The 72089-nt window shown below is 35.4% G+C and overlaps 2 protein-coding genes and 1 long non-coding RNA gene across 11 annotated transcripts; all 3 read left to right on the top strand.

The window, feature by feature from the left end:
- On the top strand, nucleotides 13750-16650 carry LOC109946461. The gene is made up of 2 exons (XR_002269607.1): nucleotides 13750-14602; nucleotides 15084-16650. It is a non-coding gene; the product is annotated as an uncharacterized LOC109946461 (long non-coding RNA).
- Nucleotides 23641-41450, top strand: LOC18788768 (flowering time control protein FPA). 6 transcript variants are annotated; one of them, XR_002271877.1, is made up of 7 exons: nucleotides 23641-24100; nucleotides 28497-28742; nucleotides 29242-29319; nucleotides 29610-30598; nucleotides 31718-33117; nucleotides 36801-37007; nucleotides 37387-38627. XR_002271877.1 is itself a non-coding variant. In XM_020564696.1 (6 exons), the coding sequence occupies exons 1-5, from the start codon at nucleotides 23825-23827 to the stop codon at nucleotides 33096-33098; spliced, it is 2970 nt and encodes a 989-aa protein (XP_020420285.1). In that variant the 5' UTR covers nucleotides 23641-23824; the 3' UTR covers nucleotides 33099-33117; nucleotides 40962-41450. The 6 variants fall into 6 exon arrangements, 5 of the variants coding, with proteins under 5 accessions (XP_020420285.1, XP_020420298.1, XP_020420294.1 ...); XM_020564696.1 differs by lacking the exons at nucleotides 36801-37007; nucleotides 37387-38627 and adding an exon at nucleotides 40962-41450; XM_020564709.1 differs by lacking the exon at nucleotides 36801-37007.
- On the top strand, nucleotides 60602-68242 carry LOC18788285 (F-box protein SKIP16). Of its 4 annotated transcripts, none has more exons than XM_007222199.2 (5): nucleotides 60602-60948; nucleotides 62135-62857; nucleotides 63470-63676; nucleotides 66797-66903; nucleotides 67856-68242. In XM_007222199.2, the coding sequence occupies exons 1-5, from the start codon at nucleotides 60742-60744 to the stop codon at nucleotides 67932-67934; spliced, it is 1323 nt and encodes a 440-aa protein (XP_007222261.2). In that variant the 5' UTR covers nucleotides 60602-60741; the 3' UTR covers nucleotides 67935-68242. The 4 variants fall into 4 exon arrangements, with proteins under 4 accessions (XP_007222261.2, XP_020409588.1, XP_020409586.1 ...); XM_020553999.1 differs by lacking the exon at nucleotides 67856-68242 and adding an exon at nucleotides 66649-66716 and having other exon boundaries at nucleotides 60623-60948; nucleotides 66797-66885; XM_020553997.1 differs by lacking the exon at nucleotides 66797-66903 and having other exon boundaries at nucleotides 60623-60948; nucleotides 67856-68235.

The following is a 72089-nucleotide window of genomic DNA, read 5'->3' as shown; positions in this document are numbered from 1 at the left end:
ATCTAATTTGGATAAGGTCAACCACTATATATTACCCTTCAAAATTACACAATGCCATTGACCCCTTTTTACACAAATTCATTTAAAGTCGATCAATAATGGCAATTTTCTGCCGAGTGAGTCACCTTTTCGGCGGCCAACTCAGGTGGAGCTCCGATTAAAATCCAGCAGCCAGCCACAGCACCAAGGACCAACTATGGCGACGACCACCTCGTTTGCCCAACTCCATTGCCAATCTACCTCGTCGGCAACTGCCTCCTCTAAACTCAAAGGAGGAAACCTTGATCCCATACCACTACACCAACTTGTTTGTGTGATAGAGTTGCAAAATGTTAATATTACAAGTAAATTTTTTAAAGAAAATATTCATTTTAATACCAATTCAAGAACCATTTATACAAAAGCTCTCATGCTCTCTAATTCTACATAAATATATTAATTTAAATTTATAAAAATTTACAAGTTTTAATCCTTTTAAACAATATATATATACACACACAAAGCTAACCACGCGCAACAATTAGAATTTGTTCTTAAGTTTGTGACTTGATTGTAAACTTGATTGTGATTTTACTATTTGGCTTTAGAAACAAAAATCATCATTATTATCATTTGTTTAAGAGTCTCATCAATAATTTAAACCACAAAAAAAAAAATACAAATCAATAAAACACCATGTATAACAATCACAATTGGGTTAGGTTTATACAATAGAAACTCCAATGCAATGTACATTTTTATGTTACTCATATATTGGTAATTTTAGACTAATAAAATATAAATTGCAATGTAGTGTGTATTTTTACGTTACTCTTATATTGGTATTTTTAAAATTATACAATAAAAACTACAATGTATTGTGTATGTTACTCTTATATTGGTATTTTTAGGTTTATATAATAGAAAATGCAACACATTTTTTACTTTAATATAACTTTAGTATTTGTATTTTTTTAGGTTTATAAAATAGAAACTGCAACGCTTTGTGTTTTTCTTATTATGATACTCTTGTATTTGTATTTGAAGATTGGGTATTAGATATAACTATCGTTACAAATTATTATTTGAGACATAGAGTATTTTTGTTTGGGTTTTAATACCTAGGAATCAAATTTTATTTTGGATTAAGCCAAAGAGGAGGCCCAGATTTGTTGGCCCAACTTAAAATAATCATTGAAAGGACAATGGTACCCTTCTTCTTTAAAATGATTGGGCTTTGAAGAGGATTGGAAATTTGTTGGGTAAGTTGCTAAAGATTGACGCTCTGACTACTACTCAGAATAGGGGTAAATTTGCTCGACTATGTGTGAAATTGGGCCTCACGAAACCTCTTGAGGCTTTTATTCAAATTAACCAAGTGTGGTATAACATAGAGTATGAAGGTCTTCCTGATATCTGTTATTTGTGTTGTCATTATGGTCATAAAAGGGAGCATTGTACTTTGAAAGAGAAGTTTGCTTCAGACAACCTGGGGCAGACTCGTCTACAGTTTGTCTGGAGGTGGGTGCAGATATTGTTATGGGTCAGGAAGAGAATAGTAAGGAGCTAGAAAATCTTCGAGGTCCATGGATGAATGTCCTACCAAGGAGGCGACCAAAGAATATGTCTTAGGGGATGGGTAATCAAGGATCTGGCTCTAAGAACCAAGGCTCTTGATTTGATGCTTTGAGGAAGGTTAGTGAAGATTTTGGCTTTAATAATGTTGAGTCTGGTGTTATGGCAGTTCAAGGGACTACAGGGAAGTCTTATGCTTCTAAAAATGGTGCTGGTTTTGAAAAGAAAGTTTGGACTAAGGCTAGGCAAACTAATGTTGGAAACAGGGCTGTGCTTAGTGATATTTCTAATCAGCCTGGTAAGCCAAGGGCTTCAGGATTATTTGGTGGTAAAACAAATTTGGGTTTCTCTGGGTTTTCTAAAAGTAGTGTGAGCAATAAAGGCATGAAGGTTGTGGATGAGAGCAGAGCTTTTGTTTTCAACTCTGTGAATGCTTACATGCATTCTTGGGGGAAGGATCAGAGTTTGTACCAGGAGAAGGGTGTCTATATATTTGGACATCAACCTCTAAATATAGCTAATAATGATGATCATCATGGAAAGAATTATGATCATAAGGATGATGAGGATTCGGTTGCTTCTTCTCTTCATGATGGTTTGCTTTTTGATGAAGGGATGGATATCTCAACAGGTAAAGTGAATGATTCTAGTGGGAATATGGTAAGCAATGCCTTCAACGATGTTGAAAGTATGCCGTTTGGCTTTTGATTGTAGGGTTTAGCCCTTGAGGTTTCTTTTTCTGTTGTTTGTTTGTTGATGGATATTCTATATTGGAATGCTAGAGGTGCACCTTGCACTAAATTTAGATACACTATGATGGAATTGATTCATGTTCATCGTGTTCATATTTTGTTTGTTTGTGAGCTGAGAATTGTGGGGGCAAAAGCCCTTGATGTGGTGAAGTCGCTGGGGTTTTCGTGCTTTGAGGTGGTTGATCCCATTGATTTTTTTGGTGGTCTTTGGCTCTTGTGGAATGATAGTAAGGTCAAAGTTGAAGTAATTGGTACTATTAATCAAACTATTTTTGCTTCTATTGCTTGGCCTGGTCAAAACCCGTGGTTGTTTACTGCAATTTATGCCAAGCTTGTAGTTCTAAGAGAGAAAAGTTTGGGACTACCTGAATTTTGTTTCTGAATGTCACCAGTTGCCTTGGATTCTTGCTGGGGACTTTAATGACATGCTAAATTATAATGATGAATTAGGAGGAGCTCCTTTTTGTAGACTTAAAGGTTCAGAAAGTGGTTTGATGATAATGGTATGACTGATCTTGGGTACTCTGGTCTTAAATTTACTTGGAGTAATAAAAGAGTTTTTGAAAGAATTGATCGAGCCCTTTGTAATGTACAGTTGCAAAGGCTTTTTGTTGAAGCTTTTGTTAAGCATTTACTGAAAACCAAATATGAGTATTGTCCTATTAAGATAAACCTCAAGTCTAGTTTCTCTTCTTCTCATAATTTGCGACCTTTTTGGTTTGAGGCTATGTGGTTGAAACATGACCACTTTAAACATTTTCTTAATCAGCAATGAGCTCTTATTGATGGGTTTGTTTTGGATAAACTTGTGCTTTGGTGAAGCCTTTGTTGCTTTGGAACTCCACTGTTTTTGGGCACTTAAGGTAAAGGAAGGCTAGGCCTTTAGTTTGTTTGGCTGGTATCTAGAAAGCTATTTGTCAAGGCAGTAATTGTTTCCTTCATATTCTAGAAATCTTTCTTATTGATGAGTATAATGGTGTCCTTGACCAGGAGGCATTGTTTTGGCAACAAAAGTCCCATGTGAAGTGGCTGCAAGAAGGTGATTGGAATACTAAATTCTTTCACCTCTTCACCTTAATAAGAAGAAGAAGAAACAAGATTGAAAGATTGAAAGGTGATAATGGGGAGTGGATTGAAGGAGCTGTTGGTCTTAAGGAACTTGCTGTTAATTATTTTTTAGGGTTGTTTGTTCAGGCGCAACGTAACTGCATCAGTTAGGATCTTATCCTAATTTGTTTCCTATTATTGAGGCTGTTAATTTGGCCAATCTTGTAAGAAGTACTGATTTTCTTGAAGTCAAAGAGAATTTGTTTCATATTGGTGGTCTAAAAGCCCCTGAAGTTGATGGTTTTCCTGCTTGTTTCTTCCAAAATTAGTCAAGCTTTTGTTTCTTGCCAGATTCCAAAAGGTTTGAACTCTACCTTGATCACTTTAGTTCCTAAAGTTGATAATCCTTATTCCATGTTGCATTTTAGGCCCATTAGTTTGTGTTGTACCTTATATAAAGTCATTTCTAAGGTTTTGGTTGCTGGACTGAGGCCTATTATGCCTGTTTTGATCAACCCCAATCAGATCAGTTTTGTGCCTGGAAGGCATATTACTGACAATGACAGGACCCGTCCCAGATTTCCCCCTTGGAATCTGTGACAAACCCTATTTCTGTCAGGCATTTGCCCAATGCCAGGCTCACTTACTAACATAACCCTTTCACCCCTGATTTATACAAAAATTGGATCGAGATTTCAACCAAAATTTCAGCAAAATCTCCCCTGAAAAATGGATATTCCAAAATTATAAATACCTGAAAATAAGTGATAAATAATCCAAATAGCAGCACACACAATGCTAAAGCACACAATTTACAATATAGGCTTCCGGCCTCAAAATTGAACTCTACATGGGCAATATTAGAGCTTTCTACAAAACTTTAACTTAATTATAAAAGTATTAAGAGTTTAAAAATGAAATAAATGAATATCTTATAAGAAGTGGCGTGTGCTGTACAGAATACTCGACGTGGATCGGTGAATCTCGTCGAGCTATAGCCTGGGGGGCGTAAAACATGAAATTGTGAGTGGACAAAATATATATATATACACACACACACATACACACACATACACACATTAAGATATGTACTAGGGAAAACAATCCAACCCTGGGATCATTTATTCTCAACCACATGTCGGGATCCTGCATCTTACAAGTGGCTAGGGATGAGCAGTCCAACCGAGGGACTAGTGCTCCACAGCATGTACGCTGGGACCTTCATCGCATGTGCAGCTGATCCAGTCATACGCGTAGACTAACATACTAACACACCTCTCAAAAAGTATATGTGTGCCCTGATGGGTCCCAAAGATCAACAATAATTCTTTTCTATGATTCTATCATCCTTTTCATAACGAACCAGGGGAATGTACAATACATGGTGTGTAGTCACACAAATCCCATATCCCAAACCATATATTTATGCTTATAATAATAATACCCAATATCCTTCATGCGTCATGCGTAATCAAAGTACGACATAAAATAAATAAAACTTCACAACATCCCAATTTCAATAAAACACATTTCAACCCAACCAAAACATAGTTATGCATGCACTTGCCAATATGAAAATATTCATTTGAAAACAAAGACAACTCACAACTAGTCCAAAGCAAACTAACCCTTATAGGGTTCTTTCGACTGTCATACGATAACCAAATTCGAATCTGAGCATATCATCATGCTTAGGACGACATGAGGATCAATTCATAACACAATGGGCCACATACCATGGCCCACGCATCGGCACATGCGCTGGCAGCGAGTGGTTGGCTTGAGAAATTTTCGGTGACGTGATCAGGACAACTAGGGGAGCAACTTTTGGCCTTAGACTCACCCTCAATTTGGCTGAGAAGTGGCCGAAAAATGCATTCAAAAACTGGAATTTTCTAGGCTTTGGATTGAGTTTCAAAACTTCAAAATCGATCCTAACCAACCAAACCATCAGCTAGAGCACGTTGAGTAGGTGAAGAAGCATATATGGATCGACAAAAATGGTGGCTGGAATCAACAAAAACGACAACAAAATTTTTTAAAGGAATTGGAGCTTTCTCGAGCTCTCCCCGGCACTGGAGGTGCTGGGTTCGTCAGAGAAGGTGGGGGACGGGAAGAGAACGTCGGGCCGGTTCGAACGGTTGTGGTCTCGTGGCCTAGGGTAACCTAACGGCGGAGATATAGCCAACAAAAATTCTGACTGTACGCGATGGAGAAAGAGAAATGAGAGAAAAATGCATGAGAAGAGAGAGAACAGACCAGTTTTTTTTATAAAAATCCAACTTCAAAAAATTTACGATTGTGCCATTGCACTTCCATTGACCATAACTTCTTCGTTAAAACTCCGATTTAGGCCTACTACGTGTCTACGAACTCGTATCGATGAGCTCTATGCAAAGGTATCACTCAAATACCAAAAATCCTTATGAATCAAAAAGTGACTAAAGTACCCCCACTCCCAAAGGCAAAAACGTAATTTCATAATTAATTAAATCATTAACTAATTATTTGGAACAGGGTGCTACAGACAACATCCTTATAGCTCAAGAATTAATGCATAAGTTTAGGAGTGCGAAGGGGAAAAAATGTTTTATAGCATGGAAGATTGACTTATCTAAAGCCTATGACAGATTGAATTAGCAGTTTATTGAGTTTGTGCACAAAGAGGTTGGGTTGCCTCATTCGATTGTCCAATTAATTATGCATTGTGTTTCCTCTGTTAAGTATCGGGTTTGTGTGAATTGTGAGCTAACTGAGCCTTTTATTCCTCAAAGTGGCATTAGACAAGAAGATCCACTCTCTCCTTATCTTTTTGTTCTTTGCATTGAAAAGTTGTTCCACATTATTTTTGATGTTGTTAGAAGAAAGAAGTGGAAGCCAGTCAAATCGTGCTAGTCTGGTCTTATGGTCTCACACTTATTTTTTGCACATGACTTGGTTCTTTTTGCTAAGGCTACCTCCCAACAAGATAGGGTGATGAAGGGTTGCTTAGAGTTGTTTTGTATTGCCTCTGGTCAAACTGTAAACTTTGATAAATTTGTTGTTCTTTCCTCTCCTAATACTTGTATGGAGGTGGCTAAGGAAATCAGTTTCTTATGTAGTTCTCCTCTTACTGAGAACTTGGGGAAGTATTTGGGGATGCCTTTGCTTTATTCAAGGATCACTCAGGCTACCTATTTTGGGCTGGTGGATAAAGTTTATAGTAGGTTGGCTTCTTGGAAAAGCAAGGTGTTGTCCTTGGCAAGGAGATCTACTTTAATCCAAGTCGTGACCTCTGCTATTCCTATCTGCACTATGCAGACTGCTAAGCTTCCTATAAGTGTTTGGGAGGAGTTGGATCAGATTAATAGGATTTTTTTCTAGGGAGGCAGTGAGAAAAGGAATAAGGTTCACTTGTGTCAATGGGAATCAAGAAATCTCATAATATGAAACAAGCCCTTTTAGCTAAGGTGGGGGTGGAGATTGCTTTAAAAGGATGAAGGTTTGTGGGCCAAGATTTTTGAGGATAAGGATCTCAAAAGTCATTCCATTCTTGAAACAGAGTCACTCTCTAGGCAAGGTTGTTCTTCAACCTGGAAAGGTGTTCTTTTTGAGGTTGAGCTTTTGAATAAGGGTCTGACTTGAAGGCTTGGGAAGGGTGATAGGGTGAATTTTTGGAAGGATAAATGGGTTGGTAATATCCTCTGATGTTGATTGTCTTGTTTCTCATTTTTTTCAAACATGGTGGGGTGTGGATAAACTTCTCATTTTCTTTTTGAGGATACAGTTCAAAGAATTATTTCTTTGATTACTGACTTTGGTGGTTTTACTGTGAAATCTACTTATAATTTGCTGTTTAAAGTGCCTGACTGGTCTAACCCTCGGTGGAAAGTTCTATGGAAGATGCGGATTCCTCCTCAATTGAAAATTTTTTGTTGGTTAGTGTATCAGGGAAAAATCCTCTATAATGAACAACGTGCGAGAAGACATCTTACCTTTAATTCTACTTGTCAATGTTGTGGTTGGCCTATTCAATATGTGCTTCATATTTTGAGAGATTGTGTTAAGGCTAGGTATGGTATCTTCTCCTTAAGGGCAGTAAAGTTGCGAGGTTTTTTAAGGCTGATTTTAAAGCTTGGTTTTTAAGTAATTTGTGTTCTAAGTCTGTCTATGATCATCAACCATGGCTAGTGGTTTTTGTGTTTATCTGCGGGTATATTTGGAAATGGAGAAACAACAGAGTTTTTAATGCTGAAGCAGAGTTGCCTTTTCATCCTAAAAGGATTATTGGTTCTGCGATTTATGAGTGGCTCCAGGCTTGTCCTAATCATATCTCCAAAAATGTAGATTATGTTGGCTTGAGATCCCCCTGTGAATGGTGTGTTCAACTTAAATGTTGATGGCTCTCACAAGGGTGGTACTGGCTGAATTGGTGTTGGTGGCATCATCCAAAATTCCCTTGGGGACTGGATGGGAAGTTTTGTTGTCAATTTGGGAAATGGACAAACTCTGGATGCTGAACTCTGGGGGTTATTCTTTGGCTTGAAGCTTGCTGCTGCTAAAGGGGTGGCTGGGCTCTCTATTGAAATGGATTCTATGACTGATGTTTAGCTTATCAAGTAGCATGTTCCTAGTTGTCTTCATCCTTTTGCTGGGGTGATTGCAAGTTGTGTTGTTTTGATGAGTAAGTTTGAAACTGTTGAGCTTACTCATATTTACTTGCAAAAGAATGCTGCTGCATATTATTTTTCAAATTGGAGTCATAATATGGATTTGGGGGTCTGCTATTTTGATGAAGCTCTAGTTTAGATTAGTTATGTTCTTATTAATGATTTGTTGGGGGCTGTGAAGCCTCGGATGATTAGTGTTGGCTAGTTGTTTTTATTTCTGGGGTTATCCATTTTCTTCATAATTAAAATAAATAAATATAAGAATTTATAAAAGAAGGAAAAAAAGAAGAAGCTGAAAACACGTTCATAATTGGAAAAAACATAAATAAATAAAAAGAAATTGGAAAAACCGAATAGCGTAGCTATGACGCGGCAAAGTAATATAAAAGACCGACGACAATTGGCTCTCTCTCTCTCTCTCTCTCTCTCTCTCTCTCTCTCTCTCTCTCTCTCTCTCTCTCTCATTTTCAAATTTGAATTGTCTCTCTCTCTGACGCTCTCTATCAAATATCGTCGATCGACTGGTCGCCGGATCAAATGGCCAGACACCGACTAGCTTGACAAAATCGTCCACTGAAAGCTAGTGGCTTTAATCTCAAGAGTTACACAGGAAATTGAATTCCGTTGGGACGACGAGTGCCTTCCATTGTCGAGAATACTTCTTCATGTTCTGGATCCAGTGGAGGGCCTCATTTCTTTTGAATTGCAGAGAATAAAAAAATCTCCGACTTGGGAAGTCGCGGAAAGAAAGCCGAAAATCAGAAATTTGATGGGCATGCGTTGAATTTGTATTCTTTTCTTTCTGACATTTTTTTCTTAGTAAGGGGTTATTATTATTTTTTTTTTTGGGTGCAGGGCTCGATGGACTTGGTTTCGACTGCACTGCAGCTCAAAACGACATTGAATACTCACTAGAAGTAAGTTTTCCTATGCATCTATTCCTATCATGTTAGTTGGTTGTTTGTGATCTTTCTTTATTGGTTCACATGTTTTTTTTTCTTCTATCAACATAGAGATTTTCAAGTCATGATATTTAAAAAATTCATGTGTTCCTTAAAATTTGCAACTACATATTTATATTGTTAGTTAGCAAAGGACCTGCAAAAGCTTGAAATTGCTGTTATTATTCATTCAGTTGTTCCTTACAACAAAGCTAGGGGACCATAACCCTAACTGTCACTTCCTACAACTACTTGAATCGACGACGAAGGAAAGGAGAAGACCAGGACCCGATTGGAACCAAAAACCTACTGCACAGATTGACGCGTGCATAGGGCGACACCACCACACAGACTAGCAGTTAAATCAAAATCGAGAGCATCAACAGCCGAAGTCAAGAAGGGACCTGTCACGCCCCAACCCACAGATGTACGTAATCTTGGATTAAGACGTTATTCGCACCTTAATTATTGAATTTAATAAAAACTATAACTAAAATGTGAAGAATATTTAAATAAATAAATAAATTTTTCATATATAATTTTTCATCAGAAAGAACAACATTCAAAATCTTTCATCTTTACATTATTTTACAAGTTAGAACCACTCAAGAGTTCACTTAAAAAGTAGTTCATTATTCAACCACAAACTAAGTACATAACACACTCTATAGACATGTCAGGTTCATCTTAAATCCTAGATTTCATGTTCAGTACTTGCAAAATCTGTTAGGAGGTGAGCGAAACCACAACTTAGTAGAAACATAAACATTTTCATGATAAATTGATATAACTAAAAGTGACATGCAATAACTCAGTCAAATATCATATCAATTATAATAATGTATGAATTCTCTTCATCTACTCCCGTTAATTCATATAACTAGACAAGCAGACATGCACGTCCATATCATGCTTATACCACTTGGTTACCCAAACTTACTTGCTACTCACTCTTAATTCAAACACAGTCTTACCAACAATAACATGTAGACACCTCATACTTTGACATCAAAAGAAACATGTTAACTAGTGGAAAATCCCCACTCCCACACAACAAATTGGATGAAGATGAATATATCAAATGAATGCAACTCCTGCTTCTTCCAAGATGTACAGACACTCTTAATCTTTTATTTAATTACCCAATCAAAAATTTTCAATCCACTTGTAGGGGCCTTTTTCTTTTGGCAGCTACAAATGGGCTGGGTGCCGTAAAGAGAAAACCGAAGAAAATATCTCCTGTGTCTGAGTTCAAAGATCAGACCCCAAAATATTTCGAAAGGATAGTAAAGCTTTAGGAAACACCTTGGTTACCTTCACCAACAAAAAATAATGGCTGCGTACAGATAAATTCTTAGTGCTTACAGGTAGAATCTTATCTTGGCATGAGAAGCTTTTGGCATGGGAGCCAAGTTGCCATGAGTTTAGCACTAAAGAGAAAATTAAGTGTTCTTAGGGGAAAGATAGGGTATTAAGGTAGGAGAAAAAAGGTTCTGTAGAAAGGTTTGGTTGAGAATGAGAGAAAGATAGAAAAAAAGGGTGTCTTGAGTGTCTTTTCAGCAGCTTGACAGAAGCTCTGTCAGTTTGCTAGAAGAGGAAAAATGGGGAAAAGATGAACAGAGCACAAATTTGCTGGGTTTTACAGGTGAGAGAGGAAGGTTGCTCTCTGGATGTGGTTGATGCTTGTTGGGTAGAAGAGGCTTCTTTTATAGCCGCTAGAAGCTATCATTTTCCAAGAAACCCTAATGGTTTCTATCCAATTTGGCCAAATCTTTCCCTTCCTTTCTCCTCTCATTCCTTGACTTTTCCCATCTTGGTGAAATCTCCTCTGCCCATTTGTACAAAATCAGGAATTTTTGGTAGCTTAAGGCCCTTTCTCGCAGCTGCCTCTGTGGAGAAATGCTATTCCTAACCATTCCCTCCTTTTCTTTCTTTCCTTTTTCCATGGGGCAAGAAATGGGTATACCTGCTAGTTCGAAAGATGATTCCCACTTTGTGTGCCAACATCCCATGGTTCGTTGGGTGTTTCTTGCTTGAAACTTGTTCCTTCCCACGTGCTGGAGCCTCCTAACAGCTCTGCACACATGGTCTTTCAATCTTCACCCGTGGCTTTGTTTTCTATCCAGCGGTTGGGATTTTGCTGCCTCTTTGTCCTAATTGTATGGGCCTTCTAAGACAAAATGTTGATCTATCAAATAAATGGGCTAACTTTATCAAGTGTTGGGCTATTTTTGTTTGGAGTGATGAGCGATTCTTTTCTCTCTTGTGCTCACCCACATGTTTGGGCCTATGAAATGGGCTTGAGTCCTGAGGCTCCCAAGCAACCCGGGACTTCCCTTTCTCGGCCTATCAATGGGTCTCATGGCAATTTATTACCATCCATACAACAACTCACTCAAGCAAGCCCCGGGTATTTGAGTGGCTTGGGGCCCACTTAAGCTTGTGGCGCGATTGGGTGCGGAATAATAGTTCATTATTTGGCATGGCATGTTGCTTGGCGTGCTTCAATTTTATCGTCCTTGAAGAGGGACACGATACTTAGTTTAGCATGGGCTTGTATTTTATAATATTATTTCAGTCCTTGGCATCACAAATTATTTATTTGGCATGGCACACGGAGTGTGACTCGTGCATAGCGGCTCTTTGTGTTCTCCAAATTGGGTCATTTCTCAATAATATATCACTTCGGGCCGGAAATTTATTCGGACCCAACAGGAAATTTTTTTGGGCCTCAACGCCACCCATTAGAAAAATTAATTTAATGAATGAAATAATAAAGCATAGAACTTATATAATTATTATAAAAGCATAGAACTTATATACTTATTATAAAAATATAACAACTAATCCAATATAACTATATATATAATTAATTAAATATATGGATATATATAAGTTATAGAATATTTAATCTCCTATATGAATGTCAACTAGGTGAACTAAGAAAGCAGTTAAATCTATAATTACTATAATTTAATACTTACCAAAGTAATTATAAAAAAAAATGTTTAACCTTCTTAAATAATCTTTAAGAATACAGATTCTCACAAGACCAGACGCCAAAGACAAACGAAAGTAGAGGTGGAAGTGAAGATCGGAAGGAAGAGAAAGCTAGAGACCCTAGCGATTCAAAACCCTAGGATGGGGAGAAGGAAGCGCGATGACGGCATGGACTAAGAGGCAAAAGTTATACTCAAACCCTAACCCTAGTCTCTCCTTGCAAGCTAGAGAGAATCCAAAATTGACAATTCGACATACTTAAGGTTACAAGTTTCAATCCTTATAAACAAACTAGTTGGCTTTAGAAACAAAATCATCATTATTATCATTTGTTTAAGAGTCTCATTTATATTTTAAACCACAACAAAAATTAAATACAAACAAATAAAACACCATGTACAACAATCACGATTGGCTTAGGTTAATACAATAGAAACTCTAGTGTAATGTGTACTTTTATATTATTCATATATTGGTAATTTTACACTTATAAAATATAAATTGCAATGTAGTGTGTATTTTTACATTACTCTTATATCGATATTTTTAGACGTATACAATAGAAACTACAATGTAGTGTGTGTGTGTTACTCTTATAATGGTATTTTTTAGGCTTATAAAATAGAAAATGCAACACTATTTGTACTTTTATGTAATTCTATTATTGGTATTTTTTTTATGAAATAGAAAATGTAATGCATTTTGTTTTTGTTTTTGTTTTTTTTGTTACTCTTGTATTTGTATTTTAAGATTTTTATAATAAACGTTGCGTGATAGTCACTAATGTTGATTTAATTGGCGTTACAATTATATTGATTTACTTTACACTAGGTTTGGGCACGGATCGGTTCAGAACAGTAGAAGGCTCTTCCATTAACCAAATCAAAGACTTCGGTAAACCATTTTCTCTTCCGTTAACTAAACCAAAGACTTCAGTAGACTTCGAATCAGTTAACCTAATATTCGGTTTGGATTGGTTCAGTACGCCGATAGTACCAAATAAAAACATACTAATAAAAAATACAATTTATAATACTTTCACATAACATAAGTTCTTGAACAAATACACCAAATTATCCTTATGAAATCAAATAACTTAGTCACTATATCATTCAATATATACTCAAGATCTATTGGGAGCCACTAGTGTTTGTTGTTTGAACATTTGAGTGTTATTTTTACTGAATTCTCAACATTTATATAAATAATTTTGATATTTGTTCCTCATTGGGTTCTTTAGTTTTTCATGCTAAATCCAACCATATAAAGAACATAAAATTTGGATTAACAGTTGGAAAGTTACAGATAAAAAACGGGACAAAAGTTGAAACTGGAAAACATAGGAAATTCATAAATTCCTCTATGACAAAAAAGTGCTACAATACCCGGATGATAAAGAAGTGATAGAATGGTGATAAAGAAGTGATACAGCAGTGACAAGGGGGTGATACAAAATGTTGATTGTATTTATCTTTGGTTTCTTGTTTTGTATTTAAATAATAGAATAAATATAAATATCATATTGGTACGGGTTTTCATCGGTTAGGAATATTTTTTCCGTTGACCACACCAAAAATCTCGGTACAAATCGGATCGGAATAATTAAAGTTAAAACATAATTATTTAACCAAACCAAATCAAACCGTCGGTACGGTACATTCGATACGCGGATAATTCGGATGAAATACCCATCCTTACTTTACACTACTCTACTTGTAGTTTCTTTTTTTACAAGAAAATGACGAATTACATAATTTCATTATCACAGAAAATATAATTATTAACAAAACTAACATGAAAATATGATTTTTATTAGACTTCCTAATTTAGATTGGCAATCGTACATAAAAATTACACAATACAAAATAAACATTGCAACATGGTGTGTAAATATTGTACACAGTGCAAGGTAGTGTCTCTGAAATATGAAAATGAAATAGCAATACCAAAAAAAGATGAAAATTTTAAATGGGGCAAAATGGTCAAATGAAGCCATTAAAGAGAACAAAAAGAATTTATAAAAGAAGGAAAAAAAACTGAAAACACGTTCATAATTGGGAAAAACATTATTAAAAAAAAAAGAAATTGGAAAAACCGCGTAGCGTAGCTATGACGCGGCAAAGTACTATAAAAGACCGACGACCGACGACATTTGGCTCTCTCTCTCTTTCTCGCAATACCCACGACCATTGCTCTCTCTCTCTCTCTCTCTCTCTCTCCCCTTTTCAAATTTGAATCGTCTCTCTCTTTGACGCTCTACGTCAAATATCGTCGATCAACCGGTAGCCGGATCAAATGGCCGACGCCGACGAGCTTGACGAAATCGTCCGCCGAAAGCTGGGGGCTTTGATCTCAAGAGTTACCCAGGAAATCGAATTCCGTTGGGGCGACGAGTGCCTTCCACTGCCGAGAATACTTCTTCATGTTCTGGATCCAGTGGAGGCCCTCATTTCTTTTGAATTGCAGAGAATAAAAAACTCTCCGACTTGGGAAGCCGCGGAAAGAAAGCGGAAAATCAGAAATTTGATGGCCATGCGTTGAATTTTGTTTCTTTTGTTTCTGACATTTTTTCTTAATTAGGGTTTTTTTTTTGGCAGGGCCCGATGGACTTGGTTTCGACTGCTCTGCAGCTCAAAACGAGATTGGATACTCACTGGAAGTAAGTTTTGCTATGCATTTATTCCTATCATATCTGTTGGTTGTTTGTGATCTTTCTTTATTGGTTCACATGTTTTTTTTTTCTTCTATCAACATAGAGATTTTCAAGTCATGATATTTAAAAAATTCGTGTGTTCCTTAAAATTTGCAACTACATATTGAGATTGTTAGTTAGCAGAGGACCTGCAAAAGCTGGAAATTGCTGTTATTATTCATTCAGTTGCAACTTCTCTCGCTTGTGACTTGTCTGATATGTTTCTCTCCATGTTCAGTATACTTTTGAAAATTATTTCCCACCATTTCATTGTGCTTGGATTTAACAACCTTTTTGTTACATCTTACATGTCCATCTGACATTTAAAAGTATCATAAGACTTGATTGCAACCATCCTTTTTCCAAAGGGTTTATCTTTATCTTGTTTTGAGATCCCTGAAATGGTAGTGAAAGACATGATTCCGACCATAGCATGTTTGTGGAACAGAGGGGTTTGTTATATGAGACTACTGGCCCTAGGTGATGATTGGGAAAAAAATTTCAAGGTATGGACTACGATAATACATTATTTTGAGTGAAGTGCATGACTCTACAAGTATTTTTCCAATTTCATGTTTCATGTAATTTCTGTGTATAACCTTTTCCGAGCAGAGTGTATGAGCATTGCAGGTTTAGTTGTTAAAATTCTTTGGTGTATTAGGAAAATTTGACTACTCAATTTAGCTTTTATATTTAACTATTCAATTTGGAGTGTTTAAGTTAATTACACTGCAATTGACTGTTAGTGCTAGTTAAGAAGCTTCGAATGCTACTTCCAAATCCTATTGTGTAACTTACTTATAATACTTGTTGGAGAAATAATAATTAGGTGTCTTAGCTGATCCTAAAATGCTGGAATGCTTTTGGCATTTGAATTACAGCAGTGGTGCTTGCTTTATTGTTTGTTATTTTTGTCAAGGAATTATTATTATTTTTTTGTTTTTCCATAGTTAAATGCAGGCTATGGCTAAAGTAATATGTAACTGATTTTGGAGATAACGAAATATGAAAGTTCAATAATGTAGCCCAGCTTAGGGAAATCTTTGTTGTTGTTGAGGCGTGAAGTACGAGTATGTATGTTTGCCTTTTTCCCCTGAATGAAATTCAACATAAATATCAGATCTTTAGCATTCTTCAGTATCTTTAAAAACAATAGCGCACAATCAAGGCTCGGTCATTTCAACACCTCCATCTTTACTTGGTCCTTTCGACTAAAGATGAATTGCAGATCCAGTTCAAAGAAGTTTGCATTGAATTTCTTTTCCTTTTCCCTATATTCATTTGTGTACAAATTGGTTGCATCAACTTGATACATTTCTTTAATTTTACCATAGTTGTTTTATCAATAAATCTCTTGTTTCTATAGGCAAAGTTTGATATTTCTTTGTTCAATCTCTGATATGTATGGAGAGTTTCATTGATAGCAGTTGTTCTTTTGCGGACATCTTACAATAATCTTTTGTGATCAATGCAGTTTGCAGCTTCCCTCTATTGTCTCAAGTTGGTTTTGTCACACTGTGGTGATAGGTGTATGTAAGGGAATGCCAATTTCACCATGCTAGAGTTAATCAATCTCATATTAATTTGAACTTTGGAACTTTATATTGATCTTGTTGGAAATATTTTGCAGCACTGGTGTTAGCTTTCATGCTGTATTCCATATACGAGCAGTATGAATCAGAAGTTGCGAAGCTTCTGTTCAATAGTATAATGCTGGTTTTTGGATTTTTTTTAGAACAAATCTACCTGCTTCTGTGCAACTATTTCTTGAAAAACATGGAATTTTGATGCGTCACATGTGACAATTAGCATCAGAAGTAGCTGCCACTACAACTTGGATGGCATTTGGGCTTAGTTTTTCTAACTGGACAAATTCAATGTTCTGCTAGTTTAGGGTTGTATGAAAATATATATTTCGTGTAAACTCAACAAAAGAATTACCACATTACAAACTCTTCTCCTTTTGTTAGCGTTAACCATAAAGTTTAGGCGGTATAAATCAATGCCTTTTGTCACGTCTGTATGCTATAAACAGCAGGATTGAGTGCTTTATGTCAGTTTGATGCTATCGTCTTTTCTTTTTTGATCGAAATCTGTAAATTTCATTGTAAGGGAGACAAAGCAGTGAACTCAATGAATGATTTCAAACAAATGGCATAAAGCACACTGCAGAAACTTACAAACAGGCGTAAAGCCCATTGATGGCAAAATGCCTACTATTGACATAAAGTCCACAGAAGGCGTAAACTTCGATGCGAGCTTTGTATTCCTTATTAGTAAATTTAGGTTTTAGTTACAAAAAAAAAAAACCTTTTACTTTAGGAAAACGCCAGAATTTTTTTGAAAAAGATAGAAAATCTTTTTAATTTTAAACAAAAGACATGCAAATGTAAAAGATTTCTTAAGAAATTCAAAACTGTTGTAAATGCATGAGTTGGTGGATGACCACCATACCTCTTAATATTCCACCGTTGGATTTTATGTAACATATGCACTAAGTGTTTGTAATTAGTACTTGTAACCTATAGGTATATTGTAAATGATGATATTCAATCTTCTATCTTGTAAACCTATAAATAGGTGGTTTTACCAAAGATTAAGAGATGAATAAACATGGTGAAGCTTTATCTTTAGCATATCACTTCTCTCTACATTTTCTCCCTCTAGTTTTATAACACGTTATCAGCACGACATTGCTCTTGGTATGTTTTCTTTCTCTGAATTTTCTTTCTTCTTATATGAGCTAGAGTCATCACATGGTATAGAGTTTCTTTGTACTCACCATCAGACTTCATCATGCTTGTTTAAGAAAAAAAATTCTTATTCTTATTACACATGAATATAATGCCATGTTTTTGTTTTTATTTGTTTGTTTATTTAATTTTAAGTATGATCTTAATTATTATGATGAGTTTGAATTATACAAAAGATCAGGGGCTCGAAGTTCCGTGATCCTCATCATATAACTAGATTAGGATATAGAGTCATTTTGATTGAATCAGAACCTGAAGTTCTTTGATTCCAAATAATTGAGGGCGTGAAGTTCCGCGAATTTAAAGAGCACATAAGGACATAAAACTCCTCGATTTTGTATTAATCAAAATCAGAATTCCATAAGGCCTACATATGTCAAGAACTTGAACCAGAAGTTTCGAGTGCATATACATCGATTTGAGTATGAAGTTCAAAGCACAACTATTAATTCAATTTATTTAGATCTACGTATTCGTACCTGAAGTTTCGAATATATATTGATATGAACCTGAAGTTCATAATTTTTCATGGATCTTAATACTATATATAAACTTAAAGTTCATTACTTATTTGTGCCTATATGAACCTGAATTGATTGGAAATCCAATTCTTAAACTTGTAGTTTTATTTACATATTGAATCCACATTAATATTGGATTATCTTGAAATTTCATAATCTTTAATTGATTTATTTTATTCCTTGTTTATACCACTTTACTTATTTTATTTTATTTTATTTTATTTATGTTAGGTTATTAATTAATTTCGTTTTACAATGGTAATGTTTTGTATTACCGCCCCAATATTGATAGCCAGAGGCGTCTATTGGAGAAACTTCCTACTTTCTTTTGTGGATTGGAAGTTTATGATGTTATGAACCAAAAGTTCTTGAGGCCCCAATATTACACAACTATTATAGTTGAAGATTATGATGTCATGAACTAGAAGTTCATTGACCGAATAACTTTTATGTTGTGACATGACTATCTTGGCAATCCATATCCCACAATGATGCATAAGATTTTTATAAATTTGTAAGGACATCGTTTAAAGACTCAAATTATTGTCTTGTCCAACAATATCATTACAAAGAACGCTCACAAATAAAAGCTGTCATAAGATCATCTCAGTCAAAAATTGACTTTGAGCCATTTTTCCTGAAATAATTCAAGGGGATATTTGTGAGCCTATACAACATCTAATTATGGATCACTTCACCAGTTTTACTGAATGTGCCTACTAAAATGGTCACATTTTTGATAACGACTGTGAGTTTATTTTCCTACATTTTGAGACAATTTTCCCGCCGTTAGGGGGAGAAATGACAATTCCTAAAGAACGTCGTGAAATAGTGTTGAATCAATCCGCTTTTGTCTCATCAAGATAATGCATATATAAGTTGTACATATGCTAACATGGATTGATATTCTCGTATCACAATCCATTAACATGGTGACTATATATATAATGCATGCCTGAAGCATGTCAGAAATATAGGTTCTAAAAACTTAACTCCCGAGAAGTGGAGATTATTTGAAAAATTCAAGCCCTATAAAAAAAATAACGCTCTATAGGAGGTTATGATCCACATATTCTAAATAATTCATTGTAAAAGAGGTGTTTGTCCCATAAGTGACAACATAAGCCCCTGAAGAGGCATTGGTACCCCAAAGCAATGAGATGATTATAAATTATGCATGCGCATGCACATAAGAATTGTGGGATCACAAATTGATGATACATTTGGTTTATTAGTAGCTACTACAATCATCAAGGGCTATGATTATATTAAATCACGTTTCATGAATGTCGACAAGTTAAGTGATTGGCCAAAAATGGAAATAGGCAATTCCATTTATCACTAAATAAGAAGAGTTGGATATTGAACCTATAACTCAAACACCAAATTACAAATGCTCAGTATGAAGGTTACGAATTGGTGTTTGTGAAGTGAAATAAAATCACTAATATAACATAAGGTTTCCTGGGAGAGACATGTGGTTTTAGTCTCCAATCTCATCGTAAATGCATCCACATTTCTATAAGTGCGGTTGTTACTTTAACGCAGAACTTATAGTATGTGTTAAATGCATATTTATTAAGACTATATGGTACATGGAAATCCGCAAAGCTCATGAAATATTTGAGATATATCGGATGAAGCAACCTCTTGAAGGATATAAAGTACCACAATATTCTTAATTAAGAGTTAACACTAAGAGTTTGAGTATTTTGAATTCAAATTTGATATTGTTGTAACATATTCTAACTACTAAATTAGTTGTTGATACTCCTAAAGATTTCAATAATTTAAAAAGTGGAAAAGCAGGTTGAATAGTGTGATAGATGATCATGTATGAAGACAATGTTGCTTGTATTGCTCAAATCAGAGAAGGAGAGATATTAATCAGGGGGAGATATCAATGAGGGAGAGCATCCCAATTCTACTACATTCAAGGCAGATGCGCGTTGTACTCTTTTTCCCTTCGACTAGGTTTTTGTCCCACTGGATTTTTCCTAGCAAGGTTTTAACGAGGCAATATAAGCTCATCCAACACCATATCAATGATTCAGAAGAAAGTTTCACTCTTTTTCCCTTCGCTTTGGTTTTGTCCCACTGGGTTTTCCAAGCAAGGTTTTTAATGAGGAAACAATGTCATTGTATGGTGGACATCCAAGGGGAAGTGTTGTAAATGCATGAGTTGGTGGATGACCACCATACCTCTTAATATTCCACCGTTGGATTTTATGTAACCTATGCACTAAGTATTTGTAATTAGTACTTGTAACCTATAGGTATATTGTAAATGATGGTATTCAATCTTCTATCTTGTAAGCCTATAACTAGGTGGTTCTACCAAAGATTAAGAGATGAATAAACATGGTGAAGCTTTATCTTTAGCATATCACTTCTCTATACATTTTCTCCCTCTAGTTTTATAACAAAAACTTAATAAGGATAATTTTGTCCATTTTGACTTCTTTAAATTTTTTTTTTTTCTCATTTGGCTTTTTTTAAAGTCTCCCTTTTTTATTTGGCAAAAAGTTATTTTTGGTTTTTGTAGTTTGCCATTTTTATTACTACCATTTTGATCCCTATCGTTTCAATTTGATCAATTTTATCAATGTAGTTTTTAATTTAAGCAATTCAAGGTCAATCTTTAATTTCTGTCAAAATAGAGCAACTGCCGTTAATTGTTAAGGCACATTTCATTCCAAAAATAAAGGTAAAAAAAATCCCCCTAAAAAAAAACCAATAATAAAAGAACCAAAAAAAAATTAAGTAAAAAAGATACTCAAATCACCCAAACCCCCACGCCCCTATCATCCTCCCCGACCCCAGCAAGGAATTGGCCTCATAACTAATGATGTACAGTTATAAACATGGTTTCTCTGGGTTTGCGGCCGACCCCAACAAGGAATTGGCTTTATAATTAATGATGTACAGTTAAAAACATGGTTTCTCTGGGTTTGCGGCCGAGCTCACAGAGTTTCAAGCCCAAAAACTTTTCAGGTGTGTTATAAAAAGTATTGCTATATACAGGTGCAACAAAGATATGTCTGGTTGGCAATGATTGACAATTATTTAAAATATAGATATGTAATGGATTCATGACCTATACCTTCAGATGTTGTTTACACCATAATCAACCAATTGTATTCAGCATTAGATGACTGACACTTGGACAGACGCATGGGCTGTCAAAAAGAAAGAACACTTTGAAAAAGACACACAGACAAGCCCTTATAAGGCGAGTAACATCATCACTTTCTTAACCTACCAAAGGAAGACCTCCTTTTGAAGCGGTAACCGCATGTCGATGTTCTCAACTACAGAACCTAGTTTCCATGGACACATGTTGCCTCCACAACAATTTGCACAAAGTCCCACATCAAAACTTTATGCAAAACTCTCATGTTCACTTCTCTATAAATAGGAAACAGTGCCCAAGTAAGAAGGGTAACTACTTTCCACTTTTACTGTTACTCTGTCAAAATTACCACATATACTTGCTGACTTAAGCATCGGAGAACCTTCGGCAGGTACCACACCAATGCCCGAAGCTTGACGATCGCTTCTTCTTTGTTTCCTTTTACAGGATCCCTCCATACCGAAGGTCCACAACCTTCTCCCCTTATGCTGAAGATCGAACACTCATTTACCTAAGTTGACCCTCGCAAAAAGAGCATCAACAGATGTCATCATTAAGTATTGTGCTTATTATTGCTTTTTATCTTGGCAGTTCTTGTTGATGTGTTCTAGTATTTCTTCAATGACGTTCATGTAATGGCTGCAAATTCTAGAAATTTTCAGAACCTTGGCATCATCGTCGCTGCGATTGATGACCATTTTGATGAAGCTGAGGGTGGGTTCAGAATAGAGGGCTAGGGAGGGGGATCCGGAGGTCCTCACGGAGTGGGTGATTGCCTGGGTGTCGGAGCTAGGTTTGAGAGAGAGAGAGAGAGAGAGAGAGAGAGAGAGAGAGAGAGAGAGGTAGAGTTTATTAAGAAGTTTTGTGGTGGGATGGCAAAGGTTGGATGTTGGGTGGGTGGTGTTGGGCAGTGGCTTGTTAGGTGGGTTTGGAGTGGTGGTGGGTGGTGGTCTAATGAAGTTAGGGGGAGGGGAGTGGACAGGAGAGAGGGAGAAGAAGATATTTTTTATTATTATTAAAATTTTATTTTGTATTGTTTATTTTTAAAAAGAATTACTTTTGTAATAATTTGACGGAATTGCCCTTTCACAAGTAACAGTAGTTTAAAAAATTTGACAAAATTTGAGAATTGTCATTGAATTGCTTAAATTGAAAACTATAGGGACAAAATTGATTAAATTGAAATGATATGGACCACAGTAGTAAAAGTGGCAAACTATAGGGACCAAAAGTGACTTTATAGCTATATATATAAAGCAAAAGGCAGAGAATGGTGAAACATTCAAAATACCAGAAAATGCCCTTGGTTAATGCAAACATTAAGAATTCAAATTATTAATTAAATGAGGATAATATGGTAAATTCACACTTTTTCATATTTAAAAAAATTAAAAGAAAAAGAAAAAGCAGATAATGGATCCTATTTTTATGGAACACAACTACCCATTATCTTTTTTAATTCTAAAATAAATTTACTTATTTTTTTTAAAAAACCTCTCGCAAGCGCGGAAGCGCGTGCAGAGAGGCTAGTACATATAAAGCAAAAAGGAGAGAATGGTAAAACATCAAAATACTAGAAAATGCCCTTGGTTAATGTAAACATTAAGAATTGAAATTATTAATTAAATGAGGATAATATGGTAAATTCACACTTTTCATATTTAAAAAAATTAAAATTAATAGAAAAATTAGATAATGGATCTTATTTTTATGGAACACAACTACCCATTTTTTAAATTTTAAAATAAATTTAAATTAAAAAAAAACTCTTGGAGGCGTTGAAACGGATGCAGAAAGGCTAGCTTACTTTGTATCAAATAGGGGTGTATTCAATTGAGATTTTAAGATCATTTAGAGGTTTTAAAAAAAAAAAAAGTCTAGTGTATAAGCAGAATGTAATGATTTATAGTATTTTAGTTATAGATTTCTATAATTAATATTTTTTATTTATGGATTTTAAAAGATTCAAATCATAGAATTATTAAGATTTTTAAGGGCCAAATAGATTTAACTATCCATCGTTTTCACCATGTTACTTCCACTCAGAGTTTTACACTTGTTTTTCTCAAAAGAAAATTGAAGCTATTTGTATAGCTATAAATTGACTTCCAATTTTGCCTTTTATAATAAAATAAAAATTAAAACAGGAAAACAAAAAGAGTCACATCAGTACTGTGTCACTTTTACCTCTTTTTTCCTTTATTTCTATTTCTCCTCCCTCCATCTCTCTTTTCGGCATGAGTAGATGAAAATACCCGTTTGCGTGAGGAGGCAAGTGATCAAAATTTAACGGAATTTGAAGAAATTTGACAAAAACTAAAATGTGTCCTTGAACTACTCCAAATTGAATATAAAATAAAAAAAACTAATGGAATTGAAAACCTATAACAATAAAATTGAAAAATTGAAACTACCTTTGGACCAAAGTGGTAAAAAGGGGAAAATGACGGGGCCAAAAATAAAGTTTTCCCTAAAATTTAGGGGTATATTTGTCATTTCATGATTATATGGATGGTAGGGGTATAGTTGTCATTTCAATATTTTGTGGATGATCCCATAGATAAACGCCTCGAAGGATCCCCCCTCACGTATTTCCCATCTTCTCTCTGTGATTAGATAGATACCTCCCCAATTTAATCAAAATTTCTAGGGTTTCATCATAAAAAATCTCCCAAACCCTAACCCAAAAACATATATCCAGCAATTACTCACTTTCCCCATATTCAATCCAGTCGCGTCTAGGGTTTCAATTCAGTTTTCAATTCAATTCAAATCAATCACAATGGCGCCTGCTGCCAAACCGAGCAAGCAAGGCACAGACGATTCGGAGACGCCGTCGAACAATCTCTGGGTCGGGAACTTAGCGAGTGACGTCACCGACTCTGAGCTCATGGACCTCTTTGCCCAGTACGGTGCGTTAGATAGCGTCACCACCTACTCGTCGCGGAGCTACGGCTTCGTGTTCTTCAAGCGTGTGGAGGACTCTGCGGCGGCCAAGGAGTCATTGCAAGGCGCCCTTCTGCGTGGAAATCCCATTAAGATTGAGTTTGCTCGACCGGTTCGTATTGATCTTTGTGCTTCGTTAGGCTTATTTGGTTGTTGTTTTTGTATGATAATTGATGTGGTATTGTGGTTGTTTGGATTTGGAACAAGAATTTTGGGTTTATTTGATTCGAAACCAATTGTGCCTATTATTATTAGTATCCTTATCATCATCCTATCATCATATACGATCCAGTTTTCTGTGCCGTTGAATATCCAGTTTGTTTAGAGTCACAAACAACAATAATTTTAGACATGAAAAAAATGAGATGTATATCTTAAACGTGAGTGAAGATGATATTCAGGTTTCTTAAGTTTTCAGACTGATATATGCACAGTTACGATTTAAGTAGAACTTGTTTTCACGGGATAGGTTCTTAGGCATCTTATTCTAGAGTGTTTAGAATAATTTCGGTTCCAGTGTTTCTAAATGCTGGCAAATGACAATAGCTTTCAGGATGTGAAGAAAATTTTTAATTTATCACACCTGGTACAAAGGGTAAGATGAAAATTTACATTTATCATACATCCATTGCTAGGAAATGGGTTATGCACCGCAAACCCAATGGGATTATGAGTTTCCCATCCTCCATTTCATGGGTGTCCATTCTATGTAAAGTTAAAGCCTTCCCAAGATGTTTGTGCACCAAACAAATCCATAACCAACTGCGAAACAGACTTTTGCGATTTAGGTCCCTGCAAATCATCAGATATTATTCCTAATATATAAGTATTTTGCAGTAGCTTTTAGTATTTAATTGAAATCGTCTTTAATTTTTTTTTTCCTGGGTAGTGAATTGATTTGAAATCTTATTGTTACCTTCATAGCAGCTTAACAAAATATTTATTCCTCAACAACTCAGACTTGTTAACCGATGTTAGTGAATGCACAAAGCGGCGTTTCAAGTTCAACTTAACTGAAGCACCCAAAACTAATATCTGTGCACACACCAATCTCAATGAATAAATTATTGATTTCCAAACACAACAGAAGGAATCCCGATAAACATTTCCAAGCTCCAAAACTGCAAAACAAACGCACAACTTTTCGTGTTTGTAGGTCTGTGTGAATCATCCAATGTGACTCCTATATATTAAGCGGATGGCAGTAGCTTTTAGTAACATGATCATTTGATTTGCAATCCCTCTTTGGGATAGGAGATTGATTTGAATCTTAGTGTTAGCTGCACATCTTCTGTATAAAACCTTTAATACCTCAACGCACAACTCAAACTTGTTAGCCAATGTCAACGAATGCAGAAAGGCGTTTTTCAATTTCAGCTTAACTAAGTACCAGAATTAATATTTGTGCACACACCAGTCTCAGATGTTTACTTATCAAGTATGAAGTCCACGCACAACAGAAGGAATCACATAATCATTTCCAAGCTCAAAAACCGCAAAACAAACACTACCTTAGTGTTGTAGGTCCCTGCGGATGATCAGATATGATTCCTCTATAAGAAGTAGATGGCTGTAGCTTTTAGTAACATCTGAAATCCTTTTCGTTTTGATAAGAGAAATCTTAATTCTTTGTATCAGATTTGAAATCATTGTGTTACCCGCATCGTCTGTTCAACATATTTTACACCTTGCTGCACAATTAAAACTTGTTTACCAATTCAGTAAGTGCACAAAGGCGTGATTCTATTTCAACATAACTTTAGCACCAAAGTTTATATTTGTGTACTAATCTCAAAAGGTGACTAATCAAGGTTTGAGGTATGAACAAACCAGATCTGAAAATTCTAGTTTGATGGCTTGAGTTTACTTAAACTAAGCTTCACTGTCTACTTTTCCCACCCATATAACGTATATTTGAAATCCATCCAATTTATGATTTTAGTGTGAGAAGCTGACATGGAGCCCCTTAATTTACAAAGGTTTGGTTTATGTGCGCTTCTTTATTTTTCCAAGCTCTTTGCTCAAAATGGATAGGAGAACAATTGTTCTGGAACAAAATGGCTCTGTAATTGTGGATGGTGGGTTACCTCTATTCTTCTTGTCTTGCAACAAAATAATAGTTCCAAAACAAATTCACAAAAAAGAATTTAAACAATGGTTAGGGATGACAACATAGTGAAACGTAGGTAGATATCCTCACCTATGTCCTTGTATTCCACTTAAGTCTTGGTAACACTTTATCTTACCCTTCACCTATCGGCATCCTTTAAATCTCCATTATGTCTCACCTATTTTGTAAGTGTTGGTAGCAAATCAATGACAAATAAAAGGTTATATGGGTTGCTTCTTATTTAGAATTGCTGCAACAATACTTAAAATGATAGAGGGGGACAAAGGAAGAGTGAAACCCTAGGCTGTTAGATATTTTTAATTATGAAATTATACAAGGCAATCAGATAATCATGGTGAGGGTGAGGCAAGGGAAATTAATTCGATCCAATCTGAACTTGAATTTGGATAGACTAGAAGGCTTGAACTTGCCTCTCCTTCTATTGAGTTAACGTTTAAACTTTCCCCCTAGGGGGTTGGCCACAATTCACCTGCTATGTTGTATTCTCAAACAAGGTACTAGGATGAGCCATATACGGCATTTGTTAGAGGGGTCATTGACAATAAACGTTTTTTTCTTTGGATAGACGTGGGGAGAAATCCAAGGTTTGATTCGTAGGGATGGAAAATGGATCGACTATGTAGCACCTTGTTTGGCTTGTTTGCCCTACAAGAACAGGAAATTCCAAAATTTTTGGGTTGTTATTATATCCAGTTGTCAATTCTGGCCATTTTGTTTTATGATTGGTCATGACATCCAGTTTTGAGATGATGTTATTTTTCACATTGGAGGTTTTACAATCTAAAATAATGACCTCATGACTTATAAATTCCTTGAATCTTTGCTTCATGTTGATGCTTACAAGTTGCTTTTGATATCTTGTCACATAACTCTTTTAGACTTTCAAAACACTGATATCTCAACTGAAATAAATTGTTGAAAGATTGTTAGCCATAATATTTTAGTAATACTTCTACATCCCTAAAATGGCCTTAGCCCACTTGTGAAGGTCTAGCTTAAGTGAGGTTGTTCTCTGAGACCTTCCATTCGATTGATGGAGTTGGTTCCATACTGTTGTATGTCCACTACCTTATCAGAGAAATAATGTCCTATGACAATATTTACGCAAAATGAGCGGCCAATAATTTATTAAGCTTTGACCTGTCATTATGAGTTGTGGCAATTCTGATTGCTTGGAGAGAACAAATAATGGAGAGTTTGGTAAATATGAGACCCAGCTTGTCATTGAGTACCATATCCTTAACTTTAAGATTGCGTCTTGTTTGACTTTCTAGTTGTGTAATGAAGCTTATGTTAATGGTACACTTGCTTAAGTTTTTTTCTGTTCGCAGGCCTGCTTAGTTTTTCCCTTCTATCTGATGAGGTTAGCTCTTATTAATTATCCATTTGTCCCTTGAGGATTGCTCCAAAAGTATTTCAGAAAATTGGAGGAAGTAGATAACTCCTGCTTGTGTTTTGCCTTTAAATATGTTAGTAAAAGGCAACTGGCTAGTATTGGTGACTTGGTCCTAGTAATGTGGGATCTTGTGGGAGATGATTATCCTCTTTAATTCTTCTATAATAGGTAACTGTAAAGAGTAGAACTTGTGCCCTTACATTGACATCATGAGACTTACCATTGCACCAAATTTTTTACCTTCTGTTCTTACCTTTCAAATCATTAGGCCTAGGGATTTGTTTCTTTAACCTTCTCCATTCTCTTACTTAGTAGCGTGTGTCAATTTTTCTTTTACTTAATTGGATAAAGCCATTTGGGATTGTAGTTCCTTCCCGTAGCTCAGTTTGTGGACCTTGTTTGGTCTCGCTAGGTTGTGGTTATCTTGAAAACACAAATTGGTGCAAAATAGTGTAAAACACTCCATTTGATTCTTCGCAAAACAGTAAAATAAGCAATTTTCCTACTTGCTTCTATTGCCTTCTCAAAGGAAGGGAAGAGATGCAATATGTCAATCATATTGATTAGTTCTTTTCTTTCCCCATTTATTTGGTATTTGTATGTCTTTAGCTTTTCAAAGCATGAAATCTTGCCTATGGTATTGGTTTGATTCTGCATGTTGTACTTCCTTGATAGCTGGCTCATGGATTACACTGAATGTGTTCTTCGCTATGCATGCATTATTCAGTATGTGCTGACATAGCTTACTTCAAATTTTGATGCATTCACCTTTCCATTGTTTTTTTCCTAATACTTGACAGAATGGTAATACATGTGGTTTCTTCCTCTGCTTAGCAACTGTTATACAAAACAGATTTTTAATCTGAGATCACTTTATTTCACTTTTTGTTTATGTTTTCTCCCTGCCTTGAAATAATTTTTACAGACCTTCACATTCTAGAGGATCTAAAGTTTGTGGTTCTTACGGACTTCTGTTTACAGGCAAAACCTTGCAAGAATCTATGGGTAGGTGGAATTAGCCCATCTGTTTCGAAGGAAGAACTAGAAGAAGAATTTCTTAAGTTCGGAAAAGTGGAGGACTTCAAGTTCCTTAGAGACCGGAATACTGCATTTGTTGAATATTTTAGATTGGAGGATGCTTCCCATGCAATGAGAAACATGAATGGGAAGCGATTGGGTGGTGACCAGATACGTGTGGATTTTCTTCGGTCACAACCCTCAAGAAGGGTAAGTTTATTGTTTAGAGCTTCAATGGTATTTCTTAGGGACATATGATTGCTGTTATAGGAGTCCGTACGTTAGCAGACACTGTTTTCAAGGACTCTTAGTCGTGCTATAAGGACATGTGACACTCGCTTCCACCTGAGTACCAATGCTAATGACATTACAATTTACACGTATTGAGGGGATATAAGAAATTTGCCTAACTTAAAAAGAGTGTAGTGTCTTTTATAGGGGTTAAACATTTTTGTTGAGATACTCATCGTGGTTGATAAATCAATGATTTTAATATATGTGGTAATTTTCCAAGGAAAGGAATAGTTAAACGTCTATATCTATACACATACATGTTTGAATTTCGTTATAATTATATCACATATACATTAGTGTATTGCAACATGTATTAATGCCTTTCCATGTGCATGGAAAACCCTCTATGTAGATCCTAGCTTCAGTTGCTTATTAAAATGCTTAGTGTTAATAAACAAGTTTCTGGTTTGAACAGGAACAGTGGCCTGACTACAGAGACGGACAGTTTCTGTCCAGAAACACGGGGCCCACTGATTCTCAAAAAAGACAACAGGTGAGTTATAAGCAAGCAGCATTTGGTAAACTCCTACATAGTTGATTGTACTTTGTTGCTTCATGAGAATTATTCGTTAGTTGGTTATGTCACACGAGCTGCATCTTACCTCCAATATTGAACTTAAGTTATAGACTTTTATCTTTGGTATCCTCAGATCTGATTTATGGTTTCATTGGTTACACTTGGATAGAAGATGGGAATCTGTTTGTGAATTCTAAATGGCAGTAAACTTCTCTACCTAACTTGTCAGTTATGATAATTTTATCAACGTTTTGATCATGTCGCAGTATTCTCAATCTGCTGGGGGACGAAAAGGTGACAGTCAACCGAGTAACGTTCTGTGGATTGGCTATCCGCCTTCTGTTCAGATTGATGAACAAATGCTCCACAATGCAATGATTTTGTTTGGTGAGATTGAGAGGATTAAAAGTTTTCCTTCAAGGCACTACTCCTTTGTCGAATTCAGGAGTGTAGATGAAGCTCGGCGTGCCAAGGAAGGGTTGCAGGGCAGGCTTTTCAATGATCCTCGGATTACAATTATGTTCTCAAGCAGTGGGCTGGCCCCCGGTAAAGATTACTCTGGCCCTTATCCTGGAGGCAAAGGACCTAGAGCAGATATGTTATTCAATGAACAATCTCTTCGGCCTTTACAGATGGATATGTTCGGTCATAACCGTCCAGTGATGTCTAATAACTATCCGGGAGCTCTACCACCAAGTGGCATTCTTGGACCAAATGTCCCAATGAGGCCTTTGGGTCCTCAAGGTAGGTTTGACCTTTCAGGCCCAGAACTTAATGATTTGGTGTCGATTCATAATTATCAAGACGGCAATTCCAAGAACCTGATGGGTCCAAACTGGAGGCGGCCATCTCCTCCCGCACCTGGTGTCCTTTCTTCTCCTGCGCCTGGTATTAGGCCACACACTAGATCTGCATCTAATGCATGGGATGTGTTGGATGTTAACCAATTTCAAAGGGAATCAAAACGATCGAGGATAGATAGTCCTTTGTCCATGGAGGACCCTCTGTATCCATTGAGAAAGATGGATGATCATGGATTGGGGTTAGATTCATCTTATGGAATTGGTCCAGTAATAGATGGAGGTGCTTCTGGTCCATCTATGAATGGCCAAGGGATTAGTCCAGCTGGTGCAAGGGTTTCAGTTGGAGGGCCTCCTGATAATGATTATATATGGCGTGGAACTATTGCCAAGGGTGGAACACCTGTTTGTCATGCTCGCTGTGTCCCTATAGGAAAAGGGATAGGAAATGAGCTGTGAGTACAATTTGCCTTGTATCTATTTTCCCTTTTTTCTTTTGGGGATATGTATAGCATACTTTATTGGTTCTACTTAATGCATGTGGAAAGCTTTTACTATGCTAGGGAATTTTTATAAAGTATATTCTTAACTTACCAAGACTATGAAATCATGGTGCTGGATCCATGCAATATCAACTTTGACATGATTATATGGGCAATCATTTTTATTCATCCAGTTATAGGTGCTCGGTATGAAAACTCACATATGCATGTTAACTGTTATTCTTTTTATTTTTTTAATGTTTCTTGAATTTTGAAAGATAGATGTTAAATGGTGTGCTTTGAAAGAGGGTCTAGGTGATCTCGATAGAATGACTTACTGCCCACTTCATAAAAATAATATTGTTATATTGAGGGGGCTATTATGCATGTTTTATGACTTTCCCCTTTTTGTATGTAGTATAGATATGGGACACTTTCCTTTTCAACTTAATAAGACAATTAACATATAAGGGTTACTATAGTCATCTGATTCATGGGAAAAGGTTATGTGATTATTTATTTGTATAATAATCTTTCCCTTTGCAGCTTTATCTATCCCCTTGTTCAAATTTTTTTTCTTCTTTAAGGTTCTACGAGTTTCCAGTTTCAGACTATCTTCCACCCTGTAGAAATGATCTGAGTTCACTCACAATCACACGATGCATATAGGTTCTACGAGTTTCCAGTTTCAGACTATCTTCCACCCTGTAGAAATGATCTGAGTTCACTCACAATCACACGATGCATATGTATTTGAGTTCATTAATAGATAATTATATATGTGTGTATAAATAAACCTAATAACTTGGTTAGACTGTACTTCAAATCCTTGTTATTATTGCTAAAAAGCACTGAACTGCGTTCAGATGCTCCACAGAGAATTGCAATTTTCATTCTTTCTTCCTTTTCCACCTAGCTGTGTATTTGTTATTGTTTTCCTGACTCTAATTTTGGACTTCACAATTATTTGTTACGTTACTTTGTTTATTTTTTTTTGGTGGAAAGTTTTTGACAATAAAACTTACTTCCCCGTATCTTTTAGTGTGACCATTGTCTTGATTGTATTTAATGTGATTGTTTTCTGTTTTGCAGCCCCGAAATTGTTAATTGTTCAGCCAGAACTGGACTGGATATGCTCACAAAACACTACGCTGAGGCCATTGGGTTTGACATCGTTTTCTTCTTGCCAGATAGTGAAGATGATTTTGCTTCCTACACTGAATTCCTTCGTTATCTTGGTGCCAAAAATCGTGCTGGTGTTGCCAAGTTTGATGATGGGATGACCTTATTTTTGGTACCTCCTTCAGATTTCTTGAAGAATGTTTTGAAAGTTGCAGGCCCTGAACGTCTGTATGGTGTGGTTCTCAAGTTTCCACAACAAGTTCCTAGTACTGTTTCTATGCACCAACAAATGCAGCCCATGCCACCTTCACAGTTCATAGATAGACAGCAGATTCTTTCTTCACAAGCTGAGTATAGTGCAATCCCATCGAAGGAGGAACATATTTTGCCAATGGATTATAACAGGGTTTTGCATGAGGACTCGAAGCTTTCTGCAAAACCACCATTTCCACCTACTAGTGAGCCCTCTGGAGTGCAGCCCCAAGACTATGCTTCTAGTAATAGTGCTGCAGTATCGCAAGCTGGAGTTACATTAACTCCTGAACTTATTGCCACTCTGGCGACTTTACTGCCTGGAAATGCACAGTCGTCTGGTCCAGAAAGTGCTAAGATATCAGTATCCTCAGCAGCTAGGCCTTCATTTCCTACATTTGCAACTAATAAAGCATCCTCTCCTGGATGGAAACAAGATCAACAAATTTTTGATCATACCGGTAATGCGTTGCAACAGTTAGGTAGTCAATTTAATCCGCATGACCAAAATCTTTCGCAGTACCAGCCACATCCGCCTGTTCCAAACAGTTCAAACCACTCTAACCCACTGGTCCTCGGTAGCACCCAATTCCCAGACTCTTCTGTCAGTCTGCCCCTACATGCTGCAAGTTCATCCAGACCTTTGAGTAATTTTACGATCCCTTCTCAAGGTGGACAAGTTACTGGATCCTCGCATCTCAACCAGCAGTATCTGGCTGAAGCTCCTCTTGGAACTCAGAAAGGCTTTTTAGCACATGGAACAGATGCCTCTGGGTTGTACAGTTCACCTGTTTCTCAGCACCACAATAATTCTTTGACCTTTTCTGGTCAGACTTATGGTGCTAATTCACAGTCGCAGACCTTTGCCCCATTAGTGTCTGAAAAGGTGAACACAGAATACCCAAATCAAATGCAGCAGCTTCAGTCTGCACTTCTTGGTGCTGGTCAGAGCGCTCCAGATGGTGAGGCTGACAAAAATCACCGGTATCAGTCTACGCTCCAATTTGCTGCTAACCTCCTCCTCCAATTACAGCAGCAACAACAGCAGCAGCAGCAAATGGGTAGTCAATCCGGGCGAGGATCGGGAAGTCAACAGTGACAATTATTACTCCATATAGGTATTTTTCCGTTTCTATGACATATACTGTTGAATGAATGTGTTCCTTCTAGAGGAAAATACATCAAAAAGTATGGTTAGTTGGCTAATCTATGTGCTTGCTTCTTTTTTTCTTTGCATATGGTGAAGTTTATGTGCTAGTATTTGCTTTCTATGAATTAATGCCATAGGTTTAGCACATCTTTCCTAGGGTGTTTGAACAACATGTGATGTGACATTTTTGGCTGCATAGGCTTGCTGCAAGCATGCATGTCAGCTGATTTGTTTGTATATTGCTTTACTTTTGAATGGATGTGCTACTTCGAGAGTAAAAACAAAACAAGTATGGTTAGTTGGCTAATCTATGTGCTTGTTTCTTTTATTTTTTTTATTTTTTAAAACTTTTTATTTTATAGCAAATGTGAGACTTCTGTGCTAGTTTTCGTTTTCTGTTACTTCACGCAATAGGTTTAGCAACTCTTTCTTCTGGCGATTGAACTATAGATAGTGTGACATTGCATAGGCTTGCTGCAATGCGTTCAGTCATTTGTTTGTGTCAATGACTTTACTTTTGAATGAATGTGGTCTTCTAGAGAAAATACATCTATTTGGAAGTATGGTTAGTTAGCTAACGTATGTGGTTGTTTCTTTTCTTTGCATATGCTGCAACTTATGTGCTTGTGTTTGTTTTCCGTAATTAGTTCCATAGGTTTTAACACATCTTTCCTAGGAAAATAGAACAATATATGGTGTGGCATTTCTGGTTGCTGCAAGATCATATGTGTTGAGAGATTTGTTTGTAGAATCCTGGCTCTGGTTTAATAGACAACATTTTGAATATCGGAGTTGTTCAAGACTGTTCGTGCTTATCTAGATATTTATCTTTCTCTAAGATACGGTGGTGATTTTGGTTGGTGAAATATATTGTACTTTGCTGCAAGGAGTGAAATGATCTCTAGAAATGTTTGAAAAAATTGATTTTGTTCGTTTTTGCCCACTTTTAAAACGTTTTCGGCATATGCAACTACTCTTCTAAGGAAGTGCAATATTGTCTATACAGGATCTTTAGTATAAGTTTTGTTTACTTGGGCAATGCATCCTAGATATTTTGAATATGATTTCTGATTTTAAAAAATAAGAAAAAAAATCTATAGATGCCACTTTGAGAGTTTAACCTGGTTATCTCTTCTTTGTGCTCGCTTTGAGAATTTTGTCTTCATAGGTGATTGGAATGCCAAATTCAACCTTTCTTCTGTTGCCTTTTAATTAAAATATATACTTATAAATTTATGACCCATTCTTCGATTCAAGGAATGAACAATCTTGGTGTTAGATCAATATTTTTATAAATATACGTTAAGTGATGTATGTTAAAGTTTGTTGAATGTAATATGATTTTTTTACATTAATTTTGTAATAAATGCATGTTATTGGTTATAGCTTAAAGGGTGAGGGAATTTATCTCCAATTATAAGTGCACAGCCATAGCAGTTTCTCAACTCTTGGATACAGCTATGGAACAGCAAAAGCAGAAGTAGAAGTTACATAAGCTTTTCAACAAATGCCCTTTGAGCGACATTTGCAGAGATGAAATCAAAGCCCTCGGCCAAAAACTTTACTCAGTGGAATTATAGTTCTGCGCCATGATGGCTTTTAAGTTATTCTAATCTTATTTTATTGAAAGTTGTAAATGAATTTCGTACAATTATAGAAAAACTGTTGAGCACTATAAGCAGTAAAAATTATTTTCAGATTTTAGTTTGTTAAAACTATAATAGATGATAAAAATGAATTTTCATTCTAAGGCGAATTTTTTAATCGATAGGATTGAAGATTATAACAAAAAAATTTACTGAAAGAAAGTTCCCTGGGGATCCTTTTCTATTCAGCCAAAAAGTTGTCTTCTCTGCACTTTTGAATATGCATACTTTGTTTGAACTGTAATTTCTAACCCTAAATTTATTGTTAGTTCATGTGAGTAGTTTTATTATTAGACTAGCAAAGAGGTAGACAGGATATATATACATACAGACACACACACAGACACACATATATATATTGACTTGGACAATGACCAAACATTGTTCTCTAAAAAATGATTTTTCATATTAGTTCCTTTCGAGAAAAAAAAAAAAAAATTACTTGTGGAGAATGTGGTTTGGAGTTGTTAAAATTTGTTGGTAGAAATGTTTTCAAGAAATGGTTGTATTATTTAATTTATTCATTATTTGATTCTTGTCAAAACTTTTACTAATACAAATAATCTATGGAACTTGAGGTCATGGACCACACAAGCTGTCCCATAACTGTAGAACCTGACTTGAAGTTAACGAGTTTGGGTTGACCATTGCTTGATAGGAACACAAATATGACACGACTCCTAACACGAATAATAGCCGTGTTTAGTTAATGCGAAACATGAGTAGCCCAATTTTGGCATGATAAGCACATTTAACTAGTATTATATAAGGGAAATCATTAGATTTTCCCCTTTTTAAGTATTCAATATATGATTCGTAGTATAATTTAGAATTAGTTTTTATGGTTTTGTTAGTAGCATGATTAAGTAGATTTTTCTTCTACAGGTAATGTAGAAGTGATAGATTTGATTTAGCAATAAGGGAAACTTAATTATAAGTTTTTAGTTCACCTTATAAATGGGTCAACCTGAATATGTTACCATTAAAAATGAGTTGCATTAGTGTTGAGAGTTGAGTCATTTGTCAGATTAATTAAATGGGTTGGGTTAGGGTTGAGTAGTATGTTATAAACGAGTTGTATTAGTGTTGAGAGTTGAGGCAATTGACAGAGTAATTAAATGTGTCGGGATAGGGTTGACTAGAATTCAATGTGAACACATCCCCCTAACACGAATTTCCATCCTTAGTTACATTAACCCTTATTCCGTCTAGTTTGGATCCCGATGAACTACACCTTAATGAAGTGAGTGAATGCGATCGTTGCTCAAGTATTCAGTCTCTCTCTCTTTTCTTATGGAATGCTTTTAGCTAAACCAACTCTTAGACTGGATCCTCCCCTTGGATGACACTTAACCATGACCAAGACTGTTGGAGCCACTCATGCCCACTTATGGAAATGTGGTATATGCGTATGGCTCCAGCCGGAAGGTTAATTGAAGTAAAATATCTCTTGTTGAACTAGCACTAACGGATATATTCCAAGTTATATTTGCCCCTCTGATTCATACTTGAGATCATATTCACTTTTACTTTTCAACACTCATGCCCTGAACTTCTATGTTGATGATTTGACTTTATTTTTCAAAAAATGATTTTGACAAAATTAATGTTGCCAAGTATGTTGTGGAACTCTTGGATTTTTCAAGCATACGGAAATAGATAAACAATAAATGCCTCTATATGCATTTTTTTTTAAATAAAAAAAGGTCTTCGATATGCCAACATGAATGTCATGTATTACATCAGAGTTCTGCATTTATTTATGTTAATTAATGATGAAATCTTTGATTTCTAATTTTCTACCAATTCAGAAACACTTTTGTGTTCGTCGTGTGTTTTTGGTGGTTGTCTAATTTGGAACATTTAACTTTCACGTAAGAAGAATCCTTTCGCTTAAGTAGTTTTATCCTTACTTGGGAACAAATTAGGTTGTTTCTTTTCCCATCATGTGTCTTTCCTTTTTTCAACTTCCATCAATAGATCTATGATTTTGGGCATATGATAGGCTGTTTCTGAAGTTGAAATGCATCGTACAACTGGACTCTTGCTTTGTAGAGTTACCAAAGTTCTCCACCTGCTCTGAACCAGGTATTTTGGCGATTCTGTTTTCCAAGTGTGGTTCCTAATATTTCGAACCAGGGCTACCCCCAACATAATGCGTACGAGGAGCGTATCACATTACCATACCCATTCCAGTATCCGAGTAATCCGGGTACATACCTATTTGACAATAGGACATTGATTTTTGATGTTTGCAGTCTCATCTCTATGATGGGAAGCCCTTCAATGATCATTTCTGTTAAGGTTAAGCCACGTAATGTAGGGCACATTCATTTAAAATCATGTATTGCTATTATTTGAATGTAAAATCGAAAATAGTTGTCACATCTGTTAGGTTGTTTTGATTTTTTTTTTGGGTGGGTTTATATAAATCTAGAATGATAGGAGGGGGAAGATATTCGGTTTTGTACAGCCTATGATTTTTTGAGAAGGATGTAAATTTTGTTGTCTATCTTCATTTCAATGGTTGATTTATTTATTTATTTTTCATCTGGGTGATTCCGGCTACGTGTGTGGCATTATTTTGTCAGGAGCACAATTATTTGGAGGAAGTAATAGGAGTTTGGTGTTGGGAAGATGTGCAGTGGTGAATAGACAGATATTTGAAGATTGAGGGGTGAGGAGGTGTGGAGAGGGTTCGTTTTTGGGCTTATCTTTGGGTATTGGTGTCGTCAAAGTTTAGGAAGAGTTTTGCAACTATGGCACCTTGAAATTGATTTTGTAGGTTCTCGTTGTCCTATTGTCTAAAATAACAGTATTAATCTGAATTAGAACATTTAGTATATGTTGTAATCGTAGCAATGAAATGCTTTCTTGTAAACTTGATTGTTTGATAGCTCAGTAATTTATTTTGTGGTGGGTTGTATGATCAAATTTTTGTATACAGTTGAGGATGCATAATTTGATATCAACTTTTTAGTCTTTATTATATTGTGGTTTCTGCATAAATTTGGACAGTATTGTTAATCTAGGACTCAAGTTGTTTCCTTGATGCAGCTGCATTGTCATTGCTAGTTTTATCTTTTCGTAAACATGTTTTTATTATTTTTTTCTTTCTAAGAATACTTGTTTCATGTTTGGTCCATTGATTGTGTTTATTACACTTGTTGATATATGTTGACATTTTTTGTGTGCTTAAGGTTACTTTGTTTTATTTATTTTTTATCCTTGTCTGCAACTTTTAACTTATAATGTGCATTTGAAACTGCTTATGTTTTTTTGGCGGTAGTTTCTCATTAGTTTTGTGCTCCTGTTTTTTTAGTGGATTGTTCTTTATATGTGATGACTTGGTTTTCAGTTATAGAAATTATTATTGATTTGATAATTTATGCTGCTAAAGAGAGCACTATATTGAAGTGTGTTATCTTCTTTCTTTTTTCCCCATCAGTTTTCTTCTACCATGCATTACATGTTTATTTTATATCTATAGCCTGAACTTGTTATAGTTTACATTTTTTTGGCCTTTCGAAGCGATGGTCTTTGGTGACTATTATCTGACTTTAGGGTAAGTCTTTTTCAACCTTATCGAATTGTAACTATGATTTGTAATATGTTATGTAAGAGTTCTTCGGACATAATTTGGTGACAATTGCAATGCTTGGTAAATTAATAACCTCTATCGAGTTTCATCTTCCCCAACTAACATACATCTGTTAAACCCATATACTACTGTGGCATTCGAGAGATTTCCTTTGTTTCTTCCAATAGTTTTTATTGAGAGTAAATTGTGAGTAATGTCAAAATTTTATATGAATTAAAATCCTTCTATTTCCGTCTCTCCCTTTCCTTTTTTTTTTTGGGTTGAAAAATGGGATGAGATTGTCAAAATTCATAACCTAATGGGCAAATAATACCTAATCAATTCTAACTTTTAATGATGCATTTTGATATCTTAATGTAAGCCTTCACTTGTAGCACTAGTCTAGAATAAGGGGAGGGGGAACAAAATTTAGAGAAGAGTATAAACCATGCTGAATCATTTTGCACTTTGGGTTTAGAGATCAATTCCGAAAACTACTGAGAACCTTTGTATAAATAGTTTCCTGATACTGTCCTTAATAATTTCCTAATATGTAATTTATGTACAATCTACAAAAGGAGAGCATTCCAGTATTCCTGGTATAGGCATGGGTATGGTCAGCTATCTGCTATTTAGATTATAGTGACCTCCTAAACTAAAGACTCAGTACAATTTACGTCATGAAACGAAAGAACACAAAGGTTAGAAATTCGGTACCCTCACTTGTTTTCCCCATTGCACTTGTGAGGTTGCTACCCAGTGGTTTGAGGGAAAGCGATTTCATGATGAAAGGAAAAAGAAAATAAGATGACCGAGTACTTCCGTGTGAGAAAGAAAAACACATCGTATCTTCCGTCAATCTTTTAGAGTTATCTGATAAATTATGATGACCATATACTGGTATTTATAGAAAATGTAAATATAGGCACCTATGTAAATACAGAACCTGGAGAAAAAAATGCAACTAGGGCAAAGGAGCAATAGTATAAATATATAAACTAGGGTAAAATTTCATTAGCCTCGGCATGCTTACATAATCAGCTCCATCAGATTCTGTGTCGCATCTTGTTTGATTAATTATGTCCAACTAAAATTACCTGTTGTTGGTCTTAATTTATCATATCTATATAAACATATGAAGCAACTGACAGCATGGTTCTTTAGAAAAAGAGAAAATGGTAATAAGAAACATATACAAATAAAATGTGTTAGAAATTGGATGTATGGTCTTTTGAAGTTACACTGGCGAATTGTGGCAACTATGCAAATCATTTTGTTTCTTCTTTTTCCCAATGAAGTTTGTATAGCACGCCGTGCTTATTTTGCCTTCTGGTTTGAGTGAAAATTATACATATGCCATCCCGAAAATGTTGAATATGAATCGGTTAGTCTTAATTGTTGAATATCTGACATGTTGAAGTAAAACTCAGTCTATCCAAGCAGAAACTTTTCTAAATTGTGCTTTGTGGGAGTTGAATTAGTGCTTAGATTTGCTGGAAACATTTTTTTTTCCCTGTTGAACTGCAAGTGAGGTCAAGGATTGTTGGATTTTTGTTGGAGATGAGAACATGATGATTCTATAAAATGATTATATATAAATTGGGAACAAACATAGACAAGCGTGGAAATTGATCAATTCTTTCATGTGCAAATTTTGATGGATCATTCTGCCTTATGCCTTATGCCTGATAGGTAAAGTTATTCATTTGTGAAGTGCAATAAAACTGGATTTTGCAATTTCAACTACCAGCTGAAGAAACAAATAGAAAACTGTTCATTCTGGATCGATTTCTGTTTGAAATTATCCTTGCACGACTTTTTGAAAACCATGTTTTTCTAGGCGTTTTTAGGTTCATATTTGCCTTCTAAGAAAAATTCAAGAATTTAATTTTCTTTGCGTTTGATCAGGGGTGTCATTATTTATTTTTATTTTTTTTGTTATAAGTCCGTTGAGATTATTGTGCCGTTCAATTCATGGAGCCTTTTTAACGTCACCGTTGATTTGTTCTATGGCTCCCAATGCGACCAACATTTTCAATTTTGTAGCTTCCTCAAAATCGCAAATGCTCCGACTTGTCTTCTGTTGTATGGAGGCAAGATAGCCGAAGGCTTCCTTATTGTACGAGCAATATCATTTTTTTTTTCTTTTTCGGGTACAAAGTGGCGGCGAAGACCGGAATTTTATCCTTAGATGTGGCTGTGATTGTCCATTTTTTAAAATAGGTGGGATAAAGGTATTAGTGATACAAGTGATTTTGAGGGAAGGGAAACTGGAACATAGAACCTTAGGCACAGAGATAATTGCTCTTAATCACTTGAACTACAAGTCGTTTTCATAATCAACTGTGACGTAATTAGTTGGGTCACCATTAAATGCGCTAAAAGTTGCAAATGGAGCAAAATGTTATACATTAGATTACTCAATTTCATTTGTTGGGTTGATTAATTTGTTAACAAGTGCTTTGAATTAGGAGTTTAATAAGAGCGCTAATTATTATAGCAATATAAAATTAAGATAAAAAGATGTTTTGTTTTATTATTTTCCGTACTTGACCAGCCTTTTATATTTCTAATCAAAACCTGTAGGTATTTTGGAAACTCGATGGAGGAGATGTATCGACAATCTGTTTAAGGGTCTGGTTGGAACGACTTGCTTGATCCCACGGTCAACCACTCAAGAGGTTCAATTTATTAATTTCAGTTTTTGGAGAAGATATAAATAATTACAATGGTATCCTCCTAGTTTTTTGTATTTCTTTTTTCGTTTTTGTTTTTGTTTTTATAAAATAAAAATAAAAATTTAGAATGTAGTTAAGTATCTCAACCCTCTTTGTTCATAATCTCAGTTTCTATTTAGTTTTTGAAGATGCTCAAGCAACTTATGAATTGATAGATAACAAATTCTTTCTTTTTCAAGTAGACAAAGAATTACTGTTCTTGAAAACCCTGGCTAGAATGTGAACACTTAAAAAAAGTACTGTTCTTGGAGAAAAAAAAAATTAACATAACATAATTAGCTAGAGCAAATCTTAATCAATCACCACTAAAGGTTAACACAAGCTTGGGGGAAAAAAAAGAAAAAAAAAAGGTTAACACAAGCAGGTTTTATTATAGGATTAACTACACTTTGGTCCCTACAGGTTTAGGGTCAGTATTAAAATGGGCCCTGAGATTTCAATTTCATCAATTTCATACCCAACGTATCCAAATATGACCAATTCACCCCGTCCGTTAGATTGACCGTCAAGTCAAACGTTAAATGTTGATGTGTCAATTGTGGGACCCACCACAAACCCTGACAACCCATTCCAACTAGTCCACGTGAAGGGCATTTCTGGAAAGAATAGCAAACCTCTCTCTCCATCTCACATCCACCCTTCGTCGACCCTCCACAGACCCCTCCTCCCCCAATCAATCCCAGGCCCTCTCCCACCCAAAACACGATCAAACATCCAAAACAAGATCAACCTCATAATCAGAACCAAATAACTCACTAGCCCTATAAGTTGTTGCTCCAAATCCATAATTACTTGAACCTAAAAAACCTAATTTGTCCAATCCAATCAAACTGAGCCACAAAAGGAGAGAAATAGAGGGAGGAGGATAGGGATGACGAAGAGAGGGGGAGAGGGAGGAAGAGAAAGAGAGAAATAGAGAGTGGGTCGGGTATGACCCAGCGCCTTCACCACCCCCACCCCCTCTCACTCCAACTCTATCCCCTTTCCTCCTCCGCATCAGTGCCAACGACATCGACACCATCTACCTCTGCACCCTCAGAGGCATCGGTTTCAGTCCTACCCATCGGGATAGCGAGAAGAACCTTAAAAAAAACCCAGCCTTTTCCCTACCCAACAACCCAGCGGCCCCACCACTACCCCCTCTCGCACCTGTTCCAGTCCGCGCCATTAGGATTGCAGGCGTTCGTCTTCCTTGTGCTTTTAGGCCATGAAATTCATAGACAAGAAAGGCTCTAGCGTTGAATCAGAAGGCCCACAGAGCCAAGATCAAAATTTTTGAATATTCCTCCATTTTTCTCAGATATTGAATTGCATAATTTTCTTTTTATTTGACTTTTTATTTTCAAAAAAAGAATACAATCAAATTTAACTAGGACCTCTATTTCCATGTTTTATGCTACGGAAGTTTTGGTGGTTTGGAATACCTCCACATGCTGGGAATCATCTACATGGAACTAACACTTGAGAACGTGCTGAATTGAGGGGGATTTGTTCCACTAGTGAAGAAAGGAGTTGGCTTGAGACTGTTATTGGTATATTTCTGGTTTTTTCATGGCTTTTGGTCGTGCAGAGAAAGAGGGAGAGGGCTGGGGTTAGTGCGAGAAGCGGTGGGGAACTGGCGGGGGGTGGGGAGCTGGGTATTTCAAGCTTTTTTTATTTTTAAAATTTATGTTATTTTATATATATATATATATTTTGAATTGGTTAGTAGGTGGATCCCACAATAGACACGTCAACATTTAACATTTGACTAGAAGGTCAATCTAACGGACGAGGTCATATTTGGATACATTGGGTATGAAATTGATGAAATTAAAATCTCGGGGCCTATTTCGATATTGACCCTAAACCTCTAGGGACTAAAGTGTAGTTAATCCTTAATTTTTCCAGTGGCAAACATATTAAGCAGTAATAAGCGTTTTTCAAGTAGCCGTTGTAAATGTTTCAAGGTCATAAACATATTTAAAGCATAAACATTCCATGGCCGCAAGCATAAGCATTTCACGACCTGTGAAAAAAAAATAAAATAGTCATGAGAAGTTAAGGCGTTGGATTCATCAAAGGGAATTGTTTTACAGCGGTAAACATCCCAAAGCATGATGGATTAACCATCATAGACAATGAAACTGTTTTTGGTTCAATTTGAATTTGACAAAAATCACCGATGAAACTGGACCAAATTAAATCAATTTTGAACAATTTGGGCCCAAGCCTAATCCTTTTTTCTTTTGCATGTTTTCAACTTCGTTAGCTTAATTATTACCTCAAATAAAATAAAATAAAGGCAAAAAATTATTTTTGGTCCTTGTAGTTTATTACTTTTACTGTTAAGGTCCCTATAGTTTCAATTTGATCAATTTTGCTCATGTGGTTTCAATTTGAAGCAATTTAAAGACAATGCTCAATTTCTATAAAAAACATTTTAAGAGCTAACATCATTTTACCCCCCTAAAGATTTGGGGTTATTCTTGAAATGGGCTACGGGGTTTTAATTTTGTCAATTTACACCCTAACGTTTTAAAATTCGATCAATTTACATGTTCCATAAGTTTGATTATTTTGTCTTCTGTTAAGTGTTGACGTGACAAATATAGGGTACACTTTTTTAGTTTAGGTGTAATTAAATTTACAAAAAAAATTCAACATATATTAAAATAAAAATAAAAACCTATATCTCATTTCTCTCTCTCCTACCTCACTTCGTTGGAATATGGCAACCCTTTCTCCCCCATTAGTTCCCTCTCTCTCTCTCTCTCGGCAACCCCATCCTCCATATCCACCCTGACACCATCTTGCCTAGCACAACAATTAAAATCCAGCCGCCACACCCTATTCGTAGCCTTCAAAATCATAATCTCCCCGACGGAAGCTGTGATGCTTGTGGGGTCCAAACGGTGGCGTTTGACAGTGGCAGAGGAGATTGGGGCTAATCTGGGGTCGACCCAGATGGTAATTAATTGAAGAAAGACTGGTCAGTTGGAAAACTAGAGACGTCCGTCGGTGGGGGCGGTGGAATCGGCAGCAACTCGGTCTCAATTTCTAAAACCTATCGACCAAAACCAACTTTATGTCTCTACATTTGAGATCGAATGGATCTCTATGGTCCTGACTATTCTCCGTACATATTTCAAGTGCACTTGGTCACTTCCTGAATTCAAAAGATAGTAACGATTTCATGACTAAATATAAAAGGCAGTGTTAAAGCAGTCACTTTTTACTCTGGAGAAGGAAAAAAAGAGAGAGCAGTCACCTTCTAAAAGTTTGGTTAAGTTTTGCTATTTTAACTAAAATTTGGCTACAAAGATGCTCTTGCATGCTTCATTAATTATCCAAACAAATTAGTTATCACAAATTACTGTATAATTGTCGAGGTTGAATTTGAGGCTGGAGGCATATCTGGTAAATTGTGTGTATTAGCATTGTGCATGTTGAAGTTTGGAAATATTAAACTGTGATATTTACAGGTGAAAATAATTTGGTAAATGTCCGTTTTTCAGGGGCAGCTCTGCCGAAATTTCGATAGATGTCTTGACCCATTTATCTTTATGAATGCGGGAAAGAGGGTAAATTAGTAGGTGAGTTCGGAATTGGTTGGATGGCGGATAGGTAATACGGTTTGACACAAATTCTGAGGGGGAATTCTGTTCAGGTCATGTCAACTAGATACTAAGTTATATCATGTTTGATAAGAGTTTAAATTAGGTTATACTTTCAGGCCCAAAACCTTATGAAATAAGGAAAATTTTGAACCAATTAAAGCGGTCCTATTTCTTGATGGGCTTAGAGTGTTAGTCAAATCAGCCCTTGGTGATGAGTAGAGATGACTTGACCTACTCCTGTATAAGCTCAAGACCCATCTCTCATCAAACATGTTCTCTAAACCTAATTTCATCATAAGGAGAGAGCTGAAACTGTTTATGAAAGAGAGTAGAAGTCTTAAGCAATTCCTGTTTTTTGCTTGTATTGCTACTGCTGTGATTGAATGAGTTCTAAGATCGTGTATTCAAGGAAGATGGGCGCCAGGTATGTCTTCTATGTATTTCAGGTTGTGTGAAAGATTATGAACACTTTGCGACTGCCATTGTGTATGTTTCAAGCTTTTTCATGGCTTTTGGCTCTGAGTAGAGAGAGAGAGAGAGAGAGAGAGAGAGAGAGAGAGAGAGAGAGAGAGGAGGGAACCAGCCGAGGGAGGGGTGCTAGGTTGTTAGGAGGGGAAGAGGCTAATTTTTTTTGGAAAATAGCTCTAAATGCCACCCTTTTTATAATTTTAACTGAAAAAACCACCCCTCCCCAATTTTTTTACAACTATCACCTATAAATATATATTTATTGTCCACTTATTGCACACATATCATATTTGCTGAAATTTTGTTCTCTCTCAGCTCGCTCAGCTCCCTATTCACTCTCTCTCTCTCTCTCTCTCTCTCTCTCTCTCTCCCTATTCGCTTTCTCGCGCAGCTCTCTCTCGCTCTCTCTTTTGAATCGCGAAACCCTCCCTCAACCCCATCTTTTAGGTATGTCTTCTGAATAGCTGCTTGTAACCTTGAAACTCTACTGGATCGCCGACCTCGAATAGGTAGTGTTGATGGTTATTTTCTTAATATCTATGGGATTCTATGAAATTGGATTTATTTTGATTGCTTGGGTTTATGTTAAATTAGTTTTGGCTTTAATTGCTTTCGGTTAGGTTTTTTGAATCTTCATGCTCATCCATCTGAGTTTTTACCAATTGCATTTAGATTGCTCCGGATATGTGAATCTTGAAACTTGGGATTGTCCATTTGATGTAGTAGATTTGTATAGTGTGAGTGTGATGAATCCTTGTTCACTGCTGTGTTAGTATTGTATTGCTATTATGTTCCTATTATTTTGCTGTCGTATTGCTGTTATGTTGTTGTTATATTGCTGTTACATTGCTGTTATATTGCCATTGTATTGCCTACTTATTGTGGTTGTACTGTGTTAATGAAATGTTGTTTTGTCATGGTCAGAAGTGGAGACAATTGTTACTCTGGTTTGCTACAATGGAAAATGGGTAACCTCAAAAAAGATGTGCAAATACCAAGGAGGTGACTCAAAAGGCTTAATGGTTCCACGGACCATAACATTTGCTAAACTGTTGGATCGTGTGCATCAGATTGGTAATACAAATAAAAGGGAAGACGAGGTTTTCTTAAAGTTCTCAGTTTTAGTGGCCTCGAATGAGTAGAAGCACATAAAGATTGAGGACGATGATGATGTCAAATTTTTTACAAAAAAAGGATGGTATGAATAAATATGCAAATGCTTGGTGATGGGTTGGAGAAAAGCATGATTATATTTGGTGGTGTGATGTTTGGTGATATGATATGTTGTTCGTCTTATTCTTCATATATATAATTGTTGTATTAATAATTGACACAAATTAATCTCCTAATAATCCAATTATAAACTAGTAATGAGTAAAAAAAAATGAATGAAATGAAACAAAACAAGTAACCCAAAATGAACACAAACATCAATTTCTAGCACCCTTTTATTGCCACTGTATCCCCACTATATCACCATGGTAGCGCCAGTTTATCGCGTTTTAGGCAGAAAAATGATTACCATACACTTCCTCTGTTTTTCAGTTTTGACATATGTCCATTTTTTGACCTTTAACTTTTCAACCGATTATGCAAATTTTGTGCTTTGTATATATACAGAATAAGTATGCTAACCACAACGGCAACTCGAAAACAAGAACACAAATTGAAAACCGAATGACAAATACATCTGTGTGTGCATATTCATATAAAGAATTTCCTGAAATAATTAAGGAGCAGAGTGAATTCCCAAGTGATAAGTGATAAGTGAATTCCCAAGTGGATGCCACAAAACAGGTAATGTAGAGACTATAAATGACACATACAATTTCCCTTCTTTGGATGAAAAAAAAAAACAGGAAACATAGACTTCAATTGCAAAAATGGCCAAAACCATTAAAACCATAATGGAACAAGAATAAAACCATAATAAACTAGCAATACAATAGCACTAAAATGCTAATACAAAACCACTAAATTGGCAATATGATAGCAAAAAACAGCACTAAAACATCAATAACAACAACAAAACAATAGCAAAACAGTAGCAAAACAATAGAATCCCAAATCAAACGCAAGAATCAATCCACAAAGAACAAACTCATTCAATGTTTCAAACAAGGAATCATTAGAATCAGACAATTTCAAAGGAACCCCTCAACCCTAAACCAATTTTAGAGAAACCCCTAAACCAATTTCAGACGAACTCCTAAACCCTAAACCATTTTCATAGAAACCCATAAACCCTAAACCAACTTCAGAGAAACCCCTAAACCAATTCAAATTGACGATGAACAGTACCTTTTGCAGGTGAACGATGGAAGAGGAAGATCACTACGTCACAGAGAGAGAGAGAGAGAGAGAGAGAGAGAGACACCGAGAGCTTCCCGCGACAGTGAAAGAGAGAAGAAAGAGTGAGAGCTGGCCGAAGAGAGTGTGAGACCTGAGCAATGGAGACAGAGAGAGTTGAGCGACAAAGAGTGAACAAAATTTCAGCAAAAGTGATTGTGTGCAATAAGTGGACAATAAATATATATTTATTGGTGATAGTTGCAAAACTTTTGGGGAGAGGTGGTATTTTCAGTTAAAATTATAAAAAATGTGGCATTTAGAGCTATTTCCCCTTCTTTTAAGTTTTTTTTTCAAGGATTAATTACATTTTTTGTCACTAGGGTTAGAGTCGAATTTAATTTTGGTCCTCGAAATTTCAAAATTTCAATTTTGGTCATTGTATTTGCAGCTGTTAGCAAATCAAGTTAAATGTTTCAATTCTGTCAGTTTCATTAATTAAAAAAAATGCTTTTTTATTAAAAAAATATATAAATTTAGTTTTTTAAAATTTTTGGCTAATAAAGAAAATAACTTCATAAAGAAAAAAAATGTTGGAACTCCCCCTCCCTCAACGAACCCAGAACACACACCCCAAAACCTCCTACCCCCAATTTTTGGGTCCTACAGTGGACACGTCATCAGTTAACGTTTGACTAAATGGTTAACTTAACAAAGGCTTAAATTGGTTAGATTTGAAATATTGGGGTGTAAATTGATGAAATTGAAATTCTATGGCCCATATTGAGAATGACTCCAAACTTTAAGGGGGTATTTTGTCTTTAGTCCTAAATTTTTTTTGACATGAATTGAGCATTATCCTTGAATTAGTTCAAATTGAAACCACAGGGACCTTAGTGATAAACCACAGGGACTAAAAATGAATTTTGACCTAAAAATAAATTATAAAATATTTTCCTATTCTAGCATATCAATCCATCCTAAAATTTTACATGCCATCAAACTTTAAAGTTCACTAACTAATATAATTACAACATTCAACCACAGGACGTTGCTTATGGGCAACTGTTTTTTTGTTTTTTTGTTTTGTTGACACATACTGGAATAAGAAACTGAACTTGCATTAATGTTTACATGATTAAATCACTTTATTGGACAACAGTGCCAGCATCTGTCAGACCAGCAAACTGAGCTTTCCACCAAGCATCAAACTCGCCAGAACTGCAGTAATTAGACTCCCAGGATGGATAGAGGGCATCCACACTGTTATTAATCTTGTTCACTGAGCACCTACAGTCCTTATGCACATCTAGGTCATCTGAATCCCTCCATGAGGTAGCACGATTACAGCTTCTGTAAGATTTGAGAGCAATGAGCTTAGGGCAGCCAAGCTGCCTGGCACATAAGTTGGGATGATAGACTTCTGCTCCCATATGGTAATTAGGAGGCTTGCCCCCACCAAAAGGCATATCCCAGGGCAGCATCACACTCAGAAACTTCTTCCTGAAATCAATTTTGGCTTCTTCTTCTTCTTCCGACTTCTTCTCAAAGAGTCTGAATCCAGGCTGGAACCAAGGGTATGTTCCACTTGCCATTGAGCAGCAGACCTCTTGGTGTAATGCTGAAAAACATCAGGTATTCTTCAATGGAGCGCTTAGGCGCTTCTGCTGATATCAAGGGGACCGTCATAATCTAGTCTTCAGGCAGAACAATGTCCGGAAACCTCAGTTATGAGAAATAAACCTACAGCCAGATTTGGATAATCCAGAATGCCCTAGGAGCAGAGATATTCAGTGGATTCTCCAGAGTTGTACTATGAAGGTTCTTATACAAATAAGCCAGAACTGTGAGGCCAAGCCCCACATAAGTATGGTTGTGCAGAGCTTCTGCCAAATGCTTGTATTCCAGGGGAAAATTGAAGAACGAGCGAAAGACCAGAAGTTTTCGAAGAGAAATGGAAGCTGAAACAAAGTCAGGGTTTTGGATGAACAGGAACAGGGTTCGGAAAAAATCTTATAAAGAGTTCGAAGAAAGATCGTGGGAAGTGAAGAAATTACCCAGATTAAAATAGCCGTTAAAAATACCCACTTCCCCACGAAGTCTAGTTGAATAGGCAGACGTGCATTAGAGCAACGGCAGTAAATGACGCACGTCATTAATTGGCCAATCATTAAGTGTGACACCGTTTTTCAAAACGATTCAAACTTAGGGGGCAATGTTTGGGCCAAAATTCTGCACGCCAACCCATGTTCGTCGAGAGGCCTATGAACCAAAAATATTTGGGCTTTCATCTACAAGAATTAGAAGAGGAAAACCAAGACACTAGAAAAGCCCATACCCTTTTGAACAAATTATGAATGTAGCCATGATCTGAAAAGAATAAAATACCATTATTGGCAATTAAAAACTGATACACACAATTTTAGATAAAAGCCCAGCTTCTGAGAAAATCTCACAACTTGGTCTTTATCCCAAAAAAAGCAAAAAAAGCAGATCTTTTTCTCAAAGAAGCCCCCACCTAATTACCTGACGTTGAAAAAGTCAAAATTTTCAACTATCACAAAAGAGTTGATAGGGAGTGAATGAAGGCAGGTCTTACACGAGGACTTCTTCATTTTTGCACCCAAAGTAAGAAGATAAAAATCCCTTTATATATATATATAAACTTTGCACCAAAGCAGGTGGCCTTTTCAAGAGATAAGCAGACTACGATTTCAAGAGATAAGTAGGGAGCAAGGGAGTTGTTCAAAACAAGGAAAGCAAACTGACCATCATGGCAGATTGAGTTTTTCTCTTTACAAGGAACAAACAGAAAACAAAGAGAGTTGGTTTTCTATCAGAAAAAGTAAGGAAAAGACCTCCATGAAAGCTGATTGTTGATGGTTTTTATCTGCCAAAACAATAACTTCCTTCTTTTACGGTTTTTGAAAAGAGAAAAGATTTTCGAAAAAATCTAAACCTATTATTCAAAGATTAAAAACTCCACTCTAGCATTTCCTATAAAATAAGAGAGAGAGTGAACAGATAGAAGATAACCACAAAATCAATTTTAACAAAAACTCAAAATGATCACTTGATCTCAAAAGCCTTCAAAACACTGAAGCAACCAAAAGCTCATTGAGCCACAAGAAACAAGTTAGCTATAATCCAGAATCTCTAACTTCAATTCAGTTTCGGAGAAATAGTCATTCAAGGCGAGATTTCTCTCTTTACAAATTTGGTTCAGCATAAGCCAAATCAAGCAGAGTTCGGGTTTTACAAATATGAAAACCTCAACAAATTTATGGAAAGCCCTGATCAAGCAGAACAGGTACTACAGTGCAGTTCCAGTTCAATAATCATCAAATTCAGCCACTTCTGCCCCTGCCAGACTGAAGAGGTTCCAATTCTACCCGTTCAAAAAGCCTTCTAGGGCTTGAAATATATTAAAGCTCTACCACACTCGAACGTTGATATCAATTTACAGCTGAAACTTGACAGTTGAAGGTGTTGATAGTCCAATCCAGCACAGACATACCCAATCCAGCCCGGATCAAAAGCATTTATCCAGGCAGAAATTGAAGTCCAACGCTCTTTTTGTCTTTTTTAGAGTTGGTCTTCCTTTTTGAGCTTTGTAAAAGGCAGTTCTGCCTAAAACAGTTCACTTTCTTATCATTTATTTTGGCCAGAATTACTAGTTTTGTACTGTGAAAAATTGTGAAGTTCGCACCAGTCTGAGGCAAGAAAATAACTTACTTGAGAGATATTCCTCACCCAAATTCACAATCGCTTATTTAAAAATCAATAACTTGGGGCGCAAGTTATTGATTTTTAAAAGAAATCTGCTAGGATTTTCATTTCTAGCAGTGGCACGCTTGCATACAAATGAAAGTTGACTTGTTAACTAGTCAATGGTTTTCGAGGCAGCGGGGAACTGTACCCTACCGTCACAGGAACGAATCTAAAACGGGTGAACACTTTCCAAACCATCTAGCTACTAAGATAGGAAGGGTTCAAAGTCAACTAGGTTGCAGCTCTTGCTCTAACGTCCTGCGCCCCCTTTACTAATAAAGGAAAGAAATCCTCAACCAGAATCACATTTCTTTTGCGTGCGGATGTAGCTAAATCAAATAGTTATATGAGTGAAAGAAAATTGCTTATATATAAATTCGAAGTAAAAAGATTGAGTCTCATTTCTATGTATAAGAGTTAGAGAGTTAAGTGGAAATAAAAATAAACAGAAGCGACCGTTTCCCCCAAGATTGGTTGATTAGTCATCTTGGTGACTTGTTCTATCACCCAAAGTTGGAGGTCCTATCCTTGCTAGTTGTTTGGGAACATAGAGACATGGAGATGAATCTGCATTTTGTGTTTCCCTTGTCCAATGGTTCCCATGAGCCCTTTTTCATCATGAGTGTTTTGATTTGCTTTCTGGTTTGTTCAATAAATAGTAAAATATCGCTATAAAATTTATTTCGTCCTCTTTTGCAGCGGGAGTAGCTATCTTCATTTATTTCCTCTTCTCAATTTTTTGTGAAATTATGCTGTGATTCCCTTCTTTCTTTTCTTCTCATTTGTATTTTTTCTTGAAACATTTGACAGTACAAGGAGTCACAGAGGCACAATCATTCGGCGATTCATATATTTTGTGGCTCATGAGTTGGTGGTGTGTGTTTTATTGTGAATAGTAGTTTGAGTGAGTCTGTCATGTCATGTTGGCTGCATAAGAAATACACAAATTCCTGGGAAGAATACGATTTCTTGGATTGTTTAGTAGGAGTAGGATGTGTTTAATTGATTGTCGACATTATGTTTTTTCATAAAAGCATTAGAATGGTTAAAAGCATTAAAATTCTATTGTTTTTACTTTTAGGTGCTTAAATCATGGAAGAGAAGAAAAATGAAATGATAGAGGTAGTTTGGCAATTACCATTCAGATGATTATTGGCTTTCGCAAATTAGAATGGCAATTACATAGTGCCTATTTGTCAATTGCCAACATGACGTGGCTGTGCTGTAGCAAAATAAAGGAATTTTGTATGAGCTTGGTGACGTAAGGCATGGGCTGAATTGAAGATGGGAGTGTAGTAGATTATAGTTCAATATTTTATTTTATTTTTTCCTTCTTGTATTTGGCTTTTTTTTTTTGTTTTTTTGCGTGAAATACTTGGCATTTAGTTTCAATGTATTTCTTTTGATGTCATTTATCCATTCTGTGTACTTAGTATGATATTTCATTTAATCTCATAGTTGTGAGAAATATAAATAATTATAAAAATTATTGATTTGTTTTCTTTATGTTATTGGCGGCCTTTTTAATTTTGAGAATGTAAATACATTATGTGATTTGTCAATGCAATTGACAATTATTAGTGCCATATTTAGTTTTGCAATTGACAAACAAAGGATTCTCATTTGCATTCCAATCATGCAACTACAAGCTATAACAGATTGACATAAATAAAGTTACAACGCATTATATTCTTCATATAAAAACCATTGATTTGTTTTCTTTTTCTTATTGGATGCCTTTTAAATTTTGAGATTGACAAATAGGTCATGTCATTTGCATTACAGTCTTGCAATTGACAAACAAAACAATCTTATTTGCATTCCAATCATGCAATTCCAAGCTATAGCCGATCAATATCAATAAAGTTACAAAGCATTACAATTTTTACACAAAAAAAATTATTTATTTGTTTTCTTTATGTTATTGGCAGCCTTTTCAATTTTGAGAATGTAAATACAATACATGATTTGTCAATGCAATTGACAAATAGGTAGTTTCATTTCCATTTACGTCTTGTAATTGACAAACAAAGTAGTCTCATGTGCATTCCAATCGCGCAATTATAATCTTATAACTTACAAGTTTAGGGATCTCGTTTACAACATTATGGTAACATAATATCTAAAATCATGTAACCTTCGTCATTAATCTTATGAACTCTTGCATTTACAAGCATAAGGACCACACGTCATCGAGGTCCACCCTTACTAAGTCACTGTAATGTGCATCCACATCATTGAAAAAAAGGAATTTACAACATTATGGATTCGGTGAACCCAAATATTATAATCCAAGTGCAAAAACTTGTAAACCGATACCCCAAAATCTTGTATGCTTTATATGTTTATCTTGAAAATACAAAATAAAATTGAACTATATATTTGGATAAGTTTATTTCCAAAAAGAAACATTTGAATTGATTAAGGGTAAATTGTCTCCTGTTTGGCAATTGCCTTTGATACCATAAAAAAAGGGGAAAAAAAAGGTCTGATTTACGAGGTTTTTTGCATCATGATTACAACTTTAAGGTTCTTCCTAATCCCAAATCTTGTAATCTCCTAATTTATAATAAAAAGATCCATTTTACAAAGTTAAGGTAAGCTTTGACCTAAGAGAAATAAATGTGGCCCTTATTCTTTTAAACACAAGGGTTTACAGTATTGATGACATTTTTCACAATATAATGGATCTCAGTAATATCATAAATTACAATAGAAATGATCTCTATTACAAGATTAGAGATAAACTTTACAATGTTATGGAACACTTAAGTCCTAAACACTATTAACCTAAGTGCTTAATGTTGTAAGGCCTTGTTGTTACAAGATTAGATATAAACTTTACAATGTTATGGAACTCTCATGTCCCAAAAAGTATAAGGTGAGTCCTGAATGTTGTAAACCATTGTTTTTACAAGAGTAAGGTAAGGTCCACGATTACCAATTTCTTGTATTGTGGATCCAAATCTTGTAAACATATGATTTACAAGAATAGGGAACAATTTTGCTTGTTTAACTTCCAACCAAACCTTAATATTGTAATCGATATCCTTTCCATTGTAAATTATGCTATTATAATGTTGTGTATTAAAGTGAACCTTAATGTGGAAATCACAATACAAACTCTAGTAAATTCGAACCCAAAATTTTACAATGTTATGGAACTCTCATGTCCCAAACAATGTAAAATGAGTCCTTAATATTGTAAATCCTTGTTTTTACAACAATATGGAACACACTTTTATAACGTTATGGTACCCTCGGTCCTTAAACTTTAAACAAAATTGTTTACTAGAATAAGGACCCAATTTACATCCGTAAGGTCCACTATTACCAATCCTTTGCAATATAGATCCATATCCTTGTAAACATATGATTTACAACATTATGAATTTGGTGAACCCTAACGTTGTAATTCAGGAGCAAAACCTTGTAAATTTTTACCAAAAACTTGTAAGTTACGAGTTTAGGGATTCACTTTATGACGTTATGGTACCCTCAGTCCTTAATATTGAAAAGCATTTTTTACAGGAATAATGACTCATTTTACATTGCTAAGGTCCACCATTACCAATTCATTATAATGTGGATCCATATCCTTGTAAATATGTGATTTACAACATTATGGATTCGGTGAACCCTAACTTTGTCATCTAGGAGCAAAATCTTGTAAATTGTTTCTAAAAACTTGTAAGTTACGAGTTTAGGAATTCTCTTTACGACGTTATGGTACCCTTAGTACTTAATCTTGTAAATCATTTTTTACTAGAATAATGACCCATTTTACATCGCTAAGGTTCACCATTACCAATTCCTTGTAATGTGGATACATATCCTTGTAAAATGAGGTTTTATAACGTTATAGATTCGGTGAACCCTAACGTTGTAATCCAGGAGGAAAAACCTTGTAAATTGTTACCAAAAACTTGTAAGTTACGAGTTTAGGGATTTTTTTTGCAACGTTTTGGTACCCTCGTATCCTAAAATTGTAAAATCGGCCATTAATCTTGTAAACCCTCATTTTACTAGAATAAGGACCCCAATTTACATCATCATGGTCCGGACTTACCTATTCTTTGTAATTTGAATCCATATCCTTGTAAAATAAGGTTTTACATCGTTAAGGATTATGAGAACCTAATGTCGTAATCGTGGTGCAAAAACCTGTAAATCACTCCCTAAATAGTGTAACGTACATGTTTATGGATCCATTTTACAACTTTTGATACCCTCGTATCCCAAAATTGTAAAATCGGCCCTTAATCTTGTAAGCCCTCATTTTACTAGAATAAGAACCTCAATTTACATCCTCATGGTTTAGACTTACCAATTGTTTGTAATGTGGATCCATATCCTTGTAAATATAAGGATTTACAACATTAAGGATTATGAGAACCCTAATGTTGTAATCATGGTGCAAAAACCTATAAATCATTACCTAAATCGTGTAACCTACCTGTTTATGGATCCTCTTTACAAGTTATGGTACCCTGTATCCCAAAATTGTAAAATCGGCCCTTAATCTTGTAAACCCTCATTTTACTATAATAAGGACCTAATTTGCATCCTCATGATCCGCACTTACCAATTCCTTATAATGTGGATCCATATCCTTGTAAAATAGGGATTACAACATTAAGGATTATGAGAACCATAACGTTGTAATCGTGGTGCAAAAACCTGTAAATCACTACCCAAATCTTGTAAGGATCCTCCTTATAAGGTTATGGTATCCTCGTATCCCAAAATTGTAAAATTGGTCCTTAGTCTTGTAAACCCTAATTTTACTATAATAAGGACCCAATTTACCTCCTCATGGTCCGGAGTTACCAATTACTTGTAATGTGGATCCATATCCTTGTAAATGGGAATTTACAACATTATGGATTAGGTGAACCCTAATGTTGTACTCCTGGTTCAAAAACTTGTAAATCGTTACCCAAATCTTGTAACTTATAAGTTTTGGGATCCTCTTAAAATGTTATGGTACTCTCATATCCAAATTATTGTAATACCGGTCCTTAGTCTTGTAAACCATCGTGTTTACTAGAATAAGGACCCCATTTTATATCCTTGAGGCCCACACTCACCAATATCTTGTAATGTTGATCTATGTCCTTATAAAATGGGGATTTACATGGGAAGCTAGGGGATTGGTAACTTTCTTCTCCTTCATTACCCCATTTAGTATTTTATTATGTTACAATACATATATAAAAAAATTAGTATTTTAGTTGAAATTCTACATATTATATGTAAATACTATATTTATGAGTGGATATTCTTATTAAACAATTTTTTTTATGGATGGGAAAGGGGAAACCTATATAACAAGGATATGAACCAAAATCCAGAGGAGGATCATGAGAGAAATTTTTGTGGGAACATGAATATGAGGATGACAATATATTAAATTATTTGTTTAGGCATAGAAATAAGTTTGTAAAAACATATTTTGAATATGCTATGAGTCGTATTCAAGAAATAATATATAGTTTTAGTTTTAAGACATTTCTCTCAAATTATTTTAGAATTAGCTTCAATTCTAAAATTTCGTACATGAGAAGCGAATGAGATGGTAACTCAATCACTTTTTTCCCCTTCATTACCTCATTTAGTATTTTGTTATGTTACATACTTATATAAAATTTCGAGTATTTTAGTTGAAATTGTATATATTATATGTAAATACCATATTTATATATTATATATTGATTATAAAGTGCAATATATATTATTTAATTATTATATTCTTATATATTATTATTTAACATTTTTTTAATTGATCGGAACATAAACCAATTATATTACGAACATATGAACTAAAAAACAGAGAAGGATCATAAGGGAAATTTTTGTTGGAAGATGCTATGAGTCATCTTTTGTTATAAGACATTTGTTTAAAGTTATTTTTAGAATAAGCACGAATACATATATATTTTTATATAATAATATGTCATCTTGAGAAGTAATTATAGTGTGGCTTCAGAGTATGGTCATATAATATTTATTATAATATAAGTGGATATTTATTGATATTATGTCTTAAAAGTTGAATATCGTATCATTGATTGATATTAAATACGTAAACGAGTTATACTATGTAGTTGTATTTTAGTTCCTTGTAGTAATTTATTCACATTTAAGAAATAACAAAACAAAAAGAATAGTTTAGATGTTCAAAAATTGTATTTGGTTACAAGTGAAAAAAATAATTTCAGTTTGGCCAATTGGATTTATATAAAGTTACCCAAGTTTTATTGATTTTGGTTACAAGTTATATAAAGCAACTCCTAACTCATGAATCATGAAAAAATCTGCAAATGTTGTGAAATAATTGTAACCACATTATGGTTCACCCTAATCCATAACACTGTAATACCCTAATTTACAAAGAAAATGACACATAGTACCAAGGTAAGAATGGACTTTGGACGAGTAAAATTATGTCATTATCCTTGTAAACACAACTGAAAATCTTGTAATGTACGAGAAAACTTATAAACTTTCTACTTTTCTACTTGTTTTTCTTGACTTTGAATCCTAACAATGTACTATAAAATCCATGGCCATGTTAGGAAAAGAACATAAATTTATAATACTTTGTGGATGTCTACAACCATGTAACATAGAGTTCAACAAGTAATATAGTTCTTATTTTAGAAATTGATTTTAACCAATTACATAGACAAAACTCGAGGTGAAAAAATTTGATAGATAAAGACGTTCAAGCTCTCAAATAAATGTTGATGAGCATTCACCAATTCTATGAAACAAAAGAAACAAAAAATTGAAACTATCAACTTCAATTGATTTTTAAAAAATTAGGCATAAAATACAGAGGAATTAATCACAACTAGCCATCATAATTCGTATAAATAAAACCAGCAACTCATAATGAACTTGAGTAAAGCTACAATGAGGTGACATATCGAAATCAGAAGAAAAAAGAAGTCAAACAATTCTCATAAAAAAAGAGTCTTAAATGGTAACTTTAGATTTATAAAAGTAAACAAATACCATTGCGAAATTCATAAGCATGTCATCGTGAGTCAAAAAGAATAAACTCAATTGAAACATGTCAAATCATATGCCAATTGCCAAACAGGAAAGACATAATTGCATGACCTTTATGCAATTGCATTTGCGTTATATCTTAACAAAAAGTGGAAACTTGACAACTTGTATAACCGGTAACCAATTTTTTTAAAAATATGGGCTCATTATAAAGGAAAAATGGCGCATGGGTGCGCCTGGTGCACTATAGAAGGTGCCTATCTTTTTAAATAAACATAGTATCCCATACTTAAGATAATATCCCTATTTTTAATATCAATTAATTGACCAAATAAATGGGCTTAATTAATTAACCTAGGAGATATTCTTCTTGTCCACCAAGCACCTTGAACGTCGAAATATTTGTTCCCACAATGACTCGAGTGCAATTCAAGGAAGCTTCATCCTTATGCAAGCAACAGCAATAACATCAGGTAATTCAACAACTGATTTCACAGTTTCATTATAGAAAGCCTCATCCTTAGGCAGCAGAAGGAGAAGCATAATTCTATTATCTCATGCACAAATTCCAGATTTAATGCTAAATACCAACTGCTAACAGAAGAGAGACCCTATACACTTCAACGAATAGCAAACTTTAGTAGTTATGGATATTATTATACATGTACTGCAAATTTCATATGCATGTGGTGGAGCAACAGAGGCACTCGCTGAAAAATTCCTTGGAGAGACCGGAATTTGCCCCTTCCCACCATGTGTTCCCACATGACATAAAGGGTTTTTCCTTATGTGCTTGTATAGATAATTGTGGCCTACAATTTGTGTTCTTACACAGGTTGCTAACAAATTCTTGAACCAATCTTGACCAAGGTACCATGGCTATTTTGCTGAAAATCCAATTAACATCCTGTGCTTAATCCAAAAATCATACAACAATGAAGACACAAAGCAACGCAATCCGAATCTAATGAAATTTGTCAAATCAATAAGGAACGATTACCCCTGAGGTTCTGTTACACAAAGAGAGAAGCCCTTTGTGCATGTAAGTTCATCTTTTCCGGAACAAAAAAGAAATCTCACATGAAAAATCTCATGGGTTAGGATGGAATTTGAGATAGGGTTTGGTATTTATACCTCCCACTAAAAAGTCCAACACAATTTGATATTTTAAAAATGGCTTTTTATCTCAAAACGTCCCTAAAGTTAACGAAACTATCAGATTGCATCCTTGTTTTTTTGTGTCATTTATGGTCCTCAAGGTTAACACGGGTGCTCACAAATAGTCCTTGTCGTTAGCTTCCGTCTAAAAATTTGTTAAATTGTTGACGTGGCATATATATAAGACTCACATATCTAATGAAATGATGCCACGTGGATTATATCAAGAAATATATATTTAAAAAATAATTTAAAATTTGTAAACCATAAAACCCAAACTAATAAATAAAAACTACTAGCTCCATCGCATCACACCCCCCAAGCACCGCTACACCCCTTCCCCCTCCTTCCTCCTCTATTTGGTCTCTTTCTGCCCCCTCTCTTAGCCTTTCTCTTCCCTCCCTGACCCAACCCAGCCTCCCTTCCCGTACCCAGATATCGTAGATTTTCCCTCACCTCATCAACTCTGCTAATCTGCCCACCCCAACCACCGCCATTGATATGCCTATGCCTATGGTTGGACGGTTTGATGATTCAAATTCAAGGAAAAAAAAAAATATTTTCCTTCATCATCAAGAATCAATAAATCAGCATCAATTCATAACCATAGTCCTTGATTATTTTCGCGAGGAGAGGGGAACTGGGGGTTCTGGTTAGGTCTGAGAGAGAGAGAGAGAGAGGCATGCGATGGAGCTAGTGGTTTTTTTTTTTTTTTTTGGGTAATAATTTTGGTTGATTTTATTATTAGTTTTCTATGGTTTATAAATTTAAAATTATTTTTGAAATATATGTTTTTAATATAATTCATGTGGCATCATTTCATTGGATATATGAGTCCAACATGTATGCCACGTTAGTAATTTAACAAATTTTTGGATGGAAGTTAACTACAAGGACTATTTGTGAGCACCCATTAACGTTAAGGACCACAAATGACACCAAAAAACAAGAAGGATGCAATCTGATAGTTTTGTTAACCTCAGGGACATTTTGTGATAAAAAACCTTTAAAAAAATCATTCGAAATTAGCAAGTTTTTGAATATCAATAGATTTCGACACTCTCTTTTAAAAATCCTTAATAGTCTTAATAAAATACCACAACACTTATCTAAATTATTTAAAAATCTTAATTAAATAACACAAACACAAAACTTATTTATTCCAAAATAAAATTTTAAAATCTATATTAAATACATCCAAATTGATTTGGTCGGTTCGGCCGAGCGTACCAAAAAACCAATGTCGCTCTCGCTATAGAACATTCTGACATTACCTTGGAGAGCCTCAGTAACAGTACACCTCTCGCACAGAAGCCTAAGCAAGAGATGATGGGTTTGGAGGCAGTGGGTGATCTAGCGCTACACACAATCCTAAGCAAATTAGAAGCCGAAGACTCAGCAAGAGCAGCCTGCGTGAGCAAGAAACTCAGAGCTTCGGCCTCCGAAGACTCTCTTTGGTCCCATTTCTGTGCTCGAGACCTCGACCTTTCGCAACCCCTCGACCCTCATGGCAACCTCACCCCTTCTTTCAAGGTATTCCCATCAAATTCTTACCACTTAAAGTCAAACCATGTATTTCTTTTCAAATTTGTTGGCTTTGAATTGAATTTTTATTTGGCGTCAAATTTCCGCGAGTTCGTGGTCATGGTCAAGTAGGAAACTTACAGAATTTTCAGTCTGGTTGGTGAGTTAGTGCCTATTTATGTATTTTAGGTTCTGGGTCGGTTTCATCGGGTCCTCATTTGACCGCATGCAATGTTGTTAAAAGATTCCAAAGTCTTTCTCTTTTGTGTTTAGATTGATTTCATTTGTGGATATGTGTTAGGAAATTCATCATAAACTTTTGCACAGACTGCATATCAACATGACTGATTGGTTGATTGGTAATTTGGGTTAAAGACTCAAATTCCAAGGAGTGATCTGGGCAACTATCCTATGAAATTATGGCCTTGTAATGTTATGGGGTCTAGTTAAAATACTCCGGAGTCCAGACTTAGGGTACTTTTGGTTTTGTTCCGCGTTCGAACGTGCTTCTTGAGTCTAAAGTGTCAATACTCTTTAAGCAGCATTATTTCTTAGGCGTTTATGGGCTAATTATAATGGGCCCCTAGAGTGATGATAAGTACTATCTACTGATCTATATATGTGTAATTATATCTTTATGCACTTCACACAGTCAACTTCTGTGTCTATTTTTTCATTTAAGTTGCGTTATAGATTCATATTTGGTCCTCGTCGCATGGTGTGAGAGATGTTTTTAAATTTCCAAGAAGTCTAGCCCTTGTTGTTAGCTTGATACATTGTTGGCCCATTATCAAACGGCTTAATCTTGTGGGGTCTAGTGGTTGTCATGGTATCAGAGCTTTACTTTGCAAAGGTCCTGGATTCAAAACCTCCAATCTCCATTCCCCAACTCCTTTACTGGTTTTCAAAGTGCACCGTGGGGATGCACTTATATGTCTCTCTTTGTCTGCATTTACCTCTCCACTTACAGAATGGGGCTAGAGGGGGCGTGCTAGATACACACTGTTGACTTATTCCCTAACAGCTTATTCTTTTGGGGTCTAGTGATTGTCTAACACTCATGGAGCTTTATGGAAATGGTGGTTTCATGTTTCATCCTTGAAGTAACTAGAATTGAGGCCTTTTTGAGTTGGTTATATATTTAATATCTGTTAAAAGGATATTATCTCTGTACTAACACACCTGCTCTCTCCAGGAAGGTTACCAATTATGGCGTGAAGCTTTTCATATGTATCCTTGGTCGCTTGTAAAGCGAGTCAAAAAATGTTGGGACAAACTTAGAAACTGGTTGACTATTAATTTTCCAGAGGCTGAGTCTACACTGAACAAGGGTGCATCAGAAGATGATATTCAAGAGTTGGAGAAAATCTTGAAAGTGAAACTTCCTCTCCCAACGAGGATCCTCTATCGTTTTCATGATGGTCAAGATTTTGAGGACAAACATTTTCAAAATAGCCTGGTTGGCTGTCCATTGGGCATCATAGGTGGTTATTCATTTTATAACCACTTGGTAACTGTGTATTTGTTGCCTTTACGTCAGGTCATCTCAGAAACAAAGGAGATAACACCCAAACTGGATTTTCCTGGCAGATCGAAGTGTGTTGTTGTGGCTGCATCTTGTACATATAGTGAGAAGTTGTTTTTCCTGAACTGTACAAGTGGTCAACTCTATGTTGGTACCAGAAATCTTCTAGATGATGGGGAAATGCTTCCTTGTGTACCAAATGCGTTGATTAGTTCAGTTCATGATTGCAGTGTTGATCAACAGCAGGATGCAATGCTGCTTTGGTTAGAAGAACACGGCCGTCGTTTAGAAAATGGCATTATTAAACTTCGTCAAGAAGAAAATTTCAGAAGCATCAGTCAGTTTCCAGAAGAATCCCCTCTCTGTTCCACTGCTATAACAAATGGTGTAAAGGTAGGCAATTGTGTGAGTTTGAACATGTGCATGTGCAATTCTTTGCATAATAATTTTCTTTTGGTTCCTCTTTCTTGGTTCTAGTAGAAAACAAGCAAATATGGCAAATATATGTGGCATTTGATGTATATTGGAATGAACAAATTTAACTTTGTCAAATGGGCACTGGCATGGAGAATTAACTGCTCGTAGTTTGTGACCATGTCTCAGTTCAAGTCAGCAAACCCATATTTAATTCCTCGTTACCTCTTGTCTTGGGAAATAAGCAGGTCTATGTTGTTGAAACAGGGCCCACTAGTTTCCACATATTAAAAAACCCTAGGCATCTCAAGTGTCAGACATGAGCTTCAGGCAGGCTGGATAATTTTTTATTTTATTTTACTGGCAGCATCCCTCCACCTGCAATGTATGAGGAACTATTAAGTTTTTGAACATTACTAGAAAAATTACAGTTATATTTATTGTTCTAAAACTCTATTGGCCTGTCCATTATTCTTACAAAAATCCTGTTCTTTATAATGATATATTTGACAATAATTCTGAATGCAATTATAATGACTACTGTACACTTTTCTGTTATATAAATTTATTCTTATTTGAATTCTATCTTAGGTTCGTGCTTCTGCTGTGTTTGTCCCGGAGCAGGCTACTTCTCAAAAGTATTCATTTGCTTATTCAATCCGCATGTCCCTTCTTCCTGAAGGATGCATCATCAATGGAATGACATTCAGCTCTTGCCAACTGCATTGGAGGCACTGGATCATCCGTGCTAAAGATGTCGTGATAGCTGATGTTAATGGAGAAGCTGTTGTAGGACAGGTACAATTTCAGTTGGTCAATTACTTCCATTGTCCAATGTTTTTAATTTTTTTTTTTTTTTTTTTACAGAATCTTAATTGACACCCTTACTTCTTTCTTTTAGCAGATCACAAGTGATTTATCATTATCTTTAAATGGATGGATGGATTTATTTTTATTTTTTCTCCAAATATATGACCCTAGAACGTATTTCAAATAGTTTATAACAATCTTCTGATGCTTTTGTTTCAAGTAAACAAATCGTCTGTTGTTATGTGTTAGAGCTACTAGTTTAATGACTGCTTAATCCATATAGTTTACTTGCCTGAAGTGTCCTAGTCTTATCGTGAGACCTAACTTTTTAAAAATCCATCTACATTCCCTTTTATGAATAATAGTACTTTGAGAACTTGTTTGCTTATGAACCAGGTAATACTCTGAGAATTCAGATTCCTCCCATATATCCTCATGAAATTGATAAAGTCACTAACATGGAGTGAATTAACAAGGATGACACTGCTATTTGAAGGAAAATAAAAAAATTTAATCATGAGCTGGCAGATTCACTTTTAATTCAAGTGTGTTGCATCCAATTTATTATTAGTCCTTGTTCAAAATTCCTATTGCAGTGGCAAAGAGTCTAGAAAGATTGATGAGAAATATCTTGTGGTTGGGTAGATAGTACGGAAAGAAAGATCGCATGGTGGCTAGAAGCAAGGTTGAAATATCGGTCGATATCCCGATATATCGGCTGATATTTCCCCTTTTTTAGGTGTCAATACAGATACAGGGGAGTAAGCCTATTTCTTCCCCCGTATCGGCGATATATCCCCGATAACCCCCGATATCCTCGATATTTACCGATATTTACTGATATTTCCCGATACCAGTCAAATAACCCAGAAATTTGTCTTCAGTTTTGAAAGTAATCATAGGTCCCAGCCACTGAATCAATGTCAAAAACCAAGCTCTAATACTTAGTAGCTTCTCCTTTCTTCTCTTCTCAGTCATTCCAGCTATCTTTGGCTCTTCCTCTCCTCTCTCTGGTTGATCGGTTTCTTGTGTGTTTGATTTTATTTTTCACCTAATCTTCTATCCCTCATTTCCTTTATTGTTAAGTTTGATTCTTGTAATATAATGTTGGGTTATGTATTAATGGGTTGGGTTGGGTTGGGTTGGGTTATGATTGAATAATGTTGTCTTTGTTGTATTAAGTCTAATTGTATTTATTTTCAGGATTTTCATCGCGCATTATATATACACGTACATTTCATTATATGCATATCTTATACTTAGTATATTTTGAATTTTATTAGTTCAATACATTCATTGATAATGTGCTTAATATCTATGAAAGTTTCACTTCAAAATTCCCTGTTTTAAAGCCATTATCTGTCTTTTTTGTCGATTTTCCCCAATACCTAAAACAACATCAATATATCCCCTGAACTATCCATAAATTGAAGGCCCGATAATATCTGTATCGCCGATATTTTCATCCTTGGCTAGAAGCAACAAGATGGGGGGCATAGGTGTGGGCAATTAGTGGAGAGAATAAAGCCTTGCCTGGGAAGTGGTTGTGGAGATACCCTTTGGAAGCTAAGTCTTTGTGGCGTAAGCTTGATTTGGAGTAAGTATGGAGTTGCTACTAATGGTGGGATGCTAAACCCTTATTGAGGGGATCAAGTTGAAGTCCATGGAAATATATTTCTCAAGGTCGTCTTCTGTTTTGGGTCATATGGATGGAGCCAAATAGAAGGTTTTCTGAGGATTAGTCAGGGGAGGGTGAGCTTTGGGGGTCGAATTAGTTTTTGGTCTGCCCTTTGGGCTTCGGTTTTGAACTGTAAAGCTATCAGTTGATGTATCATTGTCATGGTCTTAAATATTGATAATGTTGTGGCCAATATTTCGTTTCTCTCACATCCTGATATTTTGGCAAGATACTGCACTTTATCGTATGTTTTACGATTTTTTCATCAATATTTTCCTTCTTTTTCTGCGAAATTGTTGGGGTGATATTTCCAGTTGTTTGAATGTTTGATTTGGCCAACTTCTCTTGAAATTTGAGGAATTTATCGTACTTTCGTATTATACTTATATGAAAGAAAACATTGACTTTTATTCAGGTAAGCTATAATTTATAGCATCTGATCCCACCAACAATTTACTCACCTCCACTCTTATAAATATTGTATATCAATTGTAAGCTCCTCTCATTCACAAATTTTTGTCAGATTTTTTAATGAAATTATCGCTCTTAGTCCATAGAAAAATGACCTCTTTCTCACAAATCTCCTAAAGCTTAAAGTAACTTTATAATTTCCTTTATTATTCTCAATTACTTAATCTTTTCGTTTTTTATTTTTTTGCAAATCTTGAATTTGGCATTCTCCATATCTGTTTATTATTTCTCTCTATTTAATTTTTTATATTATTGTTAACTACTTAATTGGTTTAAATAATACTGTTATTAATTCACCATGAAATATATGAATAACAAACAATTGTAACAAATCATTATAATTGAAATTGATGTGTTTTAGTTAAACTGTAGTAACTAGTGAACCTTCTAAGTAACATTGCCTGTCAGCCTGTCTCACATTCAATCTCAGTAACACAAGCCCACCATGCAACTAATTGTTATCAATTTCTTTTATCAAATTAGTAGATAATTGATCAAATAACCATATCTCAAAGTTTCCATAGCTTTCTCACAAATTCCGTTGTTTTTTTTTTTTTTTCAATTTTTACCAATATATCATCTTATTGATATTTCCAGGTTTCTGGATCTCCATTGTTTCCATAAGGACCAATATGTAAGACTTTGATTGTGGTTTTAAGTTTGGGAGTCTGATTCTTTTCCTTTATGTGTAGTTTAGGTAGATTAAATTGTGTTTTTTTACTAGTGTAATTTCAGAGTCGACTCCATGTCCCCTGCCCGATTGCAGTTTTTGACGTTTCTTATTAATAAATTTTTGTTTCTTCTCAAACAGAAAAAGTATTGTTTCATCTAACCTATTTATAGACAAGCGTTTGAAAAATAAAAAAAAAGATATTGAAGGTAAACTTCTGCTTGTAATTAAACTATGCATTGAAAGAGGCTAAATTTCTGTTATAAATCTTATACTTTCATGTTTGCAGTACCCACTTTTGCATCCAGGCGACAGCGAATTTGTTTATGAGAGTTGCACACTTCTACCATTTTCTTCTGGTTCTATTGAAGGTTCTTTTGCTTTTATCCCTGGCAGGTACTCGACCTGAATACATTATGCATGTAATAATTTTCTCCTAATAAATTATGTGGTCTGCAAAGTGTTGATTGAAAAGGATTTTACTGTGATTTTTTTTTTTTTTGGTCAAAACATTTTACTGTGGTTATGTACTGACCTTGGAGCAAAAGGGGTTTGCAGAAAATGTTTCAGTTCTTTATGTTTTATCCATATGTACTAAAAATTCTAGGGCTTCTGCATCTTTGATCTGCAATTTTAGGCTTTTTTCATTGAGAAGAGATAAAATACTGTATGATTTTCTTTCCCTCCTAACTTTTTACTTCTTCAGTGTCAAGCACCTGAACTAAGTAGATATGTGTTCAAGCTTTTAGTTCAGATTTTGACCTTGCATATGACTGGGATCTTAGTTGAGCCATTCTGAGCCTGTTGACTTGCTGGTTGAAGAAGGTTCGGATGAGTGAGAACTTTGCTTAGAATGTAGAATTTCAAAGAAATTGCTTTAACACGTGATGAACCTTAGAAAGAGCATTGCGTATAATTCATGGAAAAAACCAAAACAACACCTTTGAGCTTGATTTGCTTAGGAGCATAGTTTGGGACATGAAATGGGGTGGTTAGATGAGTAATAGGAGCAGGAGAGGATAGTTGAATCAAAGCCCCGAAGGCTAGGAGTTTGTGTTATGTTAGTTGGGGCTACAAAGATGCAACTTCCACCATATCAAAGTAGTTATGTTGAAGAATGTTTCTATTTGGCTGATCTTTCACCAACTTGATTTTTGTGTATTCTGAACTTTGATTTCAGCTCTAATCAATCTATATGAATATACAAATTATGACTGTTTGCATGTAATTTTCTTATAACAATCATGGACATAAATATTCAATTCCCATTCGAATGTGTTGTAAGGGATTTTGAACTGATATCATGATTTACATTTGCTAGTTACATATTTGTTTCTGTTGGTTTTAGTTTGAGGGAGCCAAAGGGCGGCCCATTTGATGTTGCAGTGGCGCAGTTCCCCCTCCAGGTGCCCGACTACATCTTCTGATAATTAGATTGCGGGATTGACATGTTTTACATGGAAACTCCAGTGCAAGGATCATCATGGATGCGTGTGTTTGTATTGTTGGGCGACTGACCGTAGCAGTCCTCTTTGTATTTATATGATATATATTTTGCGCATTTGGAATTTCATTTTCTCCATGCTAGCCTGTAAGCATAAAAACAACCTATTTATGTGTGAAGAGCTCTAGGTAGCTCCTAGTGTGTTCCATGCTTTGATGTATCCCTGTACAAAATCTACAGATGCTAAAAGCAAATGCAAATATCGAATAGCTTTGACCAGGTAATCCCGACGCATGAATTTTCAATGTTACTACTTTTGATCATTCTATTTCTAGACACATTTTTTAGGGAAAGATATCTGATACCTAATTCAAATTTAGTTCTGGTATGATTAGTAGGCCATTATGATGCCAAAAATAAAAAATTATGGAAAATCATGACCCTGAATATAGTAAAGTCAAATGGAAATGGTTTAAATGCTAAAATGCTGTGTGTCTTTTAGCTTATTGGTAAATTTGGATCTTGTGTTTATGAAAGTGTTTAGTCTATGTGTTTTCAATTTGGCTAATTTGGATCTCGTGTTTATCATCGTTAGCCAATGTAATTCAATTTGTTAAACTACTGTTAAGATATTAATAAAGAATTATAAATATTAGAATTCAATTTAACAAATAAATAAATAATAATTATAATTAAAATTAAAAAGCTAAAAGAAATTAAAAACCAAAGGATCTCAACCACAACACCCCTCTCTACTCCTTTTCTCCCCAGCTACTTTACCCACCCATACCCAAAAGCCCCAAGCCAGAGCCACCTCCGAACTGTAATCCACCCACCCCACCCCTACCCTACCCTTCTCTCTCTCTCTCTTTCTCTCTAAAGAACAATCCTTAACTCTCGACCATCTCCCAGCAAGATCTTCCCCAACCCAACCATTCCCTGGCCATTTGTCTCCACGTGGTTGTAGTCCCACTCTCCCTCGCCCCCACACTAAGCAGTCCCTCCCCTCCTCATACACACCCATCCTGTTTTTATTTATTTATTTATTTTTTCTAATGCTATGTTTAGTTCTAATGAAGTTTAGTATGTTTTTAAATTAATTTCAAAGTTTATATGTTTTTAAATTAATTTCAAACAAGTTCATATATTTTTAATTAATTTCAAACAAGTTTGTATGTTTTGAAAAGTGAAGGAAAAAAAAAATTATCATGTTTATTTAACGGCAATTTTAATGAAATGGGTGACATTGGCTAATAATGCTAATCACGTGGACCAAATTGGACAAATTGAAAACAAAGGGATTAAATTGGTGAACGGGCTAAAACACAGGACTATTTTAGCATTTAAACAAATGGAAATTGGACTAAATCTTAAAATAACTAGGGCTAATGTCAAAAGACCCCTGAAGGTTTGGAATCATTTTCAATAGGCTTATTTATGGATATTCCCCATGTGCTTTCAAAATAGTCTCAGATTACTACATGTTCTTTGAAATGTCTCAATATACCACCTATATTTTCAATAAATGTCTCACGTTAGCTATTTCGTCAGATTTGAGAGAAGTTTCGTTAGCTGATGTGGCCCCCACTTCTTTTCAATCTCTTAACAAAGTAGAGGAAGGGTTTGTCAGGTTGAAAAAAAAGGGACTTTGGGAGAAGAAGGTTAGGTTGAGGGAATTTCAGATTTGGGAATCTAGAGGTTCAGATTTGGGAGAGAATGAGGGATTTGGGAGAAAATGGAGAATTTGATTTGGGGATTTCAGATTTGGGAGAAGAAGGATGGTTTGTGGGAATCTCCCAAAACTAAAATCCCCACCCACCTTCTTTGACTAGCTTTACATATGATTTGATTGCCTTGTTGTAAAGAGCATCCCATTCTATTGAATGCGACAGTGTAATCTTCATTCAGCAATGCTGAACAGATACTAGGTTCTTTACACAACTTGGAAAATAAAGATATTTTTTAAGTTCAAGTGTCTTCCCACGTGGTAGCTTAAGGTGGAAAGTGCCTACTGCTTTTGCAGATATTTGGGTACCATTACCGACACGTAGCACTATTTCTCCTTTTGACAACTTCTTATGATCTGCTAGATCTTGCAATGTATTACAAACGTGTTTGCTAGCTCTTGAATCCATTATCCAAGTGGAAGTTTCAACTACCACCACGGGCTCAAGGAAAAAATTGCTCTCTTCATAAGTTTTGTTCCTTGTGTGTGAAAGATGTACATTACATCTCTTCTTCCTTTTAGCATCCTTATGGAAGCTAATCCCTTTCGACATTTTATGGTTAATTTGAGGCTTGCTTTGTGTAATGTGTTATGAATGGGATTCTACAGAAGTATCTACAAACATAACAGAAATAAAATTAGATTGTTTTTGTTAAGGCCATAGATTTAGGGTCTTTAAATTCTATGGCTCCTCCCACTATTTTAAACAATTTCCATAATCCCTCAAAAATGGAATACGAGAGACTTCTGTAAGATGTCTCTTAGCGGGATGAGAGGCTTCCTATTATTGGGATCACTGTACCATAATAGGATTTAGGGATAACACAAATAATAAAGAGAGAGTCATTCTACTCATTCACATCATGATGTGAGTTTCCATATAATTTGGCCCCTAGCAAATGTATACCCCGAATATTATCATGAGGCACCATTGTACTAGTTAAGTATTAGCCCACCATTCTTGCAAAGCATAGTGATACAATCATGAACCTCATCGTAATAGAATGTTGGTCCATGTTTGAGCATATCCTTGCAACATCCAATGTATAAATAAATTCTTCCTAAGAAGAACATCTTGCTGTCAGCCCCCCATATCTGAGGCAAATCCTTCACAAGGGTCAAGCCTATTCGGAATTCACCATGGTGGAAGGCCACGACTAGGCTTTCAAAAAGTCTATCGTTTTTCTACTTAATTTAGTTAATTGAGGGTTTTAAGGTCTCATCATATACATGCTTAATCCAATTAAACTACTTGGCCTAGGACAACTATTATTCTAAATCATATTAGTAGTTGTACAGTACTCCCACTATTTGTTTTGCAAATCAAATCAATTTCATAAAACTCTTTTATTTGAGATTTGGGAATATGCACTACCACTAACGGAAAGCCTTTGCATTTCCTTAAGTTTAGATAAATAGTCGTCTATAAGCTTATGGATGATTATGGACTTGATTTCGATCTAACATCTAGCCAAGATGTCGGATCTAAGGCCTTTGGAAAGAGATTGATTTTATTATGTGTCTTAACTACTTAAAACATTAATGGTTGTTATTGGGTGTTGGACTCGTGAATAATACAAGTAAGGACAAACTACAGTAAACCCCCTAAACTATAGGGTCATTTTCAAGTTCATACCCAATTTTAGAGACATTTACAAGTACATAATCAAACTCCCGGAAACCCTACAAATTACCCCCTCCGTTGGCCAAACCGTTAGTTAATCTATTAAATACTGATGTGACATTTGTGGGATCTATTTTTTAATTGTCGTGGACTCCACATAAGAAATAAAATAAATAAAATAAAATAAAATAACATAAAATAAAATAAAAAAGAATAAAAAACTAAAAAACAAAAGACAAAAAAAAAACCTCATTTTCAACGCAGCCCTACCCTCTTCCCCAGAGATGATGTTGGTGGAGAAACTGGCATACCTTCAACTTGAAAAAGTGCTTCATAATACAGCCTAAGGCTCGCAAGGACGAATAGGTTTGAGGGACCTGAGAATAAATTTTTTGAATTTGAATCTGAAAATGAGGGAGACAAGAGTTATCGTCACTGTTGCAGAAATTGAAGGTTTGGGGTGTGCAGGGAATAATAGGAGAAGGGTTTGAAAGAGGAACAAATATCAATTATCTGTGTGGAAGATGGTGTGCTTGGGATTGCAGTTAGGTTTTGGATAAGAAGCTTACGACGATGAAGAAGACGACCCTGGCCTCAATTGCAATTTTGTTTGGTTTAATTCCAAACTCAAGTTAGAAAATGTTCTAACACTGCAGATTATTATTTAAGTTCTTGGAAAGAAAATTGGAATTATAACTATGTTTACTAACACTAGCAATTCAAGCATTTCAAAATATTTGGGTAATTTATTATAAAATATTATTACACTATGATCAACTTCAAATCAG

Source organism: Prunus persica, chromosome G1 (assembly GCF_000346465.2).
Source record: "Prunus persica cultivar Lovell chromosome G1, Prunus_persica_NCBIv2, whole genome shotgun sequence".
NCBI classification, from domain to species: Eukaryota; Viridiplantae; Streptophyta; class Magnoliopsida; order Rosales; family Rosaceae; genus Prunus; species Prunus persica.
The sequence above is the reverse complement of the archived record's forward strand: the minus strand, read 5'-3'. Positions and strand labels throughout refer to the sequence as shown.

Excerpts from the sequence above, each read along its gene's own strand:
- LOC18788768 (XM_020564696.1), top strand. The coding sequence starts at position 23,825 with ATGGCGCCTGCTGCCAAACCGAGCAAGCAAGGCACAGACGATTCGGAG. Across the intron at positions 24,101-28,496 it reads AGATTGAGTTTGCTCGACCG|GCAAAACCTTGCAAGAATCT; the intron begins GTTCGTATTGAT and ends TTCTGTTTACAG. Across the intron at positions 30,599-31,717 it reads AAAGGGATAGGAAATGAGCT|CCCCGAAATTGTTAATTGTT; the intron begins GTGAGTACAATT and ends TCTGTTTTGCAG.
- LOC18788285 (XM_007222199.2), top strand. The coding sequence starts at position 60,742 with ATGATGGGTTTGGAGGCAGTGGGTGATCTAGCGCTACACACAATCCTA. Across the intron at positions 60,949-62,134 it reads ACCTCACCCCTTCTTTCAAG|GAAGGTTACCAATTATGGCG; the intron begins GTATTCCCATCA and ends TGCTCTCTCCAG. Across the intron at positions 66,904-67,855 it reads TTTGCTTTTATCCCTGGCAG|TTTGAGGGAGCCAAAGGGCG; the intron begins GTACTCGACCTG and ends TGTTGGTTTTAG.